General features: G+C 39.1%; 2 protein-coding genes across 3 annotated transcripts; both read left to right on the forward strand.

Moving 5' to 3' along the window:
* The first annotated feature begins 13,998 nt into the window (after positions 1 to 13,998).
* LOC131349334 (C-type mannose receptor 2-like) lies at positions 13,999 to 25,396 on the forward strand. The gene is made up of 6 exons (XM_058384936.1): positions 13,999 to 14,113; positions 15,628 to 15,677; positions 19,527 to 19,907; positions 23,374 to 23,715; positions 23,907 to 24,001; positions 24,194 to 25,396. The coding sequence occupies exons 2-6, from the start codon at positions 15,641 to 15,643 to the stop codon at positions 24,299 to 24,301; spliced, it is 963 nt and encodes a 320-aa protein (XP_058240919.1). The 5' UTR covers positions 13,999 to 14,113; positions 15,628 to 15,640; the 3' UTR covers positions 24,302 to 25,396.
* A 35,389-nt stretch (positions 25,397 to 60,785) lies between these two features.
* Positions 60,786 to 64,799, forward strand: LOC131348961 (C-type mannose receptor 2-like). Of its 2 annotated transcripts, XM_058384218.1 has the most exons (6): positions 60,786 to 60,859; positions 61,335 to 61,381; positions 62,561 to 62,956; positions 63,238 to 63,579; positions 63,976 to 64,067; positions 64,266 to 64,795. In XM_058384218.1, the coding sequence occupies exons 2-6, from the start codon at positions 61,348 to 61,350 to the stop codon at positions 64,383 to 64,385; spliced, it is 984 nt and encodes a 327-aa protein (XP_058240201.1). In that variant the 5' UTR covers positions 60,786 to 60,859; positions 61,335 to 61,347; the 3' UTR covers positions 64,386 to 64,795. The 2 variants fall into 2 exon arrangements, with proteins under 2 accessions (XP_058240201.1, XP_058240203.1); XM_058384220.1 differs by lacking the exon at positions 62,561 to 62,956 and having other exon boundaries at positions 60,807 to 60,859; positions 64,266 to 64,799.
* The last annotated feature ends 7,290 nt before the right edge of the window (positions 64,800 to 72,089 follow it).

The raw sequence follows: 72,089 nt of genomic DNA on the forward strand, positions 1-72,089 counted from the left end.
TTCCCGAAACAGTACCTTTATCAATTGCTTTATCAGTATCAAATATTCACCAGTTAAAGTTTACTGTCTGTTTAAAAAAAATAAAATGTCACCAACAGATCTGGTCCCAGTTGCTATCCTGCAAATTGCCCTTTACAAATATGACCTTATCACGACCAAGGTAAGCTGGTCTGATGCACAGAATTACTGCAGGGTGAATTACAATGACCTGGCAAAATTCCTAAGTGATAGTGACTGGCAAAGACTGATGACAGAAGCAGCAAACAAAGGTCTGCCAGGGCCTGCTTGGGTTGGCATCTACAATGATATCAATAGCTGGCGTTGGTCCTTAAACGAGCTCCCACTGAAGAATGTCCCTTATACCTGCTGGTCCACTGGACAGCCTGATAATTACGGTGCAAATGAAGCCTGTGCTACCGGGCTTATAATATATGGATTGATGTGCCATGTACATTCCTAAAACCTTTCATCTGCTACAATGGTGAGTGAATACCCTGATACTGATTATATTAGTGTGAGTTTGATGGCTGGTGTTTCACATTTTAGGTTGTATCTTGTATCATGTGTCCTGTAGAGACAGGTGCTGATTGAGAGGTGACTGTCTGGTTACATTTTTTTCACAGCTAATTTCATTGGTACTGCCAGGTTCATGGGCATCACTACTCCTATGACCTGGTTTCAAGCTCAGGCTTACTGCCGAACACATCACACAGACTTGGCCAGTGCTCTTAACAGTTCAGACCAAACTCAGAACTCTGATCTCACGTGTGATCTTGTGTTATTTCCTTATTATTTCTCGCGAACGTTTGGTTATCAAATGCAGTTTGCGGACCAGAAAGAGTTGTCTGCGATTCTTCCTATTCATCATGCAGTGTGTAACCTCCTGTCCCAATCCATCATCACACTGCACGACTTCGAAAATCGTGCAGTGTGAACTCGGCATAAATAGGATGTTTAAGTCAGGTAATAAACAAATCATCAGTAGGTAAGAGGTTTTATTAACATTACTTATTTAATTAATAAAGCACTATTATAGAATGTTGAGTGTTTATTTAAATTGATACCAAAATTCCACTGTTTCTGAAATCTCTTTACAGTGTCTAGATAAACATGGAATAAACATGAACATGGCTTGGATCAGACAATCCACAATGATGATACTTACAACAGACACTAGACCAAGTCCAAGTGTTTTACAGATTAAATGCTAATGCTTTAGTGTCCATAGACATGGTTCAGATGTTTGTGATCATGACGTGGTGTGTGTTGTGAAGGTGTGCAGTGGTTGATGGATGCTGTAATTTCCCACTGCTATTGGTCCTAAACTGACACCTGATGATGTAAATGTGAGCGAGGCGATCGGCCTTGCCTTGTAGGGGAAATTGCTATGTAACCCTTGAAGACCTAAGACTGTTCGTTGATGCACCCTATGCCAACTGGTACTATTTTTTTTGCCTTTCCAGTGAGTCTTGTGTTTTCATGGGTTTTGCTACTAATATCCAGTCGATGGCAACTGCCAAGTACTTAAAAAATGATTTATTCATTTTTTATTGATTTTTGTCTTTATATAATTTATTGTTAAATTATAGCACCTGAAAAGGTAAGTGAAATATCATGCTAAGTTATTATAATTATTATAAAACTAGTTTAAATTAGACTATTGGGAAAGTAAATTAAACTAAACATTTTCTCTCTGTTAACTCTGCTCCCACTTGATTGTTCCCTCCAGCTAAGGCAGCATGCCGATTTAGATCATGGGTTTCGCAGGTCAAGTTAGCAGATACAAAACAAGAGACAGGGATCCTCTTTCTCTTGTCCTCTCCCATCTCGCAACTAAGTGCACTGTGGGCCTGTAGACCTTTCCCATGAGCTACTGAACTCAAGGGAGCATTAAGGATTGCATAAGCATGTCGTCAGCTAGCCTTCTTCAACAGATGGTCTTCTTGCCTTGTTCTTTCGAATCATCCTGCCATTTTCTTTGTGTTTTCCCTGCCCATTTGGACTGTTACTCACTTTCGCTTGGATTATCCATTTGGATTTTTCAGCCTCGGACTTTGCTGTTTCTGTTGAACTCTCTGCTGGTTTTGTTTGTCACCCTGTGTGTCACCTATTTTTCCACTGTTGTGTCTGTGTTCCGTTTCAACTGTCATTAAAGACTTAATCCTAGCCCCTGTTGCACCTCGCATTTGGGTCCTAAAGCCTTAGTGCCTGACAGTACCATCTGGTCAGTCATGGACTTTTCAAGACATTTCAAGTATGCAGAAGCTCCTCCTAACCCTGTCACAGACCTCAGAAGCACACAAGCATCAGCTCCAGGACCTCACTGCCGCAACCCAAGAGTTGATCCCTCACATCATTACCAGTCCCACTTCAAGAACCACATCTGACTCATCCAGAGTGTTCCTCCTGAGAGACTGTATTGGCCGTTCCTGATGCAGTGCACTGTGGTGTTCGAGCTACAGCCATACTATGCAAAGTCTTCAACACCACTGTACCCCAGCAAGATGCAGTGCAAGTTTTTTTTTGTTTTTTTTTAAATGATCCAGGGCAGCCGCGAAGTTCACTGTGAATTTTTGCACAGCAGCAGTTCCCTGCCACTTAGCTGAGCAAATGGACTGTGTTTATACTGTGGAGAGGCCAGATACATATGGTATCTTACCATACAAAAGGCACTCCCCTCCAAAACAACTGTTAAGGGCCTACATCACTGTCAGTTACCAGAGCCGTGGGTTAGCTGTTTTTGTGGACTCCTGAGTTTCTGGATGGTGAGGTGGTTTGATAACTGGGCATCGAGACCAAAACTCTGTTGTCTGCACTCCAGCTTCAGGCTCTGGATAGCCATGTCCTGCACCAAGTCGCTGCGTGTAACTAAAACGGAGCTACACCAAGAATGGCTATCCTTCTTAGTCATCCTGTCACCTCATTCTCCTTTCATGTTCAGTTACCCTTGGTTCCAGAAGCAAGAAACTCTCACATTGAACAGTCCAGCAGGTAAGTCCTGTACTGGGACACTTACTGCTACACCCACTTGTAACCCAGACTCAAATTAGTTAATTTGCACTCTAATTAAAAAATTATTTTACTATATTCACCTACATAGGGAATCTATATATATAAAGAAAGACAGAAAAATTGACAGAAAATATAACTCTTTATTAATTGTCTTAATAATATGCAAATCACTGCAGTAAAATTTATCCAATCATAATTTGAATTACCGCTGCAGTTGTAAATTGCCCAATTGAGCTTAGCAGTGATGCTAACTCTGCTCACCGGAAGCGCCGATGGAAAAAAAGTCAAAAGAGAGAAAAAAGAATCAGAGACTGTATGTGAGTTTCAAGCTTCAAGCAAGAGTTTCGAGTATCAAGCTTGAGAATTTCGAGGAAAGAAACAAGTTATTTTAGAAAAAATAACTGAGGAGTTTTCTTTTTCCATAAGGATTAAATAAAGTAGATGATTTGTCTAGAGCTAAAATACTAACAAACTTTGAAGTGTGTAAAGGAGCTTACCTGTTTATGGCCTTGTTCGTCAGGAGCATCGAGCTGAGGTTAACGGAGTCATCACTGTAATTGTGGTGTAAAGATTAGTAAAACAGTTAATTCAGAGGAATCAGTGAGTTGCAGATTTATTTTTGTGCATGTGATGAATTGAAACTATGTATTGTATTCCTATGCGTTTACACTGAAATAATACATTTACAGTATGTGAAGTATGGCTTATGCTGTGAGTAATGAACATTAATTTTGGTGAATACTGTTGACACTGTATGTGAGATACAGTATCTAAGAATGTTATTCTGTGTGTACAGGCCAGTTTTATTTTTAAAATAAGCTTTGCCATTAAGCTGCCTCATATCCTTTCCTCTTTTCATCACTGTTGGTTGCTAGTATTCCAATGCTATTGTCTCCTCTACCCGCCTATCACTGTCATGTCACAGTGACCTGGCCTACTTCCCACACTGTGTTCCTTTTGCCTTAGTACACACTCTCTTTTGCTGATTACCTAGTCCCGCAATATGCACTTCACTCATCTTCACTCATCTCTCCCCACTTCCCATTTTTCCTTCCTAGCTCAGTCAGCCCGTCGCGCTATCTTCCGGAGAAGTCCCAGGGGTGCTCTGCGACGCTATCGCCAGTATCGGCTATCCTGTCTGGCCATTGAACTTACTGGTTTCCTGGAACACCTATCTGAATCCTTTATTCCTGAGTCTCCTTACCTCGCTCACCATATCGTGAGAGATACCGTCTGTCTTGATCAGAGCACCCAATTTCACCCCACAACCTGTGATCAGTCTACTCAGACCTTCTACTGGCACTGGACACGCACCACCTCTCAAGGCGTCCAGACTGAGGATTTCCCTGTTGAGATCTCCTCTAATGATTCTTCCTCTGACTCCTCTTCATCTCCTAATTCCCTTGACATTCCCCAACTTTCTCCTGAATTTGTGCCTATGCCTTACAGTGTTCATGATATTCCTCAGTCTTCTCCTGACTATTCGCCCCCAACTTCTCCCACTGATTACTCTCCAACTTCTCCTCAGGATCCCGAGATTCCGTCTTCTACAACTGACCCCCCGGTCCCACTGATCCCACTGGATAGGCTGGCTGACTGAGTTGTAACTCCTAATGTTCCAATAAATCTCTCCTCTTTTCTGTTTCTTCAGTCCCAGTGTGGTTATTACACTAGCATGCTGCCATTAATAATTCTGCATGATTATTATAAAGACTATGAGGCTATATCTGATTATTATAGCTATTATTAATCAAAGTTAATTACTTAATCAATGGCTAAATAATTCTTGATGGATACACACTACTCTTAGGCAGAATATTGCTAAGTCAGAGCTTAGAGCATTGAGTACAATATTACTTAAGCTACTTTTAAAGCTAGGTATATAATTCAAAGCTGGGTATATTATTTTTTCTCTGACAGATGCATCAAGCCGCGTTGAAAAAAAAAAGATGCCGAGCCACCCATAGACTGAGTCTGAATCTTCAACTTTTGTTGTTCCATCGATTTACCGTCTCTTCCGCCGACAGATTTTTTACTTTCAACTTCTTAGGGGCAGAGGTATTTTCTTTCCCTGTTTTTGATTGAATGGACTGAAATAGTTTCTGAACTTGATTGGAATCATTGAATGGACTGAGGTAAACTTTATTGTATGCTATTTTGTGACTTAGTTCACATCTTGTTTGTTTACAAATGTTTTTCCCCTGACAAAAAGATGTGTTTTCTATAATTGTATACATTGTCAAGGTATCTTGTGGCTGGTTAATTTTGCTATTGATTTTGGGTTGAAATCATAATTTGAATTTGTTTATTTAAACCAAATAGTTATTTATTTACAGTAAAAATCTAAACCAATTTATTCACTGACAATAAATAGGCATATTTAATTTAGAGGATTAAAAGTTACAAGACACAACCTAAATTTCATAAGGATTAAAAGGGTAATTATCGGCTAGAGTGTTTTTTTTTTAAATTTCATTGAAGAGTACCTTTTATTTATTTGGGTTTGTCATTTGCCGAATTCCAAGTAGAAGGTTGGTTGTTTTCTCTGTTGACATTTCATGTGTATCATTACCATCTGCTCATTTACTATTCACCATTTATTATGTTTTAATTATCATTCACAATTATAAAAGTAAACAGACAAATCTAAAAAATTCATATCTGTGTGTTCTTTGCCTCCAACGGACTTTGTATCTTCTGATTGGCCCATTACCCTGGCTCAGTGTGTTGAACAAAATTTCAGGTACTGTGTGTAACATTGAGTCAAGCATCGGGTTGGCGACGAATGTAAGACCATTCTCACTGGGTGGGTGTTACACACTCCCTCTGCCCAATGCCTCTCACATCTCCGATTCCTACTCCAGCTGTTGAGGAACCCCTTCTCTACCTCATTTACATTCCTGCCAATGACCATGACCTGGGTATGGTCGTCAGCAAAGCCTGAGCCTCCACATGAACCATATGACTGTGCCATAGACCTCCTGCCTGGGACCATGCCCCCACAAGGTCACCTCTATCACCTGACAGCCCCTGAAATGGATGAGTCTGTGAGTCCCTCACTGCTAGAATCATTCACCCAACCTTGTCCCCATTGGGAGCTCATGTCCTCAGCCTTTGAACCCCTCCAGGGAGCTACTGTCTTCACCAAGCTTGACCTGAGGAATGCCTACCTTCTTGTATGTATCAGGGAAGGGGATGAGTGGAAGCCACTGGACACTACAAGTACCTGGATATGCTGTTCAACCATAACCAATGGGTGTTTCATGCACTCATCAATGATATCCTCAGTGACATGCATAACCCGGTATGTCTTCATGTACCGAAGCAACAACCTCATCTTTTCTTGCTCCCTGGAGAAACATGTCCATTGTGTCTGTTCCGTGCTAGTTGTTCCTGATTTGTGTGCTATCAGCCCCAATTTTTTTCCCAATCAGGTGCCTCCGTTCATGTGAGGTGGGGCAGAATTCTTTGCAGAATCATTCTAAATCCATGCCATTCTCTCCTCCAACCAGTGATTATGAGCATGTTCAATGTCTTTTATTGTCTATGGGTGGTGTACTGTGTAGGTGGTCTATCCAGATCAGGATTGTCTGAAAAAGACTTGGAGATTTGAACACTAGGAGACACTGGGGATTTTGTGAGCCTTGAACTGCATTCTGTGCATTTTGTGTAGCTCACTGCTTTAAATTAGACTGTCATTTTTCCGAACCTATTAAAGGTCATCCAAGTTACTGTTACTCTGTGTTTTTCCTCTTGGTTTTATTGTTTTCTTTTTCTTTTTTTATTTTGCTCTTTTTCAATTACTCTCAATTACCTTTTCAATTACAATTTAGTACACTATTACTTCTCTTTGGCCTTTTATTCTTCCCCTTGACCTGCTTTTCTCTCTGGAGAGTCTCTACACTGAGCTCACCAGCTCTTGGCAGCAGGTTTTCCGAAACCTTACAAATAAGAGAGCACCTTTCCACACAGAGACAAATTATTAAATCAGTATTTTTAAATTTAATTGTCTTACTTTCAACATATCAGTTTGTTACTATTCTGGCATTGAGGTGGCTTACAGTGACCAGTGACCTGAGCCCTCTCACACTTGGAGCTGTCATAGATAGATAGATAGATAGATAGATAGATAGATAGATAGATAGATAGATAGATAGATAGATAGATAGATAGATAGATAGATAGATAGATAGATAGATAGATAGATAGATAGATAGATAGATAGTCTATCTATCAAATTGTCATTGCAAAGTACAGGTACATAGCAAAGAAATTCCATTTAGCATCTCTCAAAAGTGCAAACAGTAGAAATTGTGCAAATGAACAAGTGCAGGTCAGTATGTAAATATGTACATAAATAAATAAGGCTATGTCAGTATGTGCATAGAAAAGTATGTGCAAGTTGTATTTACTGCATATAAAGTGCAAAGAAAAGAGAATTTATATACTTGTGCAATATGTGTGCATTATGTACAATGTATGTACAACAGTAACAGATATAATATACAGTGTATATACAGGTAGTATATGGATAGATAAACTGGGGTAATCTATGGATTTACAATTATGTACATTACAATTATACTAGATTAATGGATGTGGGGAAAAAATCTGGTCCTGAACCTGCTGGTTCTGTTGTGGAGGGTCTTGTGTCTCTTCCTGGATGGAAGGAGGTTAAACAGTTTGTAACTATGTAATCTATGAATTTACAATCATGTACATTATAATTATATTATACAGAGAAGATGTATCAGAATGTACAGGGTGGAGCAGAACTGCAAGGTGCTGAAGTGTTAGTGAGACATGAGGGTCTTAGTTGTGTAGTGTATAGTTCAGTAGATTTATGGATATGGCCAAAAACCTGCTGGTTCTAGTGTAGATGGTCCTGTATCATTTCCTGGATGGTAGGAGGTTGAACAGTTTATATCTAGGGTGGGAGGAGTCTTTGTTGATTTTGTGTGCGCTGAACAGACATCTACTGTAGTGTAGAGACTCAATGGCAGGTAGTTCGGTGCCGATGAGTTGTATAAACTCATTTTCGTTTTGCAGAAATTTTCTTTCATACTCTGTGGAGATGCCATACCACACTGTGATGGAGCTTGTCAAGATGCTCTCAGTGATGCAGCTGTAAAAATTGGTCAAGATCTTGGGGGATAGGTGAACTTTTTTTAATCTTCTCTGAGCAGTGGGCTCAGCACACAGCCTTGTGGGATGCCCGTGTTTAGGATGAGGGTTGAGGATATGTGATTAACCTTACAGACTCTATTAGTTAGTAAGTCCATAATCCATCTGCATATGGGTGTGCAAATAACCAGGTCACTGAACTTGGTGATCAGTTTGCTAGGGACCATTGTAATTAAATGAACTGAAGTCAGTAAACAATATCCTAATGTATGTATGGTTATTATCCAGGTGGGTCAGAGCTGGATAAGGAGCAGTGGAAATGGTATACTCTGTTGACATATTCATACAGTTGGCAAACTGGTGTGGGTCCAGTGTAGGTGGGAGGTTCACTATGAGGTGAAGTTAACAGCCTCCAAGGCACCTGCAGTATGCCTCCCTGGGAATTCCCATAGCTGACCCTCAAGCATGGAATCCAGCTAACTGCACCAGCTTGTTTTCGAAGTTTGGAGAAAATAGCACACTGGTAGGCTTGGGCAAGAGTTTACAATTTATTTGCACTGCTCTGCAACAGGACCCAACATTCTCTGAGAAAATCTAAAAGAGGAAGTGCCCTTATCATTTGTTACACAGTTTATTTGTTGAGTTTTTATGATTCAAACACAGAAAGAAAGAAAAAATATTGATAATTATTGGCTACAATTCAATTCAATTTATTTTGTATAGCACCTTTTACAATGAACATTGTCTCAAAGCAGCTTTACAAAAGAAGAAAAACAGAGAAAGGGGAGGGGAAAAAATAAATAAAAATAAAATAAAATAAAATAAATAAATAAAAATAACTAAATAACTAGAAATAAGAGTAAATCATTAAATTTAATAATTAGACTATTTTATCCCTAATGAGAAGCCTGTGGCAACGGTGGCAAGGAAAAACTCCCTGGGATGGAAAAGGAAGAAACCATGAGAGGAACCAGGCTCAGAAGGGAACCCATCCTCATTTGGGTGACACTAAACAGTAAATAATGTAACTGTAACTGATTAATGTCCTTTCTACAACAGAAATCAATGGCCCATGAGGAACTATTAGGTCAGTGTAGTTTCTAAATTCATTACAGACACTAAGTCTTTGCTGTCACAAGCTGACAGATGAAATGACAGATCTGTGACTGTATGAAAGTCCCCAAGTGGCTCTGTCCATGGCTGTCTCCTGGTCCACACAGATCCATCCACAGCATCAGTGAGCACCACCAAGCTACGAGACTCCGACCAGGGGGTAGGGCACAATGGAACTGGCAAATGTGTCTTCAGCATAGACTTAAACATTGAGACTGTGTCTGAATCCCGAACACTAATTGGAAGGCTGTTCCATAACTGAGTGTAATACTTTAATTAAAATTTCTTACATACATCTGAGCCATAAAAGAAATTGGTTTTAAATCTTATAAACGTACTATGCTGCTGTTATCAGTCATTCATTTAATGCAGTTTGTCTTTTCCTTATTGCACAAAAGTTCAACTTATTTGAATATGCTTAGAACATCAAAATGGAAATCACCCTCTGCCACTTGTGATGTAAATTATTACCCTGTGAATTCTTTTGAAATTTGAGAACATTTAAAGCCAATTTAGGTATTCAAGCAGTGAACAGGTGTTGTTTTTGAAGAAACAGCATCAGATTTTCAGCTACATTTTATCCTCTAGGAGGTCTCCAGAGTGCAGAGATTAAACTTCAAGTGGTTTCTGTGCACTTACTGCATAAATCATCAGAATGACTGCTGTTGTTCCTCTCCAGGGTAAAATGTGCTTAAAACTCTCTGGTCTATTAATCATCCAGTCTAACTTTCATCCAGTGTTACCTGGTGTACAAGCACCAATCATTTTCTTGAACTCCGGGATGAAAAGAAGTAGCAGATTAGACAGACTTACATTACATTGCTGTTTTTAAATGGCTGTTATTTGTTTTCTGATTATAAGATAGAGAACATAGAGGTGACACATTTAATTGGCTTTTGACCTTGTTTAAATAAAGACATCTGTGTGTAAGGGAAAGTCTCTTTCATGTGAATATCATTGAGTGTGTGGAGCACATTAAGGGAAACTTGTTCACATACATCTGAGCTATATTGAATTGAATAAAATGGAAAAAAAAATCTGAAAAAAGATTAAGAACCAAGGATCTTTTTTTCAATCTCAGAAGTGTAATTTTCTGTTATTTTTTTTATAGTCACGCCTATTCACTCCTATAAAGCAGTTTTTTTTACTTTGTCACTGCCCAAAGCTTCTACTGATTTGAATAAGTTGTAAAAATCAAAATGCACTTCATCCCTCTGTAAAGAACCAGGGAACTGAGGCATTTAAAACAGTCGACAAATGCAAGCAAAAACAGCAGATTTTTTAGGTCAATTTCAATGTTTCTCTGTTGGATTTTTAAAAAATTCTGAAAGGTATGTAAGAGTGAGTATATAAAGATTTATTCATATCTCAGGAACAGTTGTTTAAAATCTTATTTTGCTTTAAGTAATATTCTTTTCTCTTTTTGAAACAAATTAATTAATTACAAAAAAGAAATAATTTCTTTCATTTATTTACATAGACATTTGTTTACATTGTTTTGACAAATAACTAAAGTTTGTCTAACTCACTTTAAACACAAGTGATTTTAAAAACATTCCGTGTAATATGGTGTTTAGTATGGCGTGAATTTTGTGTCAAAATGTTTGAAAAAAAAAAGTAAAATCTACATATTGAGGATTTTGAGTATTGTGGTAACATATTTACCCCTTATTTAATGTGCAATTTTCACATTATTGAGACATAATGATAATGAGACAGTAATCTATAAAAATTAGAAATTGTTCACAGAGCCATTATTAATTATTAGATGATCCAGAAATCTCTCAAACATATCAAACGGGAGCTCCTCATATTATTTCTGTAGCTTTTTGAATGTAACTACAATACTGCTGTTGAGCACTTGGCCCCATTCATTCTGCCTTGTTAGAGGCCACTGCTTCATTAATTGATTGGGAATAGTTCGTTTTCAGAGCACCCCACCCTCCAAAATCATTTAACCAATAAATGTTTATTTTAAGTTGGATTTCTTCTTCTAAAACCCACCTCGCTTGGCAAAATGATTGTGAAGTTTTTCATATTTAATTGCAGTTGTGCATTTTATGTGAAACATTTGGCAGAATATTCGCTCCATAGTTTACTGCTATTTTCACTGAAAATGTAAAGCTATAGACATATATAATAATGAATTATAAAATGATAATTGTGGAATGTTTATCACCATGTTTTGGGAATGCTGACACATACATTAACAGCAAGTGTTAGACTATAATAATAATAATAATAAAAAATAACATTAAGATAAGAATAATTAAAATAATGATTATTAGTTTCTCTAAAGCACATAATTTGCTTTTTTGACTCCGCAGAAGCATCATGAGGCAGAAACATTTTCTCCTGTATCTCACTAGTCAGTGTCCTTACAAATGTTTTTGTTGTTGCATAGAAATTATTTATAAACTAAATTGGTAATATGCTTTTCACAGTTATTAGCCTGCACATGCCATTCAGGTCTTTCACACCTTGTAGTGCAGTTTCTGCATCCAAATCAGAGCAAACTAGATACTGTTATTTGTGTGTTTTTATTGAATTTCTCATTGTACATAATAAAAGCATTACAAAACACAACAAAATTAACAAAAGAAACTGGTAATGAATTGATGCAAATTTTCTTCTGTCATTTTGTATAATTCTGGATTATTTTATTATTATTATTTTATTATTATTATTATTATTATTATTATTATTATTATTATTTGTGTGTTTTTAATGTCACCAACTGACAAACGACAGAATCATAAACCTTAATCTTTATTGTTAATTATTGTTCAAACATTCATCTATATAAATTCACTGTTCTGTAATATAAATGTATTACTACGCAATGTATTACTATAAATGTTACCAACAGGTTTAGTACCAGTTGCTTTCTCATTCCTGAACAGCATCACTCACAAATACGACCTGATCATGACACCAAAGTCATGGCCAGATGCACAGAATTACTGCAGGATGATGTACAATGACCTGGCAACAGTCATAAGTGATGCTGATTGGCTAAGACTGAACAAAGAAGCAGCAAGCAAAGGTCTGGCAACGCCGGCCTGGGTCGGACTGTATGATGATTACACTAGCTGGCGCTGGGCCCTTAACGAACTCCTGCTGAAGAATGTCCCTTATACCAGTGTCAAGATGAACCAAGCTCTCCCAAGGTGATCCACCAGATTATCCACATGGGGGAGGGGATAGCTGTCAATTTTTGAGACGTAGTTGAGCCTCCAGGGTGCTGTATGGCTTTGGTTACAAGGGGGCTGGGCCATGGGCTGGCAGACTGCTCAATGATGACCTGACCCTGTCTGACCATTATCCCATGGTTTGATAACTTGGCAAACCAGGTGGGTGAGTCCCAAATTGGAGGAAAATATCAGCAAACTGGTCCACCAGCTCTGTGAGTTTCTGCTGTTGGGCCGACATGAGGTCATCCACCCTCCTGCACCAGTCATGGATCTTTGGGATGTATGACAGAAGACACAAATGCAGAATATTATTTTTTATAGTTTAAATCTATCTGACTTTTGAATTGTAACTGGATCTCTTAGTTTGGGTGATTCCCTTAATCACCTGCTACAAGCAAACATCTGAAGGCTACACTAGCTGAGCAACAGGAGTAATGAATCCAATTCCCATCTCAGGCACTCTGACTGCTAGAAATATGGAAATGTGAAAATGTTTTTCAATGAAATTGGAATTTAATCTAGTATTTAATTGGAAGCTTTGTTTTTTACACAACAGTGTAATATGAGACTTTCTCTGTGACATTTATACAGTGACACTGAAAGCTGGTCTTAGTTAACACTTATTTTCCTATGGAAATCAGGACTTAGGTTGCAATGCGAAGGCTTGTTTTGCACATTGATCCAGCACCGGAGAGCAGTGCTACTTTTAATTTGCTTAGAAAATGTATTTAAATAGTCACAATGTGCTTCACCTCACATTGTAAGGTGTAAGAATCCTGACCTGTTTCTGTTCTTTAAAACATCATGGAGATTTTCTTTTATGATAATACTCTGTAGCTCCTTTATTTTTACTAGATTTATCACTTTGAAATATTTAGGTTTAAGATGGCTGTAGATTTTTTTTTTATATAACACTGAATGCTTCTCTTAGATAACACTTCTTTTGCTATGTAAAGCAGGAATCTTTGTTTTCAGAGTTGTAGAGTGCAGCATGAAGGCTTGTTTTACATGTTAATCCAACCCTGGAGTGCAGTGCTACGTTTAATTTGCAAAGAAAATGTTTATATATATATATATTATAAATAGTCACAATGCGCTTCTCCTAACAGTGTAAGAATCTAGTCCTGACCTGTTTTGGCCTTTTACATATCACGTAGATCTTCCTTTATGAGTACAATACTCTGTAGCTCCTTCATAGAGCTATCATTTTAAAATCATTATGATTAAGATGCCTCTACATTTTTCCTCTGGTTTCCCAATGGGTTAGATTTTATCCCATTGCCCAAAAATGCTGCCTCCTAGTTACCAAGAAGAGGCAGGGATAATTTTTAAAAAGCAGCCATGAAACATTGTATATGCTGAAAGTTAGACCTGATTATTGGCACATCACTATTCCACACTAAAGGGACCTGATAAACTTCTTAACTTCCTTTCTGTGCTGAAATTTCAGGAAGATGTGTCAGAATTTGGTTTTGTTGAAACAAGGAGTCTGGTGTCTATGTGAAAGTAATATGGAAATCAGTCTGCATCACGTGTCACAATCTTTCCAGGATTAAAAAGACAGGTGAAGTAAACAGATAAGTTTTGAGAGAGCTGTGTGCAAGCAGTGAAGATCCAAAACAGAGTTACTGAAGAAAGTAGCTACCAGCCTTCAGATTTTTATATTACAGGTATGTTTTATTGTTCTCCTTATTGTTAGAATTGACTGAAATGCAAACATTTAAGTAGCATGTTAGGCATGTTTATTAAAAAAAAAAAAAAAGTAGCTTATTTAATAAAATTTAACGTTTGTATTTTTCAAGTAAATAAATAAATGTGTTTAGTAGTAAAACTGCATTTTTGAGACGTTGAGACAGGTCCATTAAACACATACGTATTTAAGTATTTTTTTTAACAAAATCTAGGTCCCTGGATTATGTAGACCTGAGTCTTTGTTTTACAGTGTTGTGAAAACCATCCTGTTCATCCATTCACATAAAACAATACATTGATTAATATTTGTGTGGCACTTTTTGTTAGAGAAAGTCTGTATGCAAGGGAGTGGTAATGTATATGAGTATTGAACATAAATATTAATATTTTAATCACACCTGGGAGACAATGACCCACCCCCTAAAGCCCTTGTGGCTCATGGTGCCATATGGTTCCTTAGGGAATTAATAGGTGGGCGTTTAATAAATTTATTATATTATATATTATAAATTATATTATAATATATTATATATAATATTATATATTATAATATTACGAAATATTATATTTCGTGCAAAACATTAGCGTATAAATAGTGTAAAATTAATAGTGTGGACTGTAAATGATAATTTTCATTTTTGTGACATGTTAGAATTTTCGGTTGCACTTGGAGAAGAAGCCTGAGTCACGCTGCTGCCGCTGCCTCTACTGATTTTAGGGAAGCTTTTGCCAAAGAACCACACAGAGACAGTGATTGAATAGCAAAACTCTTCAAAATTTAATGAGATGAACAGGGAGTATTTATACAAAAGAAAGGTATAATCGTCATTATTATCTATAGGTAAACAAAAGGCGTCAGCAGAAACAGACATGGTGGTTGACGTGTTCCCTGGCAGTTTTGTGAGTTTATTATGAAAAGCCCTATCTAAGATACGGAAGACGGAACTGTCACTAAGTGTCTGTGTTCAGCACATGTTCTCAAAACAGAACAGATAGAATTTCTAGGACAAAACGAAGGCTATCATGGTAATAAGATAAGGTCACAAATGGTGACACACACTCAGCCAAGGGCCAGAGTCAGCCCAGGACAGAGCATCAGAATATATCATATAATATATCAGCGCTTGAGATAAAAATTCACAGCACTGGAGGCAGCGGAAAGTGCGTCCTGTTAACTTTTTTTTTTTTCATTTAAAAAATCAGATTTTGTTTTTGTTTTAAGTGGATAAAAATAAGACCCATTTCAGTTTAGAATGATGTCTTTCTCTTTTCTGAATGCCCATTTGTTGCACAATTGTGGAATATTTTAACTCGTTTTAACACTCATAAATGGCTAAGATATTTAAAGTGTCTTATAAATAAAAAAACACTAATCTGTGAATCTGTCTCTGACCCAAACCCATGATAAAGATTAAAATAAATGACTAGATAAATAAATAAGTAAATAAACAAACAGACAAACAAACAAACATTTTGTAATTTTTTCCCTTAGCTATTCGTCCATCATGAAGCTAAACATTTTTCTCCTCCTGTGTCTCACTGGTAAGAGCATTTTTATGAACCACTTTTTTTTATTCATTTACAGGGTTTGCAAAATGATAATTAACATTTCACAAATTAATATTACATGTTTTATCTAAAACCCTATTTTTCTAACTTATTTTTATGAAACTGTTTGGAGTTCCCAAAACAATGTTACTGTTAAAATTATTGACCTATTAAATGAGAGAGTATTAGGGAAAACAATCATTTAAACAGTAACTTTATATTACTTTGCATTTATCATTTGCTGGTTTATTTCAGCACATGTTTATCAATTTATTTATCTGACTCATAAAACATTTTATTTTAGTTTTTAATCCTACAAAACCATTACAATTTGCAACGCCATATATAGTGAATGAATTATGAGAAATAGATCAGTTTCACGTGCGGACACCCCCCCCCCCCGTCTCTCTCATACACCCCCCCCCCTCTCTCTCTCTCTCATACACACACACATCCTCTCTCTCTCTCTCTCTCTCATACACACACACATCCTCTCTCTCTCTCTCTCTCTCTCTCTCTCTCTCTCTCATACACACACACATCCTCTCTCTCTCTCTCTCTCATACACACACACATCCTCTCTCTCTCTCTCTCTCATACACACACACATCCTCTCTCTCTCTCTCTCTCTCTCATACACACACACATCCTCTCTCTCTCTCTCTCTCATACACACACCCAATCTCTCTCTCTCTCTCTCTCTTACACACACACACCCTCTCTCTCTCTCTCTCTCTCTCTCTCATACACACACACACATCCTCTCTCTCTCTCTCTCTCTCATACACACACACATCCTCTCTCCTCTCTCTCTCTCTCATCTCCTCTCTCATACACACACTCTCATCTCTCTCATACACACACATCACATCACTCTCTCTCTCTCTCTCTCATACACACACACATCCTCTCTCTCTCTCTCTCTCTCACATACACACACACATCTCTCTCTCTCTCTCTCTCCAACTCTCTCAATCTCTCTCTCTCATCACACACACATCCTACTCCTCACTCTCTCTCACTCTCTCTCTCATACACACACACATCCACTCATCTCTCTCTTCATCCCTCTCTCTCTCTCTCTCTCACATACTCACACAACACATACATCACTCTCTCTCTCTCTCTCTTCTCTCTCTCATCTCACACACTACATCACACCCCTCTCTCACATCTCTCTCTCTCTCTCTCATACACACACACACCTCTCTCTCTCTCTCTCACATACACACACACACCTCTCTCTCTCTCTCTCTCTCATAACACACACACACACCCTCTCTCTCTCTCATACCACACACACACCCTCTCACTCTCTCTCTCTCTCTCCTCTCATACACACACACCCTCTCTCTATCTCTCTCTCTCATACACACACACATCTCTCCCTCTCTCTCTCTCTCATACACACACACACATCCTCTCTCTCTCTCTTCTCTCTCTCTCTCTCCTCTCTCCCTCTCATACACACCACACATCCTCTCTCTCTCTCTCTCTCTCATACACACACACATCCTCTCTCTCTCTCTCTCTCTCTCTCTCTCTCTCTCTCATACACACACACACATCCTCTCTCTCTCTCTCTCTCTCTCTCATACACACACACATCCTCTCTCTCTCTCTCTCTCTCTCTCTCATACACACACACATCCTCTCTCTCTCTCTCTCTCTCTCTCTCTCTCTCTCTCTCATACACACACACATCCTCTCTCTCTCTCTCTCTCTCCCTCTCTCTCATACACACACACATCCTCTCTCTCTCTCTCTCTCTCTCTCTCTCTCATACCCACCACACACCATCCTCTCTCTCTCTCTCTCTCTCTCTCTCTCTCTCATACACACACACACCCTCTCTCTATCTCTCTCTCTCTCTCTCATACACACACACACCCTCTCTCTCTCTCTCTTTCATACACACACACACCCTCTCTCTCTCTCATACACACACACACCCTCTCTCTCTCTCTCTCTCTCTCTCTCATACACACACACCCTCTCTCTATCTCTCTCTCTCTCTCATACACACACACCCTCTCTCTCTCTCTCTCTCTCATACACACACACACCCTCTCTCTCTCTCTCATACACACACACACCCTCTCTCTCTCTCATACACACACACCCTCTTTCTCTCTCTCTCTCATACACACACACCCTCTCTCTCTCTCTCTCTCTCTCTCTCTCTCATACACACACACACCCTCTCTCTCTCTCTCTCTCATACACACACACACCCTCTCTCTCTCTCTCTCTCTCTCTCTCTCATACACACACACACACACCCTCTCTCTCTCTCATACACACACACACCCTCTCTCTCTCTCATACACACACACACCCTCTCTCTCTCTCATACACACACACACCCTCTCTCTCTCTCTCTCTCATACACACACACACCCTCTCTCTCTGTCTCTCTCTCTCTCTCTCATACACACACACACACCCTCTCTCTCTCTCTCTGTCTCTCATATACACACACACACACACACACAGCAAGTCATCAACTGTTTTGTTAAGCGTGTATTTTCTCAGTTCATCCTGTACATGTTTCCTTTACTGATGTCCTTTAATCAAATCCTCAGAGGAAGGAGCTTACAATAGAGGAAAGAAAACAATGCACAATTAAATCACTGACTTACTTATCGTCACTGAACTAAACTGCAGGATTTGATTCTTAACTACACATTTTAATTCTTTCATTATCGATACTCAAATATTCACCATTAATGTTTGTTTTTGTTGTTGTTTTTCTTCTTCTAATGATGGACATTAATGACTTGAGTAAGGCAGGTGATGCACCTATGGTAGTGGTCTTTGCATAAGATAGACAAAAATTGGTACTAGGAGAAACTGATAAAAAGTTTACAAAATGTGTGTAAATAGCATCCAGTAGCCAAACGAGCTGAATTTGAATGGAAATGTCCATGCCAATTGGAAATCATTCAAGCAGGGCTCGTCAGAGTTTTACCAAATTGTCGTAAATGAAAAAAATGCTAAGCTGTGCACTTTCAACGCAAATTTCGGGTGGCACCATTTCCTTCGCTTAACTTTTGGTATATGTTTGGCACCAGAGGAATTTCACAGAACAGTGCAACAGCTGTTTGATGCTATAAATACTCTTTACAGAGACATAAGGGATCTGTTAAACATTTGATTACAGAATATTTGAGGATATTGGGATCAGTTGTTCTGCGGCTCTGTACACTGTAATGAGAGTGATGCTGGGCAGGAGAGTACCACACATTATACTACAGATAGTACACGATCATTATTTCAGAATGCAGAAACTGAATTACTGAATTACTGAATTACTGCAGGGTGATGTACACTGACATAGCAACAATCGTAACTGATGATGATTTTTTTTGAGGCCAAGGAGATTAATTGTTAAGCCAAAAAGACTTATTGAGGAGTATGGAAGTGTTGAATGTTACTGGGTTTGCAAAACCAAATCAATGGGAAAATAAAAGAAAACAAATAATAGATTGTATATGACACTTTGCTAAATAGTTAAGAATGTTAGTTAAGATATATTAACTACTATAAGATATTCTTAATAGTTAAGAATAGTTAAGAAAGAAAGAAAAAAAGAGTGAGACATTTTGAAAGGTATTATATTTTATTTGCTAGTTGATTGTTACATTGTTACGTTGAAAAAAGGGAGACATACTGATGGTAGCCACTAGTGGGCACTAATGATTTGAGTAAGGCAGGTGCAGCGAGCAAACTTCCTTCCTATATATTAATTTTCTTGTATTTTGTGATTGGTTCTGGATGATTGACAAATACATTAAACTGAATTAGATCTACATTGATAAAGTGATAACATATCACCCACAGGTCTCATGCCAGTTGTCATATCCACCCGTCACAAATATCACCTGGTCAAGCAATCATATTCATGGCCAATGGCTCAGAATTACTGCAGGGTGATGTACACTGATATGGCAACAATCGTAACTGATGATGATTGGTTACGACTAAACAAAGAAGCAGTGAGCAAAGGCTACACTGGATATTCCTGGATTGGATTGTACAATGATGTCAATAGCTGGCGCTGGTCATTAAACGAGCTCCCACTGAAGAATGTCACTTATACAAACTGGTACTCTGGACAGCCGGATAATTATGCTGGGAGAGAAGCATGTGGTATAATTTTGGCATACGGAGCCTGGGAAGATACTTTATGTACAGGTCTAAGACCCTTTATATGCTACAATGGTGAGTCACTGAGGATTTGGCAACATAACACACACACACATATCTGTATCTATATATTGTAGTGGACCCCATCCAAACGATGTCCAAAAATTTATTGCACAACTTATATACACACTGATCAACCATAATATTATCATCACCTATCTAATATGGTGTTGGTCCCCTTTTGCTGCCAAAACACCCCTGGCATTTTGAGGCATGGACTCCACTAAATCCCTGAAGGTGTGCTGTGGTATCTGGCAAAAAGATATTAGCAGCAGATCCTTTAAGTCCTGTTGCGAGTTGGGGCCTCCTTGGATCAGACTTGTTTGTCCAGCACATCCCACAGAAGCTCGATTAGCTTGAGATCTGGGGAATTTGGAGGCCAAGTCAACAACTCAAGCTCACTGTTGTGTTTATTAAAGCCATTCCTGAATCATTTTTGTTTTGTTCCATGGCTCATTATCCTGCTGAAAAAGCCCACGGCTATCAGGGAATACCATTTCCATGAAAGGGTGTACATGGTCTGCAACAATGCTTAGGTAGGTGGTGTGTGTCAAAGTAACATCCACATGGATGGTAGGACCCAAGGTTTCCCAGCAGAACATTGGCCAAAGCATGACACATTCTCCACCCCACTTGACATCTTCCCATAGTGCATCCTGGTGCCATGTGTTCCCCAGGTAAATGATGCATCTGTACCTGGCCATCCACGTGATGTAAAACAAAACATGAGTCATCAGACCAGGCCACCTTCTTCTATTGCTCTGTGGTCTAGTTCTAATGCTCATGTGCACATTGATGCCACTTTCGGCAGTGCACAAGGGTCAGCATGGGCACCTTGACTGGTCTGCAGCCCCATTCACAACAAACTGGGTTAGGGTTAGGGACCACCAGGAACACCCCACAAGAGCTTCAGTTTTGGAGATGCTCTGATCCAGTGGTCTAGCCATCTCAGTTTGGCCCTTTGTCAGACTGGCTCAAATCCTTACGCTTGTCCATTTTTCTGCTTCTAACACATCAAACACACAAACACACACACACACACATATATATATACAGTAATACCTTGACTTACGAGTGTAATTTGTTCTGTGTCCGAGCTCGTAACTCAATTTGCTCGTATATCAAATTAAATTTCTCCATTAAAATGAATTGAAATGCTATTAATCCGTCCCAGCCCCGCAAAAACCACACAGTTTTCTTTTGCTACGTGTTTTTTAATAATACAAAAGTACTTTATAAATAACAAATAATGTATAAAAAATATTAATACATATTAAAAAAGAATCTAAATAAATAAACTGGTTTTATTAAGTGTATTTACCTTGAAGATCAGACGAAGATGCTGGCGGAGGGGGAGGAGATTTGCAGAGGAGGGGGCGGAGTTTTTCATTTCGTGCTCTATCGCTTAACTTACTCGCGACACACTTAATTCTACAATTAATTGCTAAATTTAACTTACACACTATGCTACACTTAATATGCTACTTCGCTAAACTTAATTGCTACTTTTTTTTTTCACTTTACTTAATCTTCTTCTTCACTGACTTTTGCCTTTTTTTCTCAACACTTTCCTCGCTTTCACTTGCAGTGTCGTTTCAATAAAAACCTATTCAAGGAGGTTTGTTTCTTCCTCCCTTTCAAAATGTTTGGTTACACAGCACCAATACACGACCTGGAGAGATAACCACGTGAACTGACCGCTCGCTGGGCGACCGAGTGGCGGGTGGAGTAAGCGCGCTCATAACTCAGATCTCGGCTCGTATCTTAAAGCAAAAAAAAACGTCCGAGCAACGGCTCATATCTCAGAAAATTCGTAAGATGATTCACTCGTAAGTCAAGGTTTTATATATGTATACATATACATACACACAGTATCTCACAGAAGTGAGTACACCCCTCACACTCTGCTCCAATGTACAGTAGTGAGTGTCCAGCCTGTATAACAGTGTAAATTTGCTGTCCCCTCAAAATAACTCAACACACAGACATTAATGTCTAAACTGTTGGCAACAAAAGTGACTACACCCCTAAGTGGAAATGTCCAAATTGGGCCCAATTAGCCATTTACTCTCCCCGGTGTCATGTGACTCGTTAGTGTTACAAGGTCTCAGGTGTGAATGGGGAGCAGGTGTGTTAAATTTGGTGTTATCGCTCTCACACTCTCTCACACTGGTCACTGGAAGTTCAACATGGCACCTCATGGCAAGGAACTCTCTGAGAATCTGAAAAAAAGAATTGTTGCTCTACATAAAGATGGCCTAGGCTATAAGAAGATTGCCAAGACCCTGAAACTGAGCTGCAGCATGGTGGGCAAGACCATACAGCGGTTTTACAGGACAGGTTCCACTCAGAACAGGCCTCACCATGGTCCACCAAAGAAGTTGAGTGTACGTGCTCAGCATCATATCCGGAGGTCGTCTTTGGGAAATAGACCCAAAGTCTAAAGTGGGGGGTCATCAAATTGGTCTGCATGGCTGTTGTCCCAGAAGGAAGCCTCTACTAAAGATGATGCACAAGAAAGGCCGCATACAGTTTGCTGAAGACAAGCAGACTAAAGACATAGATTACTGGAACCATGACCTGTGGTCCGATGAGACCAAGATAAACCTATTTGGTTCAGATGGTGTCAAGCGTGTGTCGTGGCAACCAGGTGAGGACTACAAAGACAAGTGGTGGGAGTGTCATGGTCTGGGCCTGCATGAGTGCTTCTGGCACTGGGGAGCTACAGTTCATTGAGGGAACCATGAATGCCAACATGTACTGTGACATACTGAAGCACAGCATGATCCCCTCCCTTCGGAGACTGGGCCGCAGGGCAGTATTCCAACACGATTCCAACGACCCCAAACACACCTCCAAGACCACCACTGCCTTTCTAAAGAAGCTGAGGGTAAAGGTGATGGACTGGCCAAGCATGTCTCCAGACCTAAAACCTATTGATCATCTGTGGGGCATCCTCAAACGGAAGGTGGGGGAGCGCAAGGTCTCTAACATCCACCAGCTTTGTGATGTCATCATGGAGGAGTGGAAGAGGACTCCAGTGGCAACCTGTGAAGCTCTGGTGAACTCCATGCCCAAGAGGGTTAAGGCAATGCTGGAAAATAATGGTGGCCACACAAAATATTGACACTTTGGGCCCAATTTGGACATTTCCACTTAGGGGTGGAGTCACTTTTTTTGCCAATGGTTTAGACATTAATGGCTGTGTGTTGAGTTATTTTGAGGGGACAGTAAATTTACACTGTTATACAGGCTGGACACTCACTACTGTACATTGGAGCAGAGGGTCATTTCTTCAGTGTTGTCACATGAAAAGATATAATAAAATATTTACAAAAATGTGAGGGGTGTGCTCACTTTTGTGAGATACTGTGTATATATATATATATATATGGATGCCATTATCTATTCAAATAGAGACACTATGCTCTAATATAACTACAATGTAATCTAACCATGTTTATTATTTGCCATTTCACAGCTAATTTCAGTGGTGCTGACAGGTTCATCGGCATATCTAATCCTTATTTGAACTGGATTGAAGCTCAGTCTTACTGTCGAACACATCACACAGACTTGGCTAGCTCTCTTAACAGCTCAGATAACAACTTCCTATTGCAGTTGTGGAATATCCAGGGAAATTCCTGGATTGGACTCTACAGAGACACATGGAAATGGTCAGATGGGACAATCACTTCAAACCTACCATGGAGTTCTGGACAACCTAATAATTATGGGGGCTATGAAAACTGTGGAGCATATTATAACAACGTGTTTGATGATTATTCATGCAGCTACCAAACCTATTTCTACTGTCACACCAGTGAGTCTTTTGTTTTCTTTCTATTGATTCTAATATCATGTCAGTAGTGATTTCAAGGAATTCTAATTATTATTAGAATATTATCTGTGAATATTTCTAGAATATTATTAGATATTTTTGACATGTTGCTCAGGTGTTGTGTGTGTGTGTGTGTGTGTGTGTGTGTGTGTGTGTGTGTGGATGATCCGCAGTTCCACCAGTGAGGCAACGGCAGATAGTGAGACTGCAGGTGAAGTCTGATGGCAGTGTGTTAGATCCTGCTGTGCATTCGTCTATTTTAGAACAGGTGAGTTGCAGGTCATCACTGAAATTTTAAAACATCCTTGTTACTATTTCTCACTGCACATCTCTTTACATTTGTTATTATACATGTTTTATTTTTTCTCACTTGCTTTTGTTTCATGTACTTTTGCCTTTTAATGAAAAATATTCCTTTTCCTTTAAGATTAAGTAATTTATTTTTGCTTCTGATCTTCAGATCAAGCAGAAACTGGCAGAAAAGGGCATCATGGAGAACACCACAGTGACTTGGAGGGTGCAGCCAGATAAAAATATCTTCTGCAAGACAAAAAAGGATGATCTGTAACGTCTAAATCAGGGATGTCAACCTGAAATTCTATTTTTGAGAGATACTAAGACGCCATAACTGAAGTCTATTTTTTTGGTAACATCAGTAAACTATAGGATCTTAAAATAGAACAGACATTTATATAGGAAAAAGAAGAGCTTAGAAACTTTTTAAAACTTTTCATTGCTTGTTATGACAATGACCGCACAACATAATGTGCTTCTGTTTTTAGACACAAGTGTGATTTACATCAAGCACAGCACACAGGCATTTATTTTAACCTCACCACAGTTTCTGCTGCAGCTGGCTTGACTATAGAAGAATTTTCCAGGCTGATTTTGGACTGTTATATGTGGACACATATTTGGTGACATTATTGAAATTGTGAATCACTACTTATTGTTTATAGATTCCTTTACATGAATGTTCAATGTTTGCTAAATTTTAAACTGAAAAGTGAAGTCCATTTGCTAGTGTATTTACTGTCTTACAGAGGGCACAGTGACTTGGTGTTTCCTCCTGGCACTTTTGTTTCCTAATTTTGCCCTGTTCTTTTGTTTTTCTTTGTTTGAGGGGACATAAGTTAGACCAAATAAAACATTTTCTGAACACAAAGAAAAAAAAAATTGGGGTCAATATTTTAAATGATAAATCTTGCCGAATCTTTCAAAGTTTCATTACACAAGAGCAATGAAACAACATCAACAGATAAAATAATTTAAATGAATATGATCTTTGTCCAGATGGCCTTCCTATCTAAATCCTTCACCAGTCTGTTCCAGTTAACTATACAAATTTGCAGTAGAGACACAGTCATTGATAATCATTAAAACAAAGACGGGGGAAACAAGCTGTCCTACTGAGGTATTAAGTCAGTCAGAAAAAGAAGTGGTGTCCATCACCTTTTCCCTCCATCAACCGTGACTGATGTCATTTCCAAATACAGCCACATCACATATTGTGGTCCTCCACCTAACACTGACAGCACAGAAAATACTTCAATCATCAAGCCACTCACAGTAGAAACCTGAGTTTGCTTAACTATGTCTTTTTATGGTAAGTGCCTTCAGATGGCTACACTATCGATTTGCTCGATTTGCTGTAAATTCTAGAGAGTGTGAAAATGTTCAGCAGTAGTGTACTATTGGCTTTTTCACTTTTATTTTGTATGTGTATATATATATATATATATAATGTGATAGAACTTTATAATAAATTAAGTGTGATTTGAACAGTCAAATTTAATGTACTTGCTGCAATTAGTGTAATTTCTTCTTTTTATTACATAGCATCTACTTAATGCTATTTTCTTATTTACAGATATTAAGAATATACATAATATAGTTTACAAAAAATAAATAAAATAGAACTGCTATCACTTCTTTGTTTGTGTGGCAGTACTACAGTACACAGGGTCTGTGTAGTATATGCAGTTGAATGTGAGTAATGCAAGTTATATGAGTGTCCCGCTAGAGGGCAATGTTGTGTTGTTAATGTAAAAAAAGAAAAAGGACATGATATGGTGTCAGAAGTGCGGGCTGTCGTCACTGTTATAGTCAAGACATCTGCAAGAAGGGCGAGAATAAAAAAAAAAAGTTGAAACACGTGCAAAAATGGAGCATTTCAAGCCACCCTCAGCGATGACTGACGGGAAATGTATGTGAAAACTGGCGCAATTGGGAACAGAGATTTGTGCTGTACATGACGGCAGCTGAGCTCTCTAAAAAGAGTGTGGATGTTCAGAAGGTGGTTCTACTACACTCACTAGGTGAGGAGGCACTAGAGACCTACAACACTTTTCATGTAGCAAAAGCAGCACAGGAAGAAGTGACTGTAGATAAGATTCTGGATGCTTTCAGAAACTACTGCACACCAAAAAAGAATGTGGTGTTTGAGAGACATGAGTTCTGGACATGCATTATGATTCAGTCAATGCAGATTGATAAGTTTGTCACAGAACTCAGGCGAAAGAGCAAAAACGGAATTTGGAGCATCAGAGGATGACATTAGAGACAAAATTGTCTTTAGTGTGACAGACAAAAGTGTAACTGAAAAGCTACTAAGAGAACCAAATCTTACTCTACAAAAGGCCATAGACATATGCAGAGCATCAGAGATTGCAAAAGAAAGAATAAACATAATGACATCAGCAAAAAGAGAAAGTGAAGTGAATGCGCTTGACATGATTAAAGGAGCAAAGCACAAAAATAAGCCCTTTAAAGCTACAGTGTCACACAACAAAAAAGAGAAAGTCGGTGGCACATCAAAAGCATGTACCAGATGTGGACAGACACAACCGCCAAGATCGTGTCCAGCATACGGAGCTAAATGCAGAACATGCGGCAAAGCCAACCATTTTGCAAAAATGTGCAAGATGAAATCAGTGCAGACACTGCAAGCTGTTGATAGCTTGTTTATGCGGATCCTTCAGTGTACACAGATAAATGCAGTCTCTAAAAATGAAGAATCGTGGCACAGAACTATGACAATCAGAGGCATCCCTATTGAATTCAAACTGGACACAGGGGCTGATGCAAACATCCTGTCACTTGAACCAATCAGAAAGATACCTGGAGATGTTGTGATCAAGCCTACAGAGACTATGCTGGTGGCATAAGGATCAATCCGGCTGGTTATGCAGTCCTGACATGCCACAAGGGACAAAATGAATTAATGCTACTGTTTTTTGTTACAGAGCAGTCAACACCACCAATACTAGGCAGAGCTGCCTGTGTTGTCTCACCAGAGCACGCAAAATCATAAAGGACTTTTATCACCCTGCCAATAGACTCTTTGCCCTCCTGCCTTCTGGGAGGTGACAAAGTTGAATCGAATCGAATCGAATCTAATCTAATCTGTGAACAACTGAATCTGGTCAAACGTATTGAGTCAGTGAGAGCCGCCATACCAGAAACTAAAGATGAGCTGGTGAAGCAATATCCAGAGGTGTTCCAAGGGTTAGGAGAATTCCCTGGTGAGCATCATATATACATTGATCCAGAGGTTCCACCAGTGATTCATGGATTCAGAAAGATTCCCCTGGCCATAATGGACAGATTAAAGGAAACGCTGGAACAGTTCGTGCAGACTGACGTCAATGCACCTGTTGTAGAGTCAACAAAATGAGTAAACAGTCTGGTTGTAACTGAAAAGAAAAATGTCTCACTCAGACTTTGTCTTGATCCTCGTGAGTTAAACAGGGCAATCAGACGGCAGCACTATTCCATACCAACACCTGAGGAAGTACTGAGTAAACTGGCTGGTAACAAACTGTTCACAATTTTGGAGGAATAGGATGGTTACTGGCAGATCAAGCTAGACAAAGCTTCATCATTACTGTGTACTTTTAATACACCGTGGGGACACTTCATATTCAGACGTCTTCTATTTGGCCTCAAATCCTCCAGTGAGGTGTTCCAGCAAAAGAACAGTGAAGCTTTTGGTGACATACCTGGTGTACATGTGATTGCTGATGATATGATTATTGCTGCAGCTGATGAGAAGGAGCACACAGATATTCTTCATAAAGTGATGGCCAGAGCCAAAGAGTTGAATATCAAGTTTAATGCGGACAAAATACAATACAAAGTCACAAAAGTCAAATACATGGGCCACGTATTAAGTGAAGAAGGTGTACAACTGGACAGTGAAAAGGTAAAAGCAATTGTCAACATGCCTGCTCCAGGAGATAAAAAGGGCCTACAGAGACTACTAGGCATGACAAAATACCTGTCACAGTACATAAAAAAATGAAGCAGTTCTGACTGCCCCATTAAGACAGCTCCTGAGAAAGGATGTGGCTATGGATGCATGAGCATGATGCAGCATTGGACAGCTTAAAAAAGGCACTCACCGAGGCTCCAGTCGGGGGCGTCGTAAGTGGGGGGAAAGGGTGACTGAATGCATAGGGCCCTAGCATCAGTGGCATGTGAGGGGCCCTGCCCTCAAAGATCCTCAAATAGTATTATTATTATAGTGAAATTGAGTGTATCGTGCCTGAGCTTGCATGCAATATTCTGATCCTCGGTGTTTTAGCAAGATTTAGCACCCCCACATGTTTGTGTGGACACCACCTATGGGAATAGGGTGCATGCAAATGTGAATTTAACTGGTCATTCAAGAACAATGCCAAATGATAATTGGCTGTGAGGGAACACCGGAGCGCGGATTCGACAGTCAGAACTAAGCGAGCGCCGAGCGGGTAAGTCGAGACCGACTCCACGATATGTCCAAACAAAAATCGGGCTACCAAAAAAGAGGGGGAGAGGAAAGGAAACGAAAACATAATGAAGGGAAACAACTTCTCCCAAGTTTTTTCCCCTAAGCGAGCAGGTGAGAACGTGTTTTGTGATAAGAAAAACATGTTACGAAGCTAGCAGTTAAAAATCTTAGCTTGCTCTAAACTTTGAAATAACGTGTTTGAAACAAGTGTTTGAACGTGAGGCAATTTTTAAGAGATAAAATATGAAGAATAATATGGAATCTATGTGTGTACTGTACAGTACGTTACAGATTTCATGGATCTTGCTCAAAATATTAAAATGAGAAACCCTCTGTTCCCCGGCCCTGTCTCAGAGAGTACAGCAGTGGGGCCATCACAACAAGGTTCTACTGCTAGTGTTTCAGCCTTTTTCACTTTGGATTATTTGATTATTTTATTTATTTTGAATTAGCCAGACATGCTTTGAAAGAAGGCAAAGTGGTGATGTGAGTTATATTTTGTTTATTTATTTATATTACTGATTGAAAGAATAATAATAATGTTCTGGACAACAAGCACAATGTCTTAATAAAACACAATTAAAAAAAAAAATCATTAAGTTGTCATTTTCATCTATAAGGGGATACCTGAGGTACTTTATTTACATCAGGGGTGTCCAATCTTATCCGCAAAGGGCCGGTGTGGGGCAGGTTTTCATTCCAACTGAGCAGAAAGCCAAGATCTACTGATTAGCCAGTTGGAATCAGGTGTAGCTTCTGCTTGGTTGGAATGAGAAACGTTGGTCCTGCACCCACACCGGCCCTTTCCAGATAAGATTGGACACCCCTGATTTATAGTATAAAGTCACAGGAGTAGGCAAAGTCAATCCTGGAGAGCCGCTGTCCTGTAGATTTTAGCTTCAACCCTAAGACAAAACACAAAAAAAACAAAACATAACTGTCTATAGTATTCCTGAAGACCTTGATTAGCTTGTTCAGGTGTGCTTGATTAAGGTTGGAGCTAAACTCTGTAGGACAGTGGCCTTCCAGGACCGACAATACCTATCTTGGTATAGCACAATTTATACCCAAAAAAAATTTCTGTGCTGCATTAACATGCATGCAATGCAAAGAATTTGTTTATACTATACATGATATTAGAATTTTTAATAATGTTCTTTTCAATTTTACATCACTGATTTGACAACAATTACTGTATCAGTGAGTAAAGTGTGTACACTTTTATATTATTATTTAAAAAAAAAAGTAATAAATAGCATGGATCATGAGATGATGGAAAAGGGCCCCCCATACACTGTCTTTGCATAGGGCCCAAGAATTGGGGTTATGCCCCTGGCTCCAGTGCTAATGTTTTTGACTTGAGCCAGAAAATAGTGCTTTAAGCGGACACTTAGAAAGATTGCCTTGGTACATGTTTACTGCAACAAGAGTGCCCAGTCCCATATGCATCAAAAGCACTTACATATGCTAAGCGCAATTATGCACAGATTAAGAAGAAGCTGCTGGTGGTGGTTTTTGCTGCACGTAAATTCCATCAGTATGTTTTTGGAGCATCTTTGATTGTACACTCTGATCACAAGCCACTGGAAGCAATTTTCACAAAGCCCCTGAGACAAGCTCCAGCCTGACTGCAAAGAATGCTTCTTCAGTTGCAGCGTTACAACTTGCAGATGAGCTATACCCCAGGAAAAGACATTCTGATAGCCGACACGCTGTCTGGGGCATTTCTGTCTGAGGACAGACTACATGATGAAGACATGGATTGTGAAGAAAGAGTGGTATATGCAAAGGAAGCCACAGAGGCCATGGGCACTGAAATGCTTGAAAGGCTCAAGTCAGAGACAAAAACACATGAGGTACCTTCAAAGCTAAGAGAATGCACCAGCAAGGATGGCCAGCACACAAGAAACAACTTGACAGAGATCTGATGAGTTACTGGCCCATCAAAGACACAATAAGGATCTATGATGGAGTGATAATGACGAATGACAAATTTATTATCCCAAGATCTATGAGGTCAGTCATACTGGATAGACCGCATGAAGCTCATCAAGGAATACAATGCACCAAGGAACATACAAGGAGATATCTGTACTGGCCAGGCATGTCTGCAGAGATCCAGAGCATGGTAGAAAGATGTACAGTATGCTAGCAGCTAATGCCAAGGAACCAAAAAGAGCCTTTGAAACCCCATGAGCTACCAGATCTTCCATGGTACAAGTTGGGTGTGGATATATTCAAGCTCAAAGATCGGTCATTTCTCCTTACTGTTGATTATTTTTCAAAATACCCAGAAGTTCAATAGATTCCTGACAAATCCGCATGCACAGTTATTGGAAAACTGAAAGCCATATTCGCTAGGCATGGCATACCCAAGGAGATCATAAGTAATGCAAGTTACATCAGTCTCCCGCTAGAGGGCAATGTTGTGTTTATGTAAAAGCGGAAGTGAGTTTTTGATTCAGTAAGAGTTCGGGTGGTGGAATAAAACGAGACGTTCAGCAGTCACACAGTGCTCTCCTCTCATGCATCTTTTATTTTGAACCCAAGTACAAAAAAGAACATGATAAACCCACATGAGGATGCCCTTTAGCGATGACCAATACAAGCATCCCATTTGGCTCCTCAGTCCACACCAAAAATAAAGCAGTCTGGAGTAATCCTGCATAAGAAACAGTCTGCCATGAGAATGCAACAAACAACTCTTACCTCACAGGCATTCTCATGGAACTCTGGATATGAGGCAATGCTAGGGAGGGGTGCTTCCCAATGATGTCACTGCTGCCAATTTTATACTCTTGGAGCAAAAGCCCAATCAAGACCTGGCTTGAACACTCTTAAAGTGACGGTACTGTTACGTTTCCATTATATGTTGAAAAATTAAATTCATCCATCAACACATTATCATCATCACACATCTCAAAACTGTCCCCATATCATCAGCAAACAGAGCAAAGTTTCAGAATTTAGAAATGTGAACCTACAAATAACATTAACTGCAGAAATTACATTAACCACAGAGTGGCACCAAAACAAAATCAGTAACACAAACAGATCTGCTGAACTGGAGGAGCTAACAGATCCAAACAGCATATTTATTTATTTAGTAACAATAAAATTCCATGTAGCCACATGCAGTGAAATTCATGTTACAACAATCGTCATGTCCACCGTGACAGGCGAAGATCCTCCTACTTGTTCATCTGATTGGGAAGAAGGTGATGAGGTTTATGTGTCACTTCTTCCAGTTTTCTTTGTTTAACCAATTCCCAGCTCAGGCACTCTGACTGCTGGAAATGTGAAAATGTGTACAGTTTTTCACTGACATCAGGATTTAATCTAATATTTAACTTCTGTCCACAATTGTGTAATATGAGACTTTTTCTGTGGCATTTAGACCTGTGACACTGAAGGCTGTTCTTAGATAACACTTCTTTTCCTATGGAAAACAGGACTCTTTATTTTTATAGTTGTAGGCTGCAGCATTAAGGCTTGATTTGCACATCAATGCAGCACAGGAGAGCAGTGCTACTTTTCCTTTGCAAAGAAAATGCATTTAAATAGTCACAGTCCACTTCTCCTCACACTGTAAGGTGTAAGAATCCTGACCTGACCTTTCTCGACTTTAACACATCATGTAGATTTTCCTTTATGATTACAATACTTTGTACATCCTTTGTAGATCCATCACTTTGAAATCATTATGATTAAGATGCTTCTACATTTTTCCTCTGGTTTCCCAATGGGTTTCCCAAAAATTGCTGCTTCCTAGTTTCCAAGAAAAGGGATGATTTTTTTAAAGCAGCCATGATAATATTGTACCTGCTGAATGTTGGGTCTGATTATTGGCACATGGCTATTCCACAATAAAAGAACCTGATGAACTCCATTACTTCCTTCCTGTGCTGAAATCTGAGGAAGATGTGTCAGAATTTGATTTTGTTGAAACAAGGAGTCTGGTGTCTAAGTTAAATTAAAAGCAATATGGAAATCAGTCTGCGTCACACATGTCTGAATCTTTCCAGGATTAAAAGGACTTTAAGTAAGTGAAGTAAAGTGTTGAGAGAGTTGTGTGCAAGCAGTGAAGATCTAAAACAGAGCTACTGAAGAAACACCAGCCTTCAGATTTTTATATTATAGGTATGTTTTAATATTCTGCTTACCGCTAGAATTGACTGAAACATTTAAGTAACATATTGAGGTAAATAATTAAGTAATAAACCATTTATAATCCAATAAAATAAAACAAATAAAACTTTACAAATAAATAAAATGATATTAATTGACAAAGAACTATTAGATAGATAGATAGATAGATAGATAGATAGATAGATAGATAGATAGATAGATAGATAGATAGATAGATAGATAGATAGATAGATAAAACCCTCATTCTTTGGAAAGCACTGGGTTTCTAGTGGGTAGAATCCTTGCTGTTCTGCTTTTTAACAAATTGCTTAATTAACAGATCTATTAATTGATCCAAATATATTAACAAAGAGTTGAAGCAAATTTAAATATCTATTATTGAATCTCTGAAATCTGTGTCCAGTATTTTACTGTTTTGATAAACATTATTATATTACATGACCATAGTTTTATTATTAAGCATTATTGGAAAAGGCGTAAATAAGAGTGTCACACATTTCCCCTCGAAAATGCTGGGGCTCTCAGCTCTGCACTTCCATTTGGGAACTGTGGAGTGCGTCTGTCTCTGGCTACATCACATGACATGCCTGGACCCGATTCTAACATTTGACTTTATTTAGTTTCCCCAAAGTTTGACACTCCTGCTCCCCACACACAGTGGCTAGGGCTAATTTTAGGGCTGATTTAGTCTAGCCCCAAATGTTTTTTCCCAAATTTTGCCACCGGAGTCTAGAGGAATAAGTAAACGTTGATCGTTTTACTTGAGCGCTGTTGCCGTATACTGTACGCAATTTTGACTAACATCTATCTCCGCACGCACACACACACACACACACACACACAAGGTGTTTTTTCGACATGAAGCAGAGGTGCGCAGGCCGATTGGTGTTTGATGCCAAAATACCGTGAGAGTGTGCGCTCGAATATGCTATATAAGGTGAATATACCTGTTATTTAAAAACTAGCTACAATGTAATCTAACAATGTTTATTTTTTGCCATTTGACAGTTAATTTCAGTGGTGCTGACAGGTTCATTGGCATCTCTAGTCCTTATTTGTCCTGGACCGATGCTCAGGCTTACTGCCGATCACATCACACAGACTTGGCCAGTGCTCTTAACAGTTCAGATAACAACTTCCTGTTTCAGCTGTTTCAGCTGATTCCTGGATTGGGCTCTACAGAGACACGTGGAAGTGGTCAGATGGGACACCTGCAACAAACCTACCATGGGTTCCTGGAGAACCCAACAATTATTATGTCAATGAGAACTGTGCATTGCAAATTAACAAATTGTTCAATCATTATTTCTGCAGCACACAAGAAAATTTCTGCTGTCACACCAGTGAGTCAGTGAGTTTTCTTGCTATTAATTCTAATATCAAGTGGACTCAATATAGATATTTTTAACAGTTCAGGCTCTTTTGTGTGTGTGTGTGTGTGTGTGGTTATTCCTCAGTTCTACTAGTGAGAGAACAGCAGATAGTGAGACTGCATGTGAAGTCTAATGGCAGTGTGTTAGATCCTGCTGTAAAGTCCTTTACTTTAGAGCAGGTTAGTCTCAGGACATATCTGAAATTTTCCTTGTTAGCATTTCTCAGTGCCAACCTCTTTACATTTTTGTTATTATATGTTTTATTCCCTGTCCTGTATAAAATATAAAATGCTCTTAATGTTTCTCAATGCTCATTTCGATAATTATTAAAATTTTGCTCTTATTATTTATTGGCATCTCTGTGTATTAATTTGCTTCTTGGTTTGAATTGAATCCTGATTCTGATCTTCAGATCAAGCAGAAACTGGCAGAAAAGGGCATGTTGGGGAACACCACAGTGATCTGGAGGGTTCAGCCAGATGGAAACATCTTCTATAAGAAAACAAGGATGATCTGTAACATCTAAATCAGGGATGTCAAACTCAAATTCTATTTCTGAGAGATGCTAAAAAACTGTAATTGAAGCCTAGTTTTTTATTTGTTTGTTTTCACATATTTAATAAATTCTTTCAACTAACACCAATAACATAGAATCAGAAAATAGAATAGATGTTTATAAAGTCAAAAGTCAGTCGGTCCGGATCAGGAACAGCATCTCCAACACCACCACACTGAACACTGGAGCTCCTCAGGGCTGTGTGCTCAGTCCACTGCTGGTCACTCTGCTGACTCACGACTGTGCAGCAATGCACGGCTCCAACCACATCATCAAGTCTGCCGATGACGCGACCGTGGTGGGTCTCATCAGCAAGAACGACGAGTCAGCATACAGAGAGGAGGTGCAACAACTAGCAGCCTGGTGTAAAGTTAATAACCTCTCTCTGAACGTCGACAGGACTAAAGAGATGGTTGTTGACTTCAGGAGAACAAAGAGTGACTATTCTCCACTGAACATTGATGGGTCCATCGTGGAGATCGTCAAGAACACCAAATTCCTTGGTGTTCACCTGGTGGAGGACCTCACCTGGTCACTCAACACCAGCTCCATCACCAGAAAGGCCCAGCAGCGTCTCTACTTCCTGCGAAGGCTGAGGAAGGCTTATCTTCCACCTCCCATCCTGACCACCTTCTACAGAGGGACCATCTGCATCAGCTGCATCACTGCCTGGTTTGGAAATTGCACCGTCTCGGATCGCAAGACCCTTCAGCGGATAGTGACGACAGCTGAAAAGATCATCAGAGTCTCTCTTCCCTCTATCACGGACATTTACACCACATGCTGCATCCGCAAAGCTAACAGCATTGTGGATGACCCCACACACCCCTCACACACACTCTTCACCCTCCTGTCATCTGGAAAGAGGTACCGAAGCATTCGGACTCGCACAACCAGACTGTTAAACAGTTTCTTCCCTCAGGCGATCAGGTATCTCAACAGAGAACTGAGCTGAGCTGGACACACACACATCCAAGATCTGATCTCAACAGGAGAACTGAATTGTGCTGGACACACACACACACACACACACAAACACTAAATTGTCCTGTTTGCACACACGTCACTTTACATTTCACTTTACATTTTTTTATATTAATCCTGTTTACATGTGCCACTTTAATATTTACATTCACTGTATACACTGTTCTTTGCACAAAATGTCAATTTCTTATTTGCACTCACTGTATACACTGCTATCTGCACAAAAGTCGGTCTACATGTTGTTTGTCTGCACTGTCTTGTCTTGTCATCCTGTGCACTTCTGTTGTATGTCTAGTTTATTTATTTCACCTTAAGTATAGTTTAGTTTTATCTCTATGTTTAGCTCTATGTTTGTCTGCGTCTCTGTACTTTGTCTGTGTTCTGTGTAGCACCTCTGGTCTAGGAGGAACGTTGTTTCACTTCACTGTGTACTGCATCAGCTATATATGGTTGAAGTGACAATAAAGCTTCTTTGACTTTTGACCTTGAAGAAGGGCTTGGAAACTTTTAAAACATTTAATTTATGGTTCTGAGAATGCCAGCACAACACAATGTGCTTCTGTTTTTAGACATGAGTTTGATACATCAAGCACAACACACAGGCATTTGTTTTAACCTGACCACAGTTTCAGTTGCAGCTGGCTTGACTACGGAAGAATGTTCCAGACTAATTTTGGACTATTATGTGTGGACACATAATTTGTGCCATGTGTTTTTTATGGTATAAGTGTCTTCTGATGGCTACACTATGTATCTGTTGTAAATTCTGGATAGTGTGAAAATGTTCAGCAGTAGTGTACTTATTTTAGAGCAAGTGAGTCACAGGACATCTCTGAAATTTGGACAAATTTGTTGCAAAATGCTGTTAGTGTTTCTCACTGCTTAATTGCTTGAATTTTGGTTATTCTCAAGATTTTGCTCCTTTTATTATTTATTGGCTTCTTTGTGACCTGTATTCCTTTTGCATTTGGTTTGAATTCTGATTCTTTTCTTGAGATGAAGCAGAAACTTAAAGAAAAAGGCATGTTGGAGAACACCACAGTGACCTAGAGGGTGCAGCCAGATGGAAACATCTTCCACAAGATAAAGGATGACCTTTAACATCTAAATGCTCACCTTCATGTCAAGCAGATTGTAAACTGGGGGAAATTTATTTAACCTACAATATTTAAGCTTTAATCAGCAGGGAGCATAAGATGACAAGATTAACCAGAAGTTGAGCAATAAACATCTAATTTTATTTTTCTGTTTGTAACACACCCACTTCAACTTTGTTACCTTAATTTTAACCTAGAATATTTAATTATGTTCAGCTTTTGCTGTAAGTGGCCACTGGACACAGTGATAAAGAGAACGTCAGAGTGCGTCTGTTCAAATACTGGATTTAATACTTCAGTGTGTCGTAGTAACGAATAATTCCTATATAGAAGATAGAGAATGTAACAGAATCTGTAAATACAGTTGCTACTGTTAGTCATTTTCTTCTACTTCCTATTTAGATGTATTTACTAATTTCTTGTATTTTATTCTATTTTCTGTATTTATAGGCTATAACAATATACATGAATATCTTCAATAAACAATTTAAAAACAAACATTTTGTTTTTGCGACCATTTTAGAATAAAGCTTATTATGGTTTGTTATTATTAATATAGTGATATATATTTATATCTATAAAAGCACAAAAACAAATAATATAACACAAATATTAACTTCTATACAAATAATATCATGCACATAACATTAACTGCAATAATTACTTTGACCACAAGTCGACAGAACAATCAGTAACACAAACAGAAGTGCTGTACTGGAGGAGCTACAGATCCAAACATCAGATTTTTTTAAGTTAGTAAAAATATACTACCATGTAGCCATATTCAGTTAAATTCATATCACAACAATCATCACATTTCATGACAGATGAAAATTCTCCTACTTGTTCATCTGTGTCGGAAGCAGGTGATGAAACAGCACTGACTTTGTGAGGTCTAATTTTCATTGGCTTTGGCATGTAATTGCTCAAAAGTCAGAATGTTATTTTGTTGTGTCTTGGCTCTGTCTGACTTTTCAGAAGTTACTGGCCTGGTTAGATGTTGTGAATTCCTAAATCACTTGCTTCATGCAAACATTTCAAAGCTACACAATTAATGACTCCAAATCCCAGCTGAGGCACTCTGTCTGCTGGAAATCTGTAAATGTGTACAGTTTTTCGCTGACATTAGGATTTAATCTAGTATGTAATTTACAGCTATGTTTGATATGAGACTTTCTGTGACACTTTAATCACTGCCACTAATTGCTGCTTTCAGGTAACACTCCTTTTCCTATGGAAAACAGGAGTCTTTGTTTTTTTATGTAGGCTACAATGCAAAGGCTTGATTTGCACATTAATCCAAGACTGGTGAGCAGTCCTACTTTTTATTTGACAAGGAAATGCATTCAAATAGTCACCTCTAGCATTGGAAGCTGTGTATGAACCTAGTCCTGGCCTGTTTCTGGCTTTTAACACAAAAGTTTGGAATCATTTGGAAATTTCCTTGTTTTCCAAAGAAAAACCCATTTTTATCCATTACAAAAACATCAAATTAATCTGATGACTAAAAAAAAAAAACATGTACAGTGTCACACAGAGGCCTATTATCAGGAAGTACAAGTCCTCCGGTTCAATCTCCTGTTATGTTTGTTAATCCAAATGAATAATTTTATGATGTTAATTGATTAAAGAATAACCCTTTTCCAATTATGCTAGGTGAGTTGAAAACTGTTATAGTGATTAAGGGAGCAATAAAAGTAGTGTTCTTTATTTAGTTTAGTATCTGGAGCATCAGGAGTTGTAAGTTACACTATATTGCCAAAAGTATTCGCTCACCCATCCAAATAATCAGAATCAGGTGTTCCAATCACTTCCATGGCCACAGGTGTATAAAATCAAGCACCTAGGCATGCAGACTGTTTTTACAAACATTTGTGAAAGAATGGGTCGCTCTCAGGAGCTCAGTGAATTCCAGCGTGGAACTGTGATAGGATGCCACCTGTGCAACAAATCCAGTCGTGAAATTTCCTCGCTCCTAAATATTCCACAGTCAACTGTCAGCTGTATTATAAGATCGTGGAAGTGTTTGGGAACGACAGCAACTCAGCCACGAAGTGGTAGGCCACGTAAACTGACGGAGCGGGGTCAGCGGATACTGAGGCGCATAGTGCGAAGAGGTCGCCAACTTTCTGCAGAGTCAATCGCTACAGACCTCCAAACTTCATGTGGCCTTCAGATTAGCTGAAGAACAGTGCGCAGAGAGCTTCATGGAATGGGTTTCCATGGCCGAGCAGCTGCATCCAAGCCATACATCACCAAGTGCAATGCAAAGCGTCGGATGCAGTGGTGTAAAGCACGCCGCCACTGGACTCTAGAGCAGTGGAGACGCGTTCTCTGGAGTGACGAATCGCGCTTCTCCATCTGGCAATCTGATGGACGCGTCTGGGTTTGGCGGTTGCCAGGAGAACGGTACTTGTCTGACTGCATTGTGCCAAGTGTAAAGTTTGGTGGAGGGGGGATTATGGTGTGGGGTTGTTTTTCAGGAGCTGGGCTTGGCCCCTTAGTTCCAGTGAAAGGAACTCTGAATGCTTCAGCATACCAAGACATTTTGGACAATTCCATGCTCCCAACTTTGTGGGAACAGTTTGGAGCTGGCCCCTTCCTCTTCCAACATGACTGTGCACCAGTGACCAAAGCAAGGTCCATAAAGACATGGATGACAGAGTCTGGTGTGGATGAACTTGACTGGCCTGCACAGAGTCCTGACCTCAACCCGATAGAACACCTTTGGGATGAATTAGAGCGGAGACTGAGAGCCAGGCCTTCTCGTCCAACATCAGTGTGTGACCTCACAAATGCGCTTCTGGAAGAATGGTCAAAAATTCCCATAAACACACTCCTAAACCTTGTGGACAGCCTTCCCAGAAGAGTTGAAGCTGTTATAGCTGCAAAGGGTGGACCGACGTCATATTGAACCCTATGGATTAGGAATGGGATGTCACTTAAGTTCATATGCGAGTCAAGGCAGGTGAGCGAATACTTTTGGCAATATAGTGTAGTTTACAGTATCAAAATAGCCAGAATGAAAGAACTTCCTACTGCTTTCATAGAACAGTGCAAACTGGTTCTAACCAGAAGAGAAAAAGGAGTGGAAGGGAGGCCCGGTGCACAACTGAAATCTTTCAACTTGAACTTGTTATGATTAAAATGGCATGATAATAATGAAAAGCAGCCATGATAATATTGTACATACTGAATGTTGGATCTGATTATTAACACATGGCTATTCTACACTAAATGAACCTGATAAACTCCTTCACTTCCTTTCTATGCTGAAATCTGAGGTTTTGTTAAAACAAGGAGTCAGGTGTCTAAGTGAAAGTTAAAGTAATATTTAAATCATCCTGCAACATGTGTCAGAATCTTTTCAGGATTAAAAAGACAGAGGAAGTAAACAGATTACTACTGAGAGAGTTGAGTGGAAGCAGTGAAGATCTAAAACAGAGCTAAGGAAACAGCAGCCTTCAGATTTTTATATTACGAGTATGTTTTAATGTTCTGCTTATTGTTAGAATTGACTGAAACTGTAGCATATTTATTAATATTACTTGATTAATATTACATTTTACGTGTGTGTGTGTGTGTGTGTGTGCGCACCAAAATGTCACTGTCTGAAATCTCTGTACAGCATCGTAATGGGTGTGATGATAAACAACATACAACATGATCACACTTTTATTAATAAGCAGTATTGTAAATGTTATTTAGGTTTAAATAAGAATAAATGTGATGTAGTGTTATATGGTGTTAAGTGCTGTCCTCTTTAAAAACGTTTTAAGAGTAAAATGTTTCTTTGATTTAGAGTGAGCACCATTTCCAAAGGTGCATAAGTCACTTTGTATTTCTTACTTTTTATTTTTTTATTATTTTTTACCCATAGCTAGCCACCCATCGTGAAGTTGAATCTCTTTCTACTCTTGATTCTCACTGATGAGAGTATTTTTATGAACCACTAATGGTATAGTTTGTGAAATTATAATTAATATTACACAAATTAATGTTACATGTGTTAATTGTAACTCGATTTATATAATTAATTTGACTGAACTGTGTGGATTTTCAAAAACAAAATGTTATTAGACCATTTAATGAGAAATAATATTAGTGAGCACAAACATTTATCATGAAGCTAATAATATACCTGTCGTTAATTTATAAGTTAATAAATTAATAAATACAGTGCATACGAATTTTATTTTTTATTTTTTGTTTTTTATTTTTAATTTTTCCAATACAAAATAATGTAAATTCAAATAATCCATTCCAGCCACCTAAAAAAATATTACCAATGTTAACAATACGAAGCGTTGCAGATAGCAAATTGGCTCTGGAACGAGTCTGGCTGAGTTCATAAATGGTTGCATTTGTATGCCAAGGTTCCACTGTAAACAATAACTTTATATCAGTCTGCCATATCAATTGCTTTATCAGTAGTCAAATAATCACCCGTTAAAGTTTACTGTGTGTTTCAAAAAATAAAATGTCACCATCAGGTCTGGTCCCAGTTGTTATCCTGCAAACCGTCCTTGACAAATATGACCTGATGATGACACAGGTGAGCTGGCCTGTTGCACAGAATTACTGCAGGGTGAACTGCAAAGACCTAGCAACAGTCGTAAGTGATAGTGATTGGCTAAGATTTAAGACTGAAGCCACAAACAAACATCTGGCAGCCTATGCTTGGGTCAGATTGTACAATGATATCAATAGTTGCCGCTGTTCCTTAAATGAACTTCCACTGAAGAATGTCACTTGTACCTGCTGGGTCTCTGGACACCCTGATAACCTTAATGGAAAAGAAACCTGTGGTCTCCTTGGTCGTTATAATGCATGGTGGCATATACCATATACAGATCTACGGCCCTTAATCTGCTACAATGGTGAGTGAATATCCTGATACTGATTTAATTAGTGTCAGTTTGATGGCTGTTTTTTTCACATTTTGGGTTGTAACTTGGTATCATATGTCCACTAGATTCAAGATTCTTCTTCTTCTTCTTCTTCTTTCGGCTTTTCCCTTCAGGGGTCGCCACAGCGAATCATCTCTCTCCATCTATCCCTATCTTCTGCATCCTCAACACTTACACCCACTAGCTTCATATCCTCATTTCCAATAGATTCAAGATTCAAGAAGCTTTATTGTAATTTCAACCACATATAGCTAACGCAGTACATAGTGAAATGAAAAAACGTTTCTCCAGGACCTGGTGCTACATAAACATACAAAATGTGTGTGTGAGAAGGACAGAGAGTTTTGTACAGTTCAGTTCTTTTTAGTCTTGTACAGTTCTGGGTGTATATGTGTGTGTGTGTGTGTGTGTGTGTGTGTGTGTGTGTGAGAGAGAGAGAGAGAGAGAGAGAGGAAGAGAGAGTTTTTGTGCAATTCAGTCCCGGGTGTTGAGGAGCCTGATGGCTTGAGGAAAGAAACTGTTACACAGTCTGGTTGTGAGGCCCGAATGCTCCGGTACCTCTTTCCAGATGGCAGGAGGGTGAAGAGTGTGTGTGAGGGGTGTGTGGGGTGAGAAAGAGTGTGTGTGAGGGGTGTGTGGGGTGAGAAAGAGTGTGTGTGAGGGGTGTGTGGGGTGTGTAAGAGTGTGTGTGAGGGGTGTGTGGAGTGTGTAAGAGTGTGTGTGAGGGGTGTGTGGGGTCATCCACTATGCTGTTAGCTTTGTGGATGCAGCGTGCGGTGTAAATGTCCGTGATAGAGGGAAAAGAGACTTCAATGATCTTTTCAGCTGTCCTCACTGTCCCCTGAAGGGTCTTGTGATCCGAGACGGTGCAGTTCCCAAACCAGGCAGTGATGCAGCTGCTCAGGACGCTCTCGATGGTCCCTCTGTAGAACACAGTCAGGATGGGGGAAGGGAGATGGGCTTTCCTCAGCCTCCTCAGGAAGTAGAGGCGCTGCTGGGCTTTCTTGGTGATGGAGCTGGTGTTGAGTGACCAGGTGAAGTTCTCTGCCAGATGCACACCAAGGAATTTGGTGCTCTTGATGATCTCCACAGAGGATCCGTCGATGAACAGTGGAGAATGGTCACTCTGTGCTCTCCTGAAGTCAACCACCATCTCTTTAGTCTTGTCGACGTTCAGGGAGAGGTTGTTGGCTCTGCACCAGGCTGTTAGCCACTGCACCTCCTCTCTATATGCTGACTCATCGTTCTTGCTGATGAGACCCACCACGGTCATGTCATCAGCGAACTTAATGATGTGGTTGGATCTGTGCATTGCTGCACAGTCATGACATATAGACATGTGCTGACTGAGACATGACCATTTTTTTCTTTTTTTTCACAGCTAGTCTCAGCAGTTCTGACAGGTTCGTTGACATCACTACTCCTATGACCACTACTCCTTTAAATTTATTTAACTTACAATATTTAAGATTTGATCAGTAGGGGACGTCAGAGGACAAGATTAACCAGAAGTAGAATAATAAACATCTAATTTTATTGTTCTGTTTGAAGTGCTGAGCTGGAGGAGCTACAGACTGGAGGTATAGTTGTAGACTGCAGCGAGAAGGCTTGTTTTGCACATTAATCCAACTCTGGGGAGCAGTGGTACTTTTTATTTGCCTAGAAAATGCATTTAAATAGTGAAAATGTGCTTCTCCTTCCATTGTAAGGTGTAAGAATCTGGCCTTTAAATAAGGAACCTCACTTCAAAGTGAAAGTTAGAGTCATATGGAAATCAGTCTGTGTCACGTGTCAGAATCTTTCCAGGATTAAAATGGCTGGTTAAGTGAGCAGATAAGATTTTAGAGAGTTGTGTGCAAGCAGTGAAGAAAAAACCAGCCCTATTATTTTACAGGTATGTTTGAATGTTGAGTGTGTCTCCTAATTTTTAAAATTGACTTAAACTATTAAGTAGCATGTTAATTTAAAGTAAGAAGTATTCATTACTAATACTTCATTAATAATAATTAATACTGAATGATTCATTAATGAAGAATGTTAAATCTAGGGTGTAGTCAAGCACATTTTTTGTGAATGGAGAGCGAAGTTGAGGAAGGTAAGTTGTTGGAATCACACACCTCTGGCTAATTGAACTAATGACTTTTACTCTGTTGCAGTTTTCAGAGGCAGAGATAAAAAAAGGTAGAAATGAGAGCAGAGAAAAACAGTTGAGCTTACAGAGCCATATGTGTGAATGTGTGTGTATTTTCATAATAACACCAAAAAATTTAAGTACAATAGAAGCAAACCTTTTGTGTTGCTCACACCTGCCTCCACTTTCACTGTTCACATGTCAGAACCCTCACAATGATGCCGAAATCGGGGAGAGAGGAAAGATATGCTGACATGGAGTCCTCACCACTGAGCGAAATTGTCAAGGTCCTGGTTGGAATCCACCTGACCCAGCACCAATTCAGGTCTAGTCAAGTCAAGGAGCTTTTATTATCATTTCAACCACATATAGCTGACGCAGTACATAGTTAAATGAAACAACATTTCTCCAGGACCGTGGTGCTACATAGACAACATACAACATATAATTACAAAACAGAAACAACAACACAGAGCTAGGGACAGAAGTTTGTCCTAGCTACATAAAGTGCAATGTTGTGCAACCAGTGCAAAGACAAGAAGTACAAAAAACAAGACAGGACACATAGCACTAAAATACATGTGCAACAAAAGAAGATGGAATGTGCAACTCAAGAAACTGTAAAAAACAGGTATCGAATAGTAATATAGCAGCATGACAGTATGGATTGTGCAAAAATGCAGTAGCAGTGGTTGAGGTCATGCAAATAAAATGTAAACATTATAGTGTGAGTCAGTTCACACAAGTGTGTATGTGAGTTTGTGTGTGTGTGTATGAGAGAGAGAGAGTTGGTATAGTTTCAGTTCTGGATGTTGAGGAGCCTGATGGCTTAAGGAAAGAAACTGTTGCACAGTCTGGTTGTGAGGAGCCTTTCTTCCACTTACCCTGAGATTTAGAACCTCTGGTCTGGCCCCCTCAGGTTAGCCTTGCACGGACACCTAATAATTTGGGCTAAAACAATAGCACCATTTTCTATCCGGAGTGTCCACTGCATGCTACTGCCACCGCCATCTTGGATCAGACCAAGCATTCCTGGGGCTACAGACGAAGCAGAAAATACACAAAATAGTGCCAACCAGTATACTTTCTCTATGTTATGTTACACAGTACAACATACAAAATAGGAAACAAAGGTTTCCCTTTCAAGGGATCTTTACACTGCATCATGGCCGATGCTATGGGAATGTTCCATTGGGAAAGTTGTGTCTGAAGCTCTGTGTGCACACATGTCATTTTAAAGGCTTGGATAGGACACATGATGAAGGGCATATGTGTCAACAAGTCTATATAAGGGCATCTACATCATATTACTCCAGCTTCTTTGTCTTCAGAAAGCGTTCTGTGTGTTTGTGATGATTGTTTGTCATGCCTGTCTAGACTAGGGAAGAAGGAAGATATTTAAAAGATGAGGAAAAAAGGAAGATGACACACTGTGTTATATTGTATAACTTTTTGATCCTATAGTGCTGGTCTATACTTATTAGTTCTCTCAGGTGATTAATTAAGAGTAGTTTCAGTCTCCCATAAGATGTGAATTGTGGGCATATTAATTTATACTGAAGGTGTAACCAGCTCAATTTTCATCTTATTCTTATTTAATCTCACTTTGACTAGACTAAAGACATGTGCCTCAAACCCATTTCTGCTGTCACCTCTTACAGACACAGGCTCTCTCATCCACATAGCAGAGGTCATATTTCCAGCATATTTCTCATCCACCCTCCTATATTGTCTAAGTCTCAAACAGTGGTGGTAGGTGGGCTCTGGAATTTCCAGTCTGCTGTAAGCAAAGCTGAATTAATCTCAGCTTTAACCTCTTCATCATTGTCATCTACTGCCCTCCTGGTCCCCTAAGAGACTTCATGGAAGAAATGGACACACTCCTCAGTGCCTTCCTTTAGGGAACTGGGTTACATATATAACCTGGTGTAATTCATGTAAACATATATGGATGAATATTGAATTGAATTGGGTGTTTGAGTGCTTGAGTTTTGAGTTCGGAACAAATCAGTTCACACAGTTGAGTCAGTGTGTGTGTGTGTGTGTGTGTGTGAATTTGGTACAGTTCATTTCTGGGTGTTGAGGTGCCTGATGACTTGAGGGAAGAAACTGTTACACAGTCTGGTTGTAATGGCCTGAATGCTTCGGTACTTTTTACCAGATGGAAGGAGGGTGAAGAGTGTGTGCAAGACCATGCAATTCCCAAACCAAGCAGTGATGCAGCTGCTCAGGATGCTCTTGATTGTCCCTTTGTAGAACCTTTTCAGAATAGGGCAAGGGAGGTGGGTTTTTCCTCAGACTTTATAGGAAGTATAAACACTGCTGGGTTTTCTTACTGATGAAGCTAGCATTGAGTGGCCAGGTGAAGTTCTCCACCAGATGAACACTAACTAATTTGGTGCTTTTGACAAACTCTATAGAGCATCCATCAATGTTGAGCAGAGAGAGTGGTCACCATCTGCTCACCATCCATCTCTTTAGTTTTGTAAATGTTCAGAGACAGTATGTTGGCTCTATACCAGGCTGTTAGCTGTTAAACCTCTTCTCTGTATGCTGACCATGATCGTATCAGTGGCAAACGTAATGAAGTGGTTCGAGCTGTGCATTGCTGCACAGTCCTGAGGGACCCCAGTGCTCAGTGTGGTGGTGCTGGAGATGCTGTTCCCAGTTTGGCCCTTACTGTACTGCACTCTCCTACCCATATTTTGTGATTATTAAACTATAAGCTATATTGAGTGACAGAGGACACTTAAATCAGTGATGATAAATGTGTTAGTGCCAAAGAGCTGTCAGGAATTATTATTTCAGGTGGCTCACCATAATTCAGTGGCTGGACACTTAAGGCATGACAAAACACTAAACCATCTAATGGCCCATTTTTATTTGCCAGGCATTTGCGGCAATGTTCACAGGTGGTGTGTGGCATGTCACGGATGTCAGCTGATGAATCAGCTGGCCACCCATTGTGCCCGTTACTATTAATTGAAGTTCTCTTTCAAATGACCAAGTGCCATTGCACCCATTACCATTAATTGAGGTTCCCTTTGAAAAAATTGGCATGATCTTATAGGGCCATTATAACAGACAGCATGAGGACATCACTTTTGGTGGACTATGCATTGTAATACCCAGAAACAGTGCCTCTGTGCATCTCAGCACATAGTGTAGACAAGGTACTTTTCCTCATTATCACCTGAGTTGAAATGCCGATAAAAAATTATAACTGGTTAAGGCATTGTATTTATTTCCCGAACACCGTGCAAGCTTTACAAGTTGCTGGGGATTAAATTAAACTGTTAATCTTTTGTCCGAGAACGAGAAGTTTAAACCATTGGTTCAACCTCTCTGGTCCCCTGTGGAGGCCACCTCTGAGTTCAGAAACTCTCCCCAGTTGCTCTAACCTTACAGAACATCACATTTAGACAACCCCAGGAGTCATGGTATGCACCCTACCATTTGCCATTTACCATTTGGTTCAGGATGAGCTCATGGACCTGCTTGATATGGGGTAATTTAGGAGTTGCACCGTGATTGATCCAGCCCAAGGGTTTTGGTACCCAAGTCTAATGGGTCGGTCCTTTTCTGTAGAGTCAACATCGTGTGGAAGTTTAACGCCTACCTAATGCCATTGATGAACTGCTTGATCACTAAGGTGCGACTTGCTGTTATTCAACACTGGATTCTGGGCATCCACTTCATCTATGGGCAGGTTCATCCCTAAATTGAGTAATTGTGGCCTGCCCAAGGCTTATGAACAAAAAGGAAGTGAAAGGCCTGGGGCCTTGAGAGGAATTATTTCCTTGAGAGGAAGTATTTTGGTGCAAATGTCAAGTAATTTAAAAATACACATATAAAATGTGTAATTTTACATATACAATTATAAAATACCATACATAATATAGTATAATATATAAATATAAATGTACCATAAACATAATAATATTCATTTAAAAGGTGCAGTGTGATAAAGAGTGAAAAATGGTGCATTATGCTGTAATCAAAACTTTATTGGCTTCTTTAAATCAACACATTTATTACTTCAAAACTGCCTTCATATCAGCAGTAAACAGAACACAGAATTAGACAGGTGGTATATAAAATGTTCTTAAACAATTAGAAAGACCTATCTTAGGAATATCCAGCATTTACACTCTGACTGCTGGACATTTGAAGCTTTGTCAGCAGCTGATGATTCTGGTAATAGTGTGAGATAACATTTAGGAGAAGACATGTAGATATCACTGTGAAAGGTTTAACACACTGTTAGCATGTGGTAAGCCTTAGGAACGTTGTGTTAAGATACTGTATTGTAACGTAGGGGCCATCAGAGGGAGACAAAGAGTGTTGTCATGCCGTAATTAGTGGCACCAGCTCCACCTGTGGCCAGCCTATTTAAGGGCACCTTACAGGTTGCTCAGAGGCGCAGGTTTGCGGTCTTCTTGTGAGCGTAAGACTAAGCTGCTAATATTTAAAACGTGACGCTGTTAATGAAATTTTTTCGGGTTATAGTCTTGATGCCCTTTGCCTTACTGAAACCTGGCTTAGACCAAATGAATACATTGGTCTGAATGAGTCTACTTTGTCAGGATATTCCTATAGCATTAGCCCCATCAGACTGGTCATGGAGGTGGAGCTGCAACTATCTATAACAATTTTCTTACCATTACTATTATTAAAATAGGACCCAGGTTTAACTCATTCAAACTGCTTATCCTTCATGTTGCACTCACTGACATGCATAAAAAATCCCTACTATATCTTGCTCAGGAGACAGTGTATAGACCCCCGGAGCCCTACGTTGATTTTCTTAAAAAGTTTGCACATCTACTCTCAGACCTATTTATTAATTTATTAAGCATTCATGATGATGCTAATGATTCCTAAGGACTCACATTTATAGACTTACTAAATTCCTTTAGGGTTAAACAAAACATTACTAGACCAACGTTTTATTCATATGCTAGAATTAATTTTATAACATGGAACAGATGTCGCTGATATAGATATTCTACCTCAAAGCGATGATATCACAGACAATCACCCCTAGTGTAGACTCTACCTGTAGAAAATATTAGCCATGTCTCTCTACGTTATCAATTTTTAGAAATATTATTCCGACAACTAAAGACAGATTTACAAGTAATCTCCCTGATCTATCTTAATTTATTATTAGACCCCTAAATGCAGATGATTTAGATGAAGTAACTAAGAGCATAGGCACTATTTTCACCAGCACACTAGACACTGTTGCCTCCATACGATTTGTTACGTGCTTGATGTTAAAGAGGGATAATACTGTAACATTTAAGTGAGACAATTGTTACTGGGTCTGGAACAGATCAACGAGGACATGGAAGAGTGGTGTGCTTCAAGAGATTTTACTAACACGTCAAGTGAAAGTGAACAAACAATTATTTAATAAAAGAAAGAATATGAAATTCAGCACACAGAAAAAAAGGAGTGTTACCCAAATCAAAGAAATAAACAAAACAAAAACAATCCTTATAACTAGCGAGCCTCTAACTCACTAACACAAAGAAAAAGCATAAAAAACCTGTGATCTTCAGTGTATGTGATGCCCTAACTTACTCTTCTAAACTAAGAGGCAAAAGTACAGGTACAAACTCTGATCAAGAATCAAGACAAACAGTATTGTATCCACACTTGACTCTCGAGTTATCACACAGATTTGGTTGAATAAGTAGAAGCATTCTTATATGTAACTTAATACACAATAAGGACAAAACATTAACTTGGGCACCAGCGTAATCTCAAGCACAAAATTTGATATCAGTCAATAGCCAACTAACGAACTAGAGGTGGCTCAAATCACCATAACAACGCATGACTCAAGAAGTCAAGGTACAGCAAGTGTCGGGAGGCAACTGAGTGTTGAAACACAAGGTACACTGGAATGGCGCACATCCACATGCACATACGTTTTCTGAATCTTTCTTGTGTTGAATCACCAGGTGATAACCTTGGACAACCAGGGACCAGTGCATCAGTTGCTGATTTTGATTATACATACAGTTATTGGCAAATTGCTTTGAACTCAAATAGACATCGAAGTACTGCAATGCCAACAGCAAAGCTTACGTTTCCTTCTCGATAGTAGAGTAATTCAACTGACTTTTGTTGAACTTAAATGAAAATATAGCAGATCCATCACTCTTAGTTACGAGTAAACATGGAGAACTCCACGGGCTACAACTCGGCTTTGCCAACCCATTTTCAAGCAAATACTCCACTTCAGTTTTCATCACAGAGCATTTGAGCATTAACTCTATAAGAGTGCTGTTTCACCAGAGCAGCATTACCAACATCTATGTCAAGTTGAAGTAAAGTGGTACAAGAAGGGATGTCATGAAAAGGTGAAGGGAAGGCACTAATCAACTCTTTAATATCACTCCTCTGAGGATCAGATAGATGAGACAGGGGAGAATTTAACTCAGCTAAAATCTCAGAATTCTTACACCTAGTGCACTGTTGATATGTGTGCCTAATTATTACTCCATCGTCTTCACTATCGGGAGTAATGTCACAAACCATCGCAGCAACAGGTACATTAGAGACTTCAGATTGCTTTATCTTTGCAACATCACTAGACGACTGTTCTCGAGCTTGATATGTATTCAACAAATTTACATGACATACGCAAGATTTCTTTCGGCGGGCAGGAGTGCGAATCTGTATTACTCAGTTTTTTTAGAACTTCGTACGGTCCTGAAAAACGTGCAGAAAGAGCAGAACCAACCACTGGCAATAAAGCCACCTTCTCTAAAATCACGCACAACAGATTTACAATCAAAGTGACTCTTCATTTTCAATTGTGCGTTCATTAATGCCTCCTTTGCCACCGAACAAGCCTTGTGCAGTCGTTCGCGAAATTTGCTCACATAATCCAACACGTTCATTTTGAGACTTGTCTCACGAGATAACATATCCTCTTTGAGCACCTTAAGTGGACCCCTTACACAATGACCAAATACAAGATCCGCAGGACTAAATCCTAAATTCTCTAGTAGTATAATAATAATAATAATAATAATAATAATAATAAATATAGTTGCAAGCAACGATGATCGGGCCCAAGCAACGGCGCCATCGCCGACCAGGCACACCAGGCACAGTGGGTACATGTATTTAACGGGGAAATACCAAAAGGACAAAAGTGACAATTTGGGTCTAATGAAACTGATAACAATGTCCAGTGATGTCAAAAGGGACAATGACTCTTCCTCTAAACTATATTACTAAATCAGTGTGTGTGTATATATATATATATATATATATATATATATATATATATATATATATATATATATATATATATATATATATATAGTCACACAGAAAAATGTATTCACATTTTCAGGAAAAGAAAAAGTTGTATAAATTATACAAATATAAATGTATTGCTATATGTTATATTGATATATATGAGGATATTATGATAATATATTAATATTATTAAAATTATACTAATATAATATACATCATACTATTTTTCTTTTCCTGAAGTGTATATACATTGTTTGGTTGACTCTGTGTATATAAATTGTGAACATGAAGCCATATTAAAAAAAAAATAAATAAAGTGGAAAGAGCCTCTAGTGGACATAGTCTAGTACTGCATGAGTCAGGCCAAAACCATGTCTAGTCAATGGACTGATGAATGTAAAAATTTGTTGTGAGCCGTTTGAGCATCACAAAATCATGAAACTAAGCAAACTTACTTACAACCAGTTGTTCTTTCTACTTTCCACTGTTAAGATATAAGAACATTAATTTTCTTCTATTATGTTCTTATTTAAATCCTCACCATAGCAACATCATTTACAATATCACAAATTCCGTCACAGTTTCACAGCAGCCATGTCTTGCTATTATACTGACTGATTTTCAACCAAATCACGTAAAAGGAAGGGACAAAACATTAGAGATTTCTAAAAGTGACACACTTCCTGCTGCCAGTTGGTGGCGCTATGACTGACACTCACAGTAGTCATGTCCGTGTGATCAGCTTTCTTCTCTTAACATAAAATTGAGGTTTGATGTACATCGCTCAATATACACCGAAGTTATTAGCCACTTCCTGTTTCCTTTTATTCACCAAAAGTTTAAGGGCTCCTCAAGGCTGACCCGTTTGAGATATCAAGAATCTCTTCATAATTTTAGATCCTCAATGTCTTCAGATCATATTGGACCCTGTTTGGTCAAAATCATATAAATCCCCTAGGAGGAGTATATCAAAGTCTAATGGATGCATTTTTCAGACATCCCAAAATAACTGACTTCCTGTTGCAGATCCCATGATAGGTGGATGAACGTCATTTAGCTCAATGAGATCTAAATGTACACAGTGTGTCATGCATATACGTGCAAGGGAAGATGAGCTGTGCAGCTATATTTCTGACAAAGTTCCAGGGGGCGCTGTGACAGCCCTGTGCCACGCCCGGGGACCAGCCACACTGGACTTTCTCATAAACATGTACACTCTCTATGTGAAATATTTTGGAACATTAGGCCTTTCCACTCGTAAGATATGAGAAGATTCATTTTCTTCTATTATTTTCTTATATAAATCGTCGCCATAGTAACATGATTCAAGGTATCAAAAATTCCTTCACAGTTTCAAATCAGCCATGTCCTGACATTATTCTGACTGATTTTGAAACAAATCAGGTGAAAGTAAGGGACAAAATATTAGAGATTTCAAAAAAGATTTCACTTCCTGCTGCCAGTTGGTGGCGGTATGACCGAGACTCACCGTTGTCATATCTCTGTGATCAGCTTCCATTGCTTAACATAATCCTAAGGTTTCATGTAGATCACTCAATGTACACAGAAGTTATTAGTTACTTCCTGTTTTGTTATGGGCGAAAACCAGAATGGAAATGTTCATACAAGTTATTACAAGTTAAATGAGAATGAAGTTGAGAAGCAACTATTTTTTCAAGGATTTTTGAAAGTAAAGGTAAGTTGGAGATAGGGCCAAGATTATTGAAATTACTAGGATCGGCACCAGATTTTTTTCAGAATTGGAGTACTAGCAGCAGTTTTAAGTGGCATAAGACAATAACAATTCCAGTAGTAAGAGAGGAGCAAATGATAGCAGAAATAAGAGGAATCAGAGAGGGAAGACAGGCCTTGACCAGAACAGTGGGAAGAGGATCCAGCAAACAAGTAGAAGACTTATATAGATCTGAAATATCTGAAGTGGTGGGAAACTGGAAAGCGGAGAAAGGATAAGGAATAGGGTAAGATTCAGAAGTAGTAAGGGAGGATGGTGAGCCTAAGTGCAGGTTAATTTTATACATTTTAATACATTTTTTATACATTGAAAAAGGACATTGCAAAAGGCAGATGAATATAGATGAGAAGGTAAAGAACATTGGGGACTAAAAATAGTATTGAAAAGCATCCTAGTTTTGCCTTCATTGGAACATATTAAACCAGAATAATACCTGGATATAGTATTAATAATACAGTTCTTATAGTGCAGAGTATGACTTATGTACGATCTTTATGGATAGTGAGACCAGTTTTCCTATAAAGCCGTTCAAGCTGACGATCTTTGGCTTTCATTAGCCGGAGCTCAGAAGTAAACCAAGGTGCAGAGTCAGAAAAGGTAACTGTCCTTTCAGAGGATCAAGAGAGTTAAGAATACTATTGAGACCATCATTATAATGAAGAACCAGATCATCAGGGTTGGATAAATTGTTAATGTTCATAAGACTATCAATACCACAGGAAAGAGCATCAGAATTAATGTCCTTAATATTGCGAAATGAAATGACACGAGGTCGCTTGATTACAGAAAGAGAGAGTTGAACATTGAATGAAAGTAAGTGATCAGTTATAGGGAGATCATCAGCAGTACAAACCGAAGAAGTAAGACCAGAACAGCAAATTAATTCCAAAATGTGTCCCTTTGAATCAGTAGGAAAGTCAATATGCTGCCGGAGACCAAAACTCTCTAGACAGGCAACAAAGTCTCTAGTAAGAGGGTGATTAATATGTGTATATTAAAGTCACCCAACAATATTATATTTGAGGAAAGAGTGATTAAGCCCTGCAACGATGGTGGGAGTGGGCCCAGGAAGTTCACACACAGTTGATTCAAAAGAGTCAAATGCAGGAGCAGACACTGGCAAGTCTTTCCACTTCTCATGATGAATAATCGCAAGACCACCTCCTCGGCCAGAGCCACGAGGTTGACAGATATAAACAAACCCAGGAGGGGTTGACTCATTAAGGGCAGAAAAGTCACTGGGTTGTTGCCAAGTTTCTGTCAAACAGAGAAAGTCAAACTTTCGGTCAGTGAGGAGATCCTGAATAAGATAACCCTTGCTCGTAAGAGAGCGGATATTTAGTAGACCGAAGTTAATGGCCAAATGTTATCACATTTGACATTAGCATTAGCCGACATACCTGATCTAGCTAACACACTGTGATCAACACACGGCCAGTGTAGCGCAAAGGACATCGAGAAGAAGTCCAGATGTATTTTATTCCCATAGGGTTGTCGAAGTGGAAACTCTGATACGACCCTCGATGGATGTATCTACAACAAGGCAGGCGAGCAATATCTGGGTGAAGATGTAGCGCCGGCGGAGGTTCTGACAAGATTCAAGATTCAAGAAGATTCAAGAAGCTTTATTGTCATTTCAACCACATATAGCTGGCGCAGTACATAGTGAAATGAAACAACGTTTCTCCAGGACCTGGTGCTACATAAACATACAACAACAAGTTCAACACAAAACAACAAACAACACCACAGAGCTAGGACAGAAGTTTGTCTTAGCCATGTAAAGTGCACAGTGTGCAGCTAGGTGCAAACAGAGCATAGACAAGACAGTGCAAAAGACAATAAATACAAGAAAGACAACACAAAAAACACAGGACACTTAGCACCGAAAAGAAATAAAAGAACGTGTACTGGAATGTAAGTGAGATAAAATAGATAAAGTGAAATGATGTAAAAGATAAAAAAAGTATTGTGCAAAAATATTGTGCAAAAATACACAGCAGCGGTTGAGGTAGTGCAAATAGAATAAACATAAATATAACTATAGCAGCGGATGACAGGTAGAGGTAGTGCAGTAAGTAATGGACAATATAAATTATGTGTGTGTGTGTTCACACAGTCAAGAGAGAGTGTGTGTATCTGTGTGTGAGAGAGACAGAGAGTTAATATACAGTTCAGTCCTGAGTGAGAGTGTGTGTGTGTGTGTGAGAGAGTGTAGAACAGTTCAGTCCTGAGTGAGAGTGTGTGTGAGAGTGTAGAACAGTTCAGTCCCGGGTGTTGAGGAGCCTGGTGGCTTGAGGAAAGAAACTGTTACACAGTCTGGTTGTGAGGGCCCAAATGCTCTGGTACCTCTTTCCAGATGGCAGGAGGGTGAAGAGTGTGTGTGAGGGGTGTGTGGGGTGTGTGTGAGGGGTGTGTGGAGTGTGTAAGAGTGTGTGTGAGGGGTGTGTGGGGTCATCCACAATGCTGTTGGCTTTGCGGATGCAGCGTGCGGTGTAAATGTCTGTGATAGAGGGGAGAGAGACTCCGATGATCTTCTCAGCTGTCCTCACTATCCACTGAAGGGTCTTGCGATCCGAGACGGTGCAGTTCCCAAACTAGGCAGTGATGCAGCTGCTCAGGACGCTCTCGATGGTCCCTCTGTAGAACACAGTCAGGATGGGGGAAGGGAGATGGGCTTTCCTCAGCCTCCTCAGGAAGTAGAGGCACTGCTGGGCTTTCTTGGTGATGGAGCTGGTGTTGAGTGACCAGGTGAAGTTCTCCGCCAGATGGACACCAAGGAATTTGATGCTCTTGACGATCTCCACAGAGGAGCCATCGATGGACAGCGGAGAATGGTCACACTGTGCTCTCCTGAAGTCAACAACCATCTCTTTGGTCTTGTCGACATTCAGGGAGAGGTTGTTGGCTCTGCACCAGGCTGTTAGATGTTGCACCTCCTCTCTGTATGCTGACTCGTCGTTCTTGCTGATGAGACCCACCACGGTCGTGTCATCGGCGAACTTGACAATGTGGTTGGAGCTGTGCATTGCTGCACAGTCGTGAGTCAGCAGAGTGAACAGCAATGGACTGAGCACACAGCCCTGAGGGGCTCCAGTGCTCAGTGTGGTGGTGCTGGAGATACTGCTCCCGATCCGGACTGACTGAGGTCTCCCAGTCAGGAAATCCAGGATCCAGTTGCAGAGAGAGGTGTTCAGGCCCAGGAGACTCAGCTTCTTAATCAGCTGCTGAGGGATGATTGTGTTGAATGCTGAACTGAAATCTATGAACAGCATTCGAACGTAGGAGTCTTTGCAGTCCAGGTGTGTGAGGGCCAGATGGAGGGTTGTGGTGATGGCGTCGTCCGTGAAACGGTTAGGACGATACGCAAACTGCAAGGGGTCCAGCGAGGGTGGTAGCTGTGACTTGATGTGCCTCATGACGAGCCTCTCGAAGCATTTCCTCACGGTTGGTGTGAGTGTGACGGGACGGTAGTCATTGAGGCAGGAAACCGTGGACTTCTTTGGCACAGGGACGATGGTCGTTGTCTTGAGGCACGTAGGGATGATGGAGCTGCTCAGCAAGATGTTGAAGATGTCAGTGAAGACATCTGCTAGCTGCTCTGCACACTCCCTGAGAACTCTGCCAGGAATGTTGTCTGGTCCAGCAGACTTCCGTGGGTTAACTCTGCATAGAGCATGTGCCGAGAGTCTCTGCTGTTCTGGAAGTGGCCGTGGATTCTCTGGGCGTGTGCATGCTTCGCCTCTCTGATGGCTCGGGACAGTTTGGCCCTTGCTGTTTTTAAGGCCGCCCTGTCCCCCGATCTGAAGGCAGAGTCTCTCGACTTCAGGAGAGCACGCACTTTCACAGTCATCCACGGCTTCTGGTTGGAGCGTGTTGTGATGGTCTTGGAGACAGTCACGTCATCGATGCATTTCCCGATGTAGCCGGTCACTGATGCCGTGTATTCCTCCAAGTCAATAGAGTTGCCATTGGTTGCAGCCTCCCTAAACATGTCCCAGTCAGTGCACTCAAAACAGTCCTGAAGAGCAGAGATGGCTCCTGCTGGCCAGGTCTTAACCTCTTTCAGAACCGGTTTAGAGTGTCTGACGAGAGGTCTGTATGCTGGAATCAACATAACAGAGATGTGGTCTGAGTAGCCGAGGTGGGGGCGGGGCTCCACACGATACGCGCCGGGAATGTTTGAATAAACAACATCCAGCGTGTTCGTCCCTCTCGTAGCAAAGTCCACATGCTGATGGAATTTAGGGAGCACTGTTCTGAGATTTGCATGATTGAAATCTCCGGCGATGATGAACAGTCCGTCGGGGTGAGCATTCTGCAGCTCGCTAATAGCTCCATACAGCTCACACAGAGCCTTCTTAGCATTAGCGCTGGGTGGAATGTACACTCCGATAATGAAAGTAGTGGTGAATTCCCGGGGTAAATAAAAAGGTCTGCATCTAACAGTCACAAACTCCACTACCGATGAGCAGTAATTAGACACAAGCACAGAGTCCTTACACCATTCCGTGTTGATGTAAACACACACACCGCCACCGAGTCTTACCGCACAGAGCTGCATTCCTGTCGGCACGAAACACGGTTAGCCCGGCTAGCTGAATGGCGGCGTTCGGAACTCTGTCGCTGAGCCACATCTCCGTGAAAACAAAGACGCAGCAGTCTCTGAACTCACGCCATGTAGTTTGCTGGAGTCGGATGTAGTCCAGTTTATTATCCAGTGAGCAGACGTTGGACAAGATGATGGAAGGGAGTGCCGGCCGGCTAGGGTTGGTTGTTGGCCTAGCACGGACACCCGCCCGTTTACCGCGCTTCCGCTTCCTTGAACAACGCTTGCGACGTCCTCTCTCCCGGCCACTGGCAACAGGCGACGCCGAGGACTGAAGGCCTGGTCTTCGCAGCAAGCCGAGTTCGCGAAGTTTGCAGAGTAGTTCATCATGCAAGTTAGTAAGTGCATGATTTCTGTACCGTAATATCATCTGGCGGTCGTATACATGAACACCACTGACTTTGGCGTCCATACACTTTAAATTTAGCGCTAAAACAAAAAGAAAGCACCATTTTGGTTCCATATTGGCCGCTGCGTGCTACTGCCGCGCCGCCATCTTGGAGCAAATCTAGGTGAAGCCGGAGCAGCTCAGCAGCCGAGTACTGGAGCAATCCTTTCACAGGTTTGTAGACAGGCAACAGGAGAAGACAAACGATGGCATACCAGAAATAAATCCAGCCGACCCACATTGTAGACAAAAACTCAGATAGCTTAAGTAACAAGGTGAACAGACCAGGGAAGAGTTTGGAAACAAAACACAAACAAACACGTTGCCAGAGAGCAAGCATGCGCTAGCGTCCACTCAACTGGAAAAGTACTGCTTCCCTAACAGCAAACAAGACTAAAGGTGTACCCTCATCCCAATCCTAACCCATAACCATACAATATTTGCGAAGCATAGACTTTAATGTCTGATGGAACCTTTCTAAGGCCCAGAGGGGTGATAGCCACTCGAAAACTTTTGAGAAATTTTCAAGGTTTTTAATACTTGAGTAAAGAGATTTGACATAAAAATTTGTACCTTGGTCAGTCTGTACAACTGTGGGCAGTCCAAACAATGAAAAGAACTTCACCATCGCCTTGATTATTACAGGCGCCGTGATTTTCCTAAGCGGAAACACTTTAGGAAAATGCGTTGCTGCACATATCATTGTTCTTAGCCATTCATGGGTGTGACTGAGATGAAGCTTTCTGACACTGGGGCAAAGCAGCCCCAGAACATAACCAAGCCTCCTCCATGTTTCATATTAGGTAGTGTTCTTTTCTTTGTATGCTTCATTTTTGTGTCTGTGAACATAGAGTTCCAGTTTTCTCTCACCTGTCCAAAGGACATTCTCCTGTAAGCTTTGTGGCTTTTCAATCTTGGCAAATTCACATCTTGCTTTATGATTTACCTTCAAAAGAGGAGTCTTCCTTCCATCTTCCTTTAAGTCCACTTTGGCTCAAACAGCAACCCCTAATATCTTTAGAAATTGTTCTGGGCTCTTTGTTTATCATTTGTATTATCAGTGTCTTCAACTTGTAATCCATTTTCCTCTTGTGGCCACTTCCAGGGAGGTTGGCTACAGTCCTGGGGACATTAAACATCTGAATAATATGTGCAACTGTATTTACAGAAACATCAAGCTGCTTGGATATGGTCTTATAGCCTTTACCTTTAACATGCTTGTCAATTTTTTTCCTTCTAATCTCCAGAGGCAACTCTCTCCTTAGCTATCTGTGCTGCATGTTCAGTGTGGTGTAGACCATGATAACAAACAGCAAAGTGACTACTTTTCACCCTTTAGGCAGACTGACTGATTACAAGTTTGAAGACACCTGTAATGCTAATTACAGAACACACTTTAGTTTAACATGTATCTATGGTCAAATTATTTTCAATCTTTTCTAGGGGTACCATTTTTGTACAAGCCAGTTTCATTATTTTTTTAATGCTTCTGTTGAACCACAATTCAAAAGCAATATCTGATTTTCAGTAGTCCATTTTAAGTAATTTTTTTATTTATTATTACTTTTGTCAGTTTCAGGTCATTTCAGTGACCATTCTGGGTTTTTATTTCTTTAATGGAAGGAATTGGAAGGACAAAATTGTTGGTACCCCAACAATTTTGTCCATGTGTGTACATCTAGACTGTTCTCTATTCTGGCAACAAGGTGGTGGAATGAACCTCCCCTAGATGTCTGAACAACTGTGTAACTGGCTGTCTTCAAATGATGGCTCAATACCTACCTCTTTCTGAAGCACATAAACTAGCTCTTATTTTCTTTCTTTGTTTTATGCATTTAAATAAAAATAGTACTATATTTCCTCCCAATACAATTTTCAGTTTGATGATATTCTATGTCTGTGATATATTGAACCAATGTTGATGTATTAATTGATCGACTTTAAAGCACTTTGTACGTTGCCCTGGATAAGGGGTCTGCCAAATGCCAGAAATGTAAATGTGATGCTAAATAGCACTAACAAAACCCTGAAGCAATTGTAATTTCATATGTATTTAATTCATTTGAATAGATATGTTATATTACTGAACATTAATTTAAAGTTGTACCAGTGTCAGTTTCTGATAAAAATGTGTGATGAGACTAAGACTGGGAGATTTATATTTTAGTGGTGCAAACCACACAGTGGCGGACTGTCAGGACCAGCAAGGCCTTCTCTCCTGGCCTAAACAGCAGTGAACTGAATCACTGACTTGCATTTTACTACATTTAATATAATTTTTCCATGAATGTGTATTAAATTAGGCCTAGATAAAGTCATCTGCCTTAAGTATCCTATAACCAGAGCACTTTCAGGTTTCTCAACAAGTGCTGAAAAGAGCAAACCATCTAAAAGGTATGATGAAATGGAGAGAAGTACATTATCTTTGTGGCATAAGTAGAGTAAGTCACATTTATATGTGGTTTTTCTTTACTTCTTGACTCTTTTTGGTGACATTTGTGAGGAGAAAAGGATCACATATAAAAGAATTGTTTCATTGCTCATTAAATAAGGACACTAGCATCTTATTCATAGTCAGAATTTAACTCCACAGTAGTTATGTTGAGTGTTTTTTACAGTACATGTTTGATAAACTTGTTTACATACATATGAGGGATTAATCCAAATTATTTCAATCCCAAAAAGCAATTCATCTATGACTTTCTCTCACTGCCCAAATGCTCATTTACTACAGCATCCAAAATAACATCATGCATGTGTCCAACTATCCAATATTCTGCTCCTTATTTATTTATTTATTTATTTATTTATTTATTTATTTATTTATTTATTTATTTATTTATTTTTTGGTTTCTTGGTTTGAACCTACATTTTAAGGATGATTGGTTGGTACTTTCATATCATTAGGTCATTATCCTTTTTTAAAAGAAAGAAAAGTCAAAATGGAAATCCCTTCCTGTCAGCTGTGATGTAAATTCTTATCATTTGTTTGTCTTAAGACGAGCACTAATTTGTGTATATGAGAGAATGATGGAGCAAAAGAATTGGTTTAGCTATTTAAGCAGTGAAGACCTGCAGGAGAGCTCAGGATCTAAAAACAACCTCAGATATTAACATTAAGGTATGTTTTGATGTCAGGTGATTAATTAGCATTATCATTTAGATGTAGTTGTTTGGTTATGGTCTAACAGTTCTTTCTCCTGTTTAATTAAAATGTCTTTTTGTAGGTTTAAACATACAGATGTAGTTTTAAAAATGAACAGGTGTATTATAATTATTTTGTTTGAAAGCCATGGAAGATTTGTGTGGCTAAGTGTCATTGTTTTGATAAATGACTGAAGTCTGTTTAATGTGTGACTAAATTCTAGTGGTTTTGAATGTGCTGCAGTGTTGTATGGTATTTAGTGCTGCTGTCACTGAAATTATGAAGCTGAAGTGTTGTCACCCTAAAGACACTTAACAATAATAGCATTTACAGCAGGACACAAATGTCATGAATTGTCTTGTGGCAGAGATGGCTTACAGTGACAGCATCATGTTTAAGTAACTTGAGCAGCTTGGTATCTTTAAGTCTTTTAAAATCTTTTTTACTCCAGAGTCATATTCGTCATGAAGCAGAACCTTTTTCTTCTTTATTTCACTGGTGAGTGTATTTCTACACAAACTAGGACACACACATGGACATATTTACAGTGAACCACCTTGTGATTCAAATATAATTGCATTAGTCTTTTTAAAAATGTATTTATAAAAACATTTTAAAGTCCATCAGGGAGCAGCCTGGGGGAACAGTGCCTAGCGTTCTTTGGTTGATCCAGTGGTGTGATGAAATTTAATCCACAATTTGTTTGTTTTATTATCCAATAACTGAACATTTGCCAGTAAAATACTTATAGTATACATATAGAGATGAAGCACTTTTTTTTGCATTGTGCAAAGAACATAAGCACATCTGCCTGTTTTGCATGTCCTTTTGTTCTGCACATACTCTTATGTCTTTAATAGTGGGAGAATTCATCCATGGTTAGGATGAAAGTTCATTAGCATAGCCAGTGTGACTACCTGCATGTTTTTGGACAGAGTGAGGAAGCTGGAGAATGTGGAGGAAATATTGTCTAAAAATGCAAACTTCCAGACAGACAGTAACCTGAACTCAAAGTTGTGAGGTGGCAATGATACACCATGACTTCATTAATATAAAATCAAATTTTGAGATTAGTATATTTATTAGGGATGACACAAGAAACATTTTAAAAAATAATAAAATAAAATAAAAGATTTAGTAGGCATCCAAAAAAAAATCCATTCTGTGCACAGACACATATAATTACCTTGGTTTTTGCAGCTCCCGGTGATACAGCTGGTAATATCTCCAAAATGCTCCTTTAACCTGGAATAAATATTCGTTTTTATGTATTGTTTTATTGATATGTAAGTTTTTATGTGGATAAGTCTACTAGGTGTGCCAAATGTCTTCATTCATAAGAGACTATGTATGCCAGCACCATGCCATTTGTGCCTCCACTTCTCCATATGTGGCAAAGAGTTAGATGGTAAATCACATGCAGGGGAAATATTCAGTATTATTAAAACTAGCTAAGGGCTGGAGCAAGCCATCTGTACTCCTACACTATTTCTTTTATTGCCCTCACTATTTTCATTTTCTTGGGTGCATTACAAAGAGTATTACATCACCAAGCTGATAAAAAAGATTGGATAGTTGGACTCTTTATCAGCAGAGCTTTTGTCAAAGTTCTACCAGTGCCTGATGTATTGTATTAAAAGTGTATTCTGTAATCCTAGAACAAAGTATCACCAACAGGTCTTGTTCCAGTCATCGTATCCACCCTGCAAACAATTTCACACAATTATTACGTGATTATGACAAAAAAGTCGTGGCCTGATGCACAGAATTATTGCAGGATGATGTACACTGACCTGGCAACAATCGTAAGTGATGCAGATTATTTACAGCTAAAGAAAGAATTAACAAGGAAAGGACTGGTAGATCCTGCCTGGGTAGGATTGTACGACACTGTTGATAGCTGGTACTGGTCCTTGAATAACATCCTGCTGAAGAAAATCAATTTTATGAATTGGTCCCCGGGAGAGCCTAATAATTATGCTGGGAAAGAACTGTGTGGTATAATAATAGGGACAAATGGATACTGGGCAGATAAACCTTGTACAGGACTAAGACCCTTCATATGCTACAATGGTGAGTCAAAATCCTTAACCTTAGCTATACATACCTTTGACAGCCAATAAATTATACTGTCTTATTATCTGAGTGCATGATTGGATAGTAAATATGAGTTGACTGAACAAAGCAAAAAAAAGCAAATGAATGTGAAATAGTGCACTGTACAAAAAGTACACAAATGTAATAAATTGAAAGTCTTTTGAGTTGTGTTGCATCATATTTTCAGTACAGAGACATTATTTGTTGTATTTCAATATCTAATAATTCCTATTTTTAACATTTTATTTATTTCACAGCTAATTTCAGTGGTGCTGACAGATTTATCGGTGTTGCCAGTCCTCTGTTGTCCTGGAGTGGAGCTCAAGATTACTGCCGAAAATATCACACAGACTTGGCCAGCTCTCTTAACAGCTCAGATCAAGCCATGTTAATGCGGGTGTCTAATATCCAGGGTGATTCCTGGTTTGGGTTATCCAGAGACAGTTGGAAGTGGTTAGAGGGGGCCAATGCTTCAAAAGTGAAGTGGTACCCAGGACAACCCAGTAATAATTGGGGCAATGAGTACTGTGCAGGAATCTTTAATGGACTGTTCTTCGATGAACCATGCGCCACCTTGCGCTATTTCATCTGTGACACCAGTAAGTCTTTTTTCCTTGCCTGCTTATAACTAAGCTTTAGTAACAGTTTCACACTAAATTTATACTAAACATCAATCATGTGTTTACAGTCACATTTAAATGTACAGTAAGTCCCAAAAGCTAATGTTATAATGATGATACATTTTATTTTTTTTTGCTTATACACACCTTCAACCTAAAATACAGTATATAAACAGCCTTATCTGCAACCCATATGAAGGATTAAAATTTAAGTAAAGACTATGAATTAACTGATTACATAAACAAAATTTTTTGACACTTAATGGCTCTATGTGCAATTAAGGAAAACTTAACTGGTTTTCATAAGTTCTTTTACAGAATAAACATAATAGAGAGAGAGAGAGAGAGAGAAAGAAATGACTGTGTTTGTTCCAGTTTCTCCAGTGAGGAGTCAGACAGTGAAACTGCAGGTGAAGTCTGATGTCCGTGTGTTTGATCCTGCTGTGCAGTCATTTATTTTAGATCAGGTGAGTTACAGGATGTCTCTAAAAGTTTATAAAATTTATTGCGCAATGCCACAGTTAACATTTTTTCACCACTCACCTGAACAAATGTCTTATTAATCTTAAGCATTTTGTGCTTGTTTTCCTTTTATTAATTGTCCTTGTTATTGTAAATTATTTCTCTTTTTGGATTGAGTAAGTAAAAGTGATTCTGCTCTTCAGATAAAGCAGACACTGAAAGAACATCTCGTGATGGAGAATGCCACAGTGACCTGGAGGGTGCAGCCAGATGGAAACATCTTCCATAAGAAAAAACAAGAAACTATAGCATCAAAATGCTGAAATATTTATCCTATATTTATCCTACAACACTTAATCTTTAAAGTAGTAGTAACTCATTTTCATATAATAGATATATGTGATAGAACCCATTAATAAACTTTGTGTACTTTGAAAATTCATATATGTGCTTAGCATGATTATTGTAATTTCTTTTAACTGACTAACACTGACTTGTTTATTTTTATGGAAGTTCCCATGTGGGAAAAGGAAATGTAGCATCAAACTGCTGAAATATTTATCCTACAACACTTAAAATTTAAAGTAGTAGGCTTAGTAAATCATTTTCATATAGAAGATAGAAAATGTGACAGAGCCCATTAATAAACTTTGTGCACTTTGAAAATTCATATATGTGCTTAGGAAGATTATTGTTTTTTTTTTTTTGTTTATTTGTTTTACAAGGTAGCACTGACTTTATATTATCATTTGTTTCTATTTTCTGTATCTTCAGACATTGTGCATTATGCTTGTTTTGGTTCACTACTATTATTTCATGATGACCATTTATTTTAAAACACACTCAATTTATTATATTTCTGTTACTTTGATTTCTGCCAATACTAACAGATGGATGTTTCTCTTTTTCTGGCTCACAGTAAATAATTATCACTTTCTGTGAATTCTGTGATTATATATAATATGTAATTTTCCTCTCTCTTTTTAAAAATGAAAAGATCCCAGTGGGATCCATTCTTGAGCCTTGGGGGCATGGTTGGATGGTTGGTACTGTGGCTATGGCCAGTGCATCCATGACAGTAAAATTCAAATTCAAATTTTATTCATCACATATGAAATCATACACAGTATGACATATAGTGAAATGCTTTTTACAACTGTCCTACATTTGAAGAAAGAAAATAGTAAAAATTAAAGTGTGTGGACATGAAAAATAAAGGGATATAGTTAAAATATATAGAGAAAAATAGGTATTATTAAAGGTAGAAATTAAAGACAAAATAATTGTGAAAAACCAATAGTTATCAAATATGCATATGCAAATATGTGTATATATATATATATATATATATATATATATATATATATATATATATATGTATATAAATATAAATATAAACAGTAAATATAATATAGTATAATATATAGTATATATAAATAAATAATATATATATATATATATATATATATAATATATATAGAAAGATACAATATATACATATATGTAGATGGACAAATTTGAATGGTATGACAATAAATAAATACAGTATGTACAGTACAGTGTGCATATGTAAGATAAATATACACTATATTGCCAAAAGTATTCGCTCACCCATCCAAATAATCAGAATCAGGTGTTCCAATCACTTCCATGGCCACAGGTGTATAAAATCAAGCACCTAGGCATGCAGACTGTTTTTACAAACATTTGTGAAAGAATGGGTCGCTCTCAGGAGCTCAGTGAATTCCAGCGTGGAACTGTGATAGGATGCCGCCTGTGCAACAAATCCAGTCGTGAAATTTCCTCGCTCCTAAATATTCCACAGTCAACTGTCAGCTGTATTATAAGAACGTGGAAGTGTTTGGGAACAACAGCAACTCGGCCACGAAGTGGTAGGCCACGTAAACTGACGGAGCGGGGTCAGCGGATGCTGAGGCGCATAGTGCGAAGAGGTCGCCAACTTTCTGCAGAGTCAATCGCTACAGACCTCCAAACTTCATGTGGCCTTCAGATTAGCTCAAGAACAGTGTGCAGAGAGCTTCATGGAATGGGTTTCCATGGCCGAGCAGCTGCATCCAAGCCATACATCACCAAGTGCAATGCAAAGCGTCGGATGCAGTGGTGTAAAGCACGCCACCACTGGACTCTAGAGCAGTGGAGACGCGTTCTCTGGAGTGACGAATCGCGCTTCTCCATCTGGCAATCTGATGGACGAGTCTGGGTTTGGCGGTTGCCAGGAGAACGGTACTTGTCTGACTGCATTGTGCCAAGTGTAAAGTTTGGTGGAGGGGGATTATGGTGTGGGGTTGTTTTTCAGGAGCTGGGCTTGGCCCCTTAGTTCCAGTGAAAGGAACTCTGAATGCTTCAGCATACCAAGACATTTTGGACAATTCCATGCTCCCAACTTTGTGGGAACAGTTTGGAGCTGGCCCCTTCCTCTTCCAACATGACTGTGCACCAGTGCACAAAGCAAGGTCCATAAAGACATGGATGACAGAGTCTGGTGTGGATGAACTTGACTGGCCTGCACAGAGTCCTGACCTCAACCCGATAGAACACCTTTGGGATGAATTAGAGTGGAGACTGAGAGCCAGGCCTTCTCGTCCAACATCAGTGTGTGACCTCACAAATGCGCTTCTGGAAGAATGGTCAAAAATTCCCATAAACACACTCCTAAACCTTGTGGACAGCCTTCCCAGAAGAGTTGAAGCTGTTATAGCTGCAAAGGGTGGACTGACGTCATATTGAACCCTATGGATTAGGAATGGGATGTCACTTAAGTTCATATGCGAGTCAAGGCAGGTGAGCGAATACTTTTGGCAATATAGTGTATATTATACAGTATATATAAGGCAAATATAAATGTCCAATTGAACAGGACTATCAGGGAGTAAAGTGACGGTGCAGTGTGCACACAAAGATGTACAGAAAGATGTAGAGTGAGTGTGGTTGTCGTGTGTGCAGAGTAGTGCAGAGTATGCAAAGTGGTGCAATTATTGCGTGTGCGACAGTCAGCTGAGGTAGAATGTCATGTCGTGTGGGGGTAAGTCCAGAAAGTCCAGGTTCGAGGTGTTCTGGTTGAGGGCTACAGTAAAGCTGTAAGCAGAAGGAATGATGTAGTGAAACCTATGCTATGGGAGAATGATTTCCCTATAGTGAATTTAATTTTCTTCACTTTTAAAAACTTTTTAAAAGCATTTTTAATGCTTGTGTAACTTCTACTGGTTACTTCTAGGAACAATTTTGTCTCTAGAACAGCATGTTGAATCAATCAGTTAAATATGATTTTGTCAATTTTTCTCCAGTGTTAAACAGGTTTCTTGTTTGTGTGAAGAGTTGCAAATGTGAATATGAAGCTTCTCTCACTTCAAAGGAGAATTTGTTAAGTAAATCTATTTAAATGTAAATGAAAATTTATTTTTTCCTGTGCCATTTTTTCTGCTGTTCTACAGGTAATATATTTTTCAACAAACTAACATATCATTATATTACATCAATGATGTATGATGTCTAAATACTGTCAGACGTACAATATTTTCTTTGTTTAGATTTTACAAAATCTATTTGCATTTTCCCTTGGTTCTATTTAAATTTGTGTGAGAAATAAATTTAGTCTATCTATTGAGTTGAGTACTAAGATTTCTTTTCATAAAACTAAGATAAGCCCCGAACTGAGGGCACTTAGTGAAATGTCATCTCGGATTGTGTCTTTACTTGAACCAAATTGACATCATACTTGTGATTCTTAGAAAGCAATAAGGATTTTGATGTGAGGTGGCTAATGAAAACTGTGGACTACCATCAGTCAAGTCCAAAAAGATCAATACAAAGTATGTGGGAAACACAGACATGACCAGACACTGGGTTGCTTTACTGCGGATGCTCTGCCAGACCTTCACTGCAACTGTATTCATTCAGTTCTTGCTTGATCTTTGGGCATTTTATCCTCAGGTTTGCCTTCAGTAAGTGTTAGAATTTGTTGGGTTCACTCAGAGAAGAAACCTGAGTCAAGCTTTCACCCCTGTCTCTACTGATATCAGGGAAGCTTTTTGCCAAAGAACCACATAGAGACAGTAATTGAATAGCAAAACTCTTCAGTATATTTATTTGTGTGCTCACCTGCACAAATATTACTCTTAAGCATTTTTGTCAATTTGTGCTTGTTTACCTTTTATTAATTGTCCTTTTTTTATTTTAAATTATTTCTCTTTTCTGATTGAGTAAGTATATGTGGTTCTGCGCCTCAGATAAAGAAGAAACAGAAAGAACATCTCATGATGGAGAATGCCACAGTGACATGGAGTGTGCGGCCAGATGCAAAATCAGTCAAAAAATTATGGACACTTTCAACAGGTGCTGAAAAAAGCAAACCATCTAAAAGGTATAAAGTGGCATTACCTTTGTGGCATTAGTAGAGTAAATCACAGTTTTATTTTATTTATTTTATTTATTTATTTTTTTTACCTTTTTGACTCTTATTGGTGACATTAATGAGCAGAAAAGGATCACATGTGAAAGAATTGTTTCATTGCTCATCTGTGTTAAATGTAGTTTGGTTATCATTTGGTCTTGTTTAATTAATGACACTCACATCTTATTCATAGTCAGAATTTAACTCCACAGCAGTTATGATGAGTGTGTTTTACATGTTTGATAAACTCGTTTACATACATATGAGGCATTAAACCAAAAAGGAGCAAATGTAGGAAGATTTTTTTATTTTCCTGCATTATTTCCTATTGTTTTTAGTTTACATTATTACACTCCCACAATGCAGTTCATCTATGACTTTCTCTCACTTCCCAAATGGTCATTTACAAAAGCATCAAAGATAGCATTATGCATGTGTCCAATTATCCAGAATTTCTTTCTTTCTTTCTTTCTTTCTTTCTTTCTTTCTTTCTTTCTTTCTTTCTTTCTTTCTTTCTTTCTTTTCTTTTCTTTTCTTTTCTTTCTGCCTAAATTTTAAGGATGACTGGTTGGTGCATTTGGCACTTTGGTCTTGGAAAAAAAAAAAGGTCATTAACCTTTTTTAAGAGAAGGAAAAGAAAATGGAAATCCCTTTCTATCTGCTGTGATGTAAATTCTCATAATTTGTTTGGCTCATGACGAGCACTGATTTGTGTACAAAATGGAGCAAAAGAATCAGTTTAGCTATTTAAGCAGTGAAGACCTGTAGGAGAGCTCAGATTCAAAAAATCAGAAAAAAATTTTCAGAGTTAAGGTATGTTTTGATGTCAGGTGATCAAATTGAATACAATCTCATTAGATGTAGTTGTTTGGTTATGGTCTAACAGTTCTTTCTCCTGTTCAATAAAAAGTCTTTTTGTAGGTTTAAACATATGGAGGTAGTATTAAAAAGGAACAGGTGTATTATAATTATTTTGTTTGAAAGCCATGAAAGATTGTACGGCTAAGTGTCATTGTTTTGATAAATGACTGAAGTCTGTTTAATGTGTGACTAAATTCTAGTGGTTTTGAATGAGCTGCAGTGTTGTATGGTATTCAGTGCTGCTGTCACTGAAATTATGAATCTGAAATTTTGTCACTCTAAAGACACTTAAACAATAGCATTTACAGCAGGACAGAAATGTCATGAATTGCACTGTAAGCAGAGGTGGCTTACAGTGACAGAGCCTACTGCTGCCACATCAATACTGAAATGTAATGCTTGTAGATTGCCTGACCCTTGCCTGTTTATAATTCCAAATTGCAATTAACACCATCTCTGCTGACTGATAATTACCAATGATTTTATGGACCTGTTAGCAATGGGCTAACTCAAAGGCAATCATTAGGTGGGATGTCCAGATGTTTATGACCACGTACTGTCAGCTGATATATAGCTTTTATCTCATGAACGCACTTCAGGACACCTTGAGGTGCTTGACAGCAAGATTTGGACAGATGAATTAAAATGTAATTATCTATGTCTAATTACATAGATTATGTTAGTATTAATCTTTCCTCTATGAGTGATAAATATTGTTTTATATTGTTTAATAAAATTGTTTGTGTAAATTTACACAACTTGTTATCTTTGTTAAGCCTTTTAAAATCTTTTTTACTCCAGATTCATGTTCATCTTTTTCTTCTTTATTTCACTGGTGAGTGTATTTCTCATTTATTTAAACAAAATGTTTAATGGATACACACACAGGGACATATTTACAGTGCACCACCTTCTGAATCATATATAATTGTGTTAGTCTTTTAAGTATTTTAAAAAAACATCTCCTGGTAGCAGCCTGGGGGAACAGTGCCTAGCGTCACAACTCCAAGGTTCTTTGGTCGATCCAGGGGTCAGTTTACTGTCTTTGTGGAGATTCAGGTGTTATCACTGTGTTCACGTAGGTTTCCTTTGAGGACTCCAGGTTTCTTCTCACCTCTCAAAAACATGAAAACTAACTGTTACTGGTAGAAATGGGGTTACCTGAATATTGAGCTGTTTTAGGTAGCATGTTTTTCGGGAACACAAAAACACAGCAGTTCCCACTGTGATGAAATTTAATCTAGAATCTTGAATTGGTGTGTTTTAATATCCAGTGACAGTAAAATACTTGGAAGTAGAGACTTGAAGCACCTTTTTTCCACTGTGCCCAAGAACATTAGCACATCTACCTATTTTGCATATCCTTTTGTTCTGCACATCCTCTTATATCTCTCATGGTATGAGAATTCACCTATAGTTGGGATGCCAGTTCATTAGCATAGCCAGTGTGACTACCTGCATGTTTTTGGATAGTGTGAGGAAGCTGGAGAATGTGGAGGAAACATTGTGTGAACATGTAAACATCCACACAGACAGTAACCTGATCTCAAATCAGGGACCCTGAAGCTGTGAGGTGGCAATGATACAAACTGTGCCACCATGACTTTATTACTATATAATAAAAAAAAATATATATATATATCAATATATTTATTGGGGATGACACCAAAAACAAAAAAAGAAAAGATTAAGAAGGCATCCAAAAAAAATCCATTCTGTGCACAGACAAATTCAACTACCTAAGTTTTTGCAGGCAAGCAGCTCCCAGTGATCTCCAAGATGCTCCTTTTAACCTTGTATTTTTTTTCTTGATGAGTAAGTTTTTATATAGGGTGTCCTGGTGGTCCAGGGGCAGGATCCCACGCTCTCATTGCCGTGGCCCAGGGTGATTAGTTGACTCTCAGTGCTGGCCTCAAGCCCAGATAAAAATGGGAGGTTTGCGACAGGAAGGGTATCCGGCATAAAACCTGTGCCAAATCATGTGGATCAAACAGGGGTGTAGCCCCAATTCTTGGGCCCTATGCAAAGACAGTGTATGGGGGACCCCTTTCCCATCATCTCACGATCCATGCTATTCATCACGCTATCATGCTATTTTTTTTTTTAAATAATAATATAAAAGTGTACACACTTTACTCACTGATACAATAATTGTTGTCAAATCAGTGATGTGAAATTGAAAAGAACATTATTAAAAATTCTAATACCATGTATAGTATTAAACAATTCTTTGCATTGCATGCATGTTAATGCAACACAAAAATAATGACCAAGACAGGTAATATCGGTCCTGGAAGGCCACTGTCCTACAGAGTTTAGCTCCAACCTTAATCAAGCACACCTGAACAAGCTAATCAAGGTCTTCAGGAACACTAAGGCTATAGACAGTTATGTTTTATTTTGTTTTCTGTTCTTCGTCTTAGGGTTGAAGCTAAAATCTACAGGACAGCGGCTCTCCAGGATTGACTTTGCCTACTCCTGTGACTTTATACTATAAATCAGGGGTGTCCAATCTTATCCTCAAAGGGCTGGTGTGGGTGTAGGTTTTCATTCCAACTGAGCAGAAGCTACACCTGATTCTAACTGGCTAATCAGTATATCTTGGCTTTCAGTAGACTCAGGTGTGGCTTCTGCTCAGTTGGAATGAAAACCTGCACAAACACCGGCCCTTTGAGGATAAGATTGGACACCCCTGATGTAAATAAAGCACCTCAGGTATCCCCTTATAAATGATAAAAATGACAATGATTTTTTT

The sequence above is a fragment of the Hemibagrus wyckioides genome, linkage group LG29, assembly GCF_019097595.1.
Source record: "Hemibagrus wyckioides isolate EC202008001 linkage group LG29, SWU_Hwy_1.0, whole genome shotgun sequence".
NCBI classification, from domain to species: Eukaryota; Metazoa; Chordata; class Actinopteri; order Siluriformes; family Bagridae; genus Hemibagrus; species Hemibagrus wyckioides.

Bases quoted from the DNA above. Each gene is read 5' to 3' on its own strand.
- LOC131349334 (XM_058384936.1), top strand. From the start codon at position 15,641: ATGAAGCTAAACATTTTTCTCCTCCTGTGTCTCACTG. The intron at 15,678-19,526 runs GTAAGAGCATTT...TATCACCCACAG, and splicing joins TCTCCTCCTGTGTCTCACTG to GTCTCATGCCAGTTGTCATA. The intron at 24,002-24,193 runs GTGAGTTGCAGG...TCTGATCTTCAG, and splicing joins ATTCGTCTATTTTAGAACAG to ATCAAGCAGAAACTGGCAGA.
- LOC131348961 (XM_058384218.1), top strand. From the start codon at position 61,348: ATGAAGCAGAACCTTTTTCTTCTTTATTTCACTG. The intron at 61,382-62,560 runs GTGAGTGTATTT...TATCACCAACAG, and splicing joins TTTTCTTCTTTATTTCACTG to GTCTTGTTCCAGTCATCGTA. The intron at 62,957-63,237 runs GTGAGTCAAAAT...TTTATTTCACAG, and splicing joins ACCCTTCATATGCTACAATG to CTAATTTCAGTGGTGCTGAC.